Source organism: Coptis chinensis, chromosome 5, assembly GCF_015680905.1.
Source record: "Coptis chinensis isolate HL-2020 chromosome 5, ASM1568090v1, whole genome shotgun sequence".
Taxonomy (NCBI): Eukaryota; Viridiplantae; Streptophyta; class Magnoliopsida; order Ranunculales; family Ranunculaceae; genus Coptis; species Coptis chinensis.
This window is the reverse complement of record NC_141460.1, coordinates 55,110,971-55,183,059: the sequence shown is the minus strand read 5'-3', so window position 1 is coordinate 55,183,059 and position 72,089 is coordinate 55,110,971. Positions and strand designations below refer to the sequence as shown.

General features: G+C 37.1%; 3 protein-coding genes across 11 annotated transcripts; all 3 read right to left on the bottom strand.

The window, feature by feature from the left end:
- Positions 1–35,259: 35,259 nt before the first annotated feature.
- On the bottom strand, positions 35,260–35,973 carry LOC147498011 (protein FAR1-RELATED SEQUENCE 5-like). The gene has a single exon (XM_086563100.1). The coding sequence runs from the start codon at positions 35,971–35,973 to the stop codon at positions 35,260–35,262; it is 714 nt and encodes a 237-aa protein (XP_086419226.1).
- A 16,380-nt stretch (positions 35,974–52,353) lies between these two features.
- LOC147498010 (uncharacterized) lies at positions 52,354–58,480 on the bottom strand. 9 transcript variants are annotated; one of them, XR_015195350.1, is made up of 8 exons: positions 58,220–58,464; positions 56,785–56,876; positions 56,637–56,691; positions 56,516–56,554; positions 54,025–54,089; positions 53,903–53,947; positions 52,843–52,933; positions 52,409–52,634 (listed from the first exon to the last, which is right to left on the bottom strand). XR_015195350.1 is itself a non-coding variant. In XM_086560209.1 (5 exons), exons 1-4 carry the CDS (start codon positions 54,418–54,420, stop codon positions 52,850–52,852), a joined length of 348 nt encoding a protein of 115 aa, XP_086416335.1. In that variant the 5' UTR covers positions 54,421–54,565; the 3' UTR covers positions 52,354–52,634. The 9 variants fall into 9 exon arrangements, 5 of the variants coding, with proteins under 5 accessions (XP_086416335.1, XP_086416334.1, XP_086416336.1 ...); XM_086560209.1 differs by lacking the exons at positions 56,516–56,554; positions 56,637–56,691; positions 56,785–56,876; positions 58,220–58,464 and adding an exon at positions 54,267–54,565 and having other exon boundaries at positions 52,354–52,634; positions 52,850–52,933; XM_086560208.1 differs by lacking the exons at positions 56,516–56,554; positions 56,637–56,691; positions 56,785–56,876; positions 58,220–58,464 and adding an exon at positions 54,267–54,565.
- Positions 58,481–58,813: 333 nt separating this feature from the next.
- On the bottom strand, positions 58,814–71,692 carry LOC147498009 (succinate dehydrogenase subunit 7B, mitochondrial-like). The gene is made up of 4 exons (XM_086560206.1): positions 71,388–71,692; positions 71,220–71,282; positions 59,397–59,499; positions 58,814–59,192 (listed from the first exon to the last, which is right to left on the bottom strand). The coding sequence occupies exons 1-4, from the start codon at positions 71,445–71,447 to the stop codon at positions 59,107–59,109; spliced, it is 312 nt and encodes a 103-aa protein (XP_086416332.1). The 5' UTR covers positions 71,448–71,692; the 3' UTR covers positions 58,814–59,106.
- Between the last annotated feature and the right edge of the window lie 397 nt (positions 71,693–72,089).

Below are 72,089 nucleotides of genomic sequence, written 5' to 3'. Positions count from 1 at the left end.
ATCGAGAGTAGAGAAACTTTGATAAACATCACGTGTAAAGTCTAGTTTTAGTTTTACTTGCGTTTGAGTCTCGTATTTATTCGTAGGTAAAACTATCGTTTTCCCATTTATCAGGTAATAATTTTATTTAATATTTACTATTATATTTCAAATAAATATAAATTATATATCATGATATATCAAAAAATATCCATAATATCTACGATATTTATCGATATTTTAGATATATCCACGGTATTTGCATATGAGACAATGTCAAATATCCCCAAAGAGAAAGATATATCGACGATACATATCCATAAATCAGGGATCGATATTTTGCCATATCCTGATATTTTGTACTATGGTTTCACCTGCAAATATCGTGGATATAGCCAAAATATCGACAAATATCATGGATATTGTGGATATTTCTTGATATATCATGATATATAATTTATATTTATTTGAAATATAATGATAAATATTCCTCATAAATATTAACCTCAAATATTAAATACAATTGTTAACTACACAAAATATCGCAAAATATCGCATATATTGTAAATATCGTCGATATTTACAGTTGAACTAGCATTCTGGCACGCTCGATGAGCATGAAACCTATTCTGACTCGCACGATGCCCCTGCTGTTTTTCACACTTATTTTATGCTACCTATCCGAAACTGAAATCAATCTGGTTAATAAAAAAACGCTTAATTCTAAAATTGAAATTTGAATCGATCATTAAAAATTTAAATTTCCGACCCGATTTGTTGTTCTAGATGTAAGGAGGTCCCACTAATCATAGTTAGCAATTTGGCAAATTATTCACGAATTATTCGTTTAATTCAGAAAATGTTTAAAAATGTTGTATTTATCAATCATACGGAATAATTCGTTAATTCGGCAAGAAATCATTAATTTGCAAATTATTCGTATTTTCACTATAAGTTTAGTATGTTATCAAATTTTATCATATTTTTTTTTATTTTTAGCTTTGTATTATACTCGAATTACTTACGAACCCGAACTTTTGTTGTTTCCGTGTTTTTTTAATCCGAATTGAAAAAACGAATTCTTATCAAAGCTCGAATTTTATTCGAATATTTTTCGTATCGAATTTTTGTTGTATTACGAATTGCTAACTATGCCACTAACCCACTAATTTAGACTAAATATATTAAATTTGTCGGGTTAAAAAAACTAAAAAAATAGTAATAAATAATTTTTGAAAATTTGTCTGGAATTTCTGATAAAATCGTTGAAATTTCGAGTGAAATTGTCAAAATTTCGAATGGCATGGGTTGTAATAATAGTATTTGGCGAGGGCAAAATTGGAAAAACGAAAAAAAAAACGATGTATGAAAAAAAAACACTGTAGGTGGGGGCGCATTCTTTAAAGGAGAGAGATATATCATGTAGCATATTGATATATGCTTGTTACTACTACTTAGAGTTTTGAACTCTCTAAATTGATGTAAAAGCACTCAAGGTTCCTTACTCACGATCTTCGTTTCATAGAGTTTGAATAAAGATTCGAACTAACCTAAAGTTTAGAACAACTACAAATTGGATGTTACAATTAAGGGAACTAAGGAGTAAGGTTATAATATTTAAGCTAGGATTTCCTTCCTACACAAACATTAAGAAAGACATTAAAGTTGAAAACATGCACTTAATACCAAAATAGAGATTTGAAAGAAAAGGTGGAGAGTTAATCCTCCTCATGTGAACTATCATTAGTTGTTGATTTGAAAAAGGTTATTTGATCCTTCCTAGACTCATAGACAAGCCCCTAATGGAATAAAAGATTTGATCCCTAGCATGTATGGCTCACTTAAGAGTTCACACATGCTAGCAAGTGGAACTAAACAATGACTTATCTCTAAGCTCATTGTTTTGATTCCTAACTAGACACTACACCAACTATCATTTTGGGATAGGGTGTAGAGCTAGTTGTTCTTCCTAACAACCTATCAAACCAACAAAAATTGATTTACCCTCACATGAGTTGGATTAACTCCCCAAAGGGGAAGTTAGCTCATGATCCTTGGGACAAGGATTTATAAACTAAAAAAACACAAAAAAAAAAAGAGAGAGAGAGAGAGAGAGAGAGAGAGAGAGAGAGAGAGAAGAAGAAGCTAAACAATCAAACTCACTTCTATTTAATTTTCTAGAAGAAACAAGTGTTCCTCCATTAAAACTATTACAAGCTTTCTAATAAAAGCTAAAAAACTAACTTAACATTTCTTTCACTAAGGAACTAAAATAATGTCATGTGAGGAAAATAAGTCAAGGGAGTAAATGGAGTGTCCCCCACCCTTGTCTAATTTCTTCTCCATTTGAGAGAAATCTCATTTCCTCCCACATGAATTATCAAACCACATTAATGAATTTTTATCCACCACATTAAAACAAAGTGACACCTTGCCTTTTTTTTCACTATTAACACCTAATCTAATTTATTACATGCAAGGTGTCAACTTTGCACCAATAATTTGTTATCTTTGTCTTGACATGCTCCATGATTGATGACTCATCTAATCTTGTGGCCCCGCATAGTGGGTCCATGTGCAGTCCAGTGGCGGTCCGGTATTTTGGGCAGTGTTATAATTTCCCTCCTATGCGTAGAGTTCATCGCCCTAATTGTCTGAGCATCTCTTGTGTCGCGTTCGGAGTCCTAGTTCGAGAGGTAGGAGCTTTGGAAGTTTGATGCTTCTGTATGGATTTGGGAGAATTCGTACATACGCCGTTCCTCGTGCTTTATTTCAGGTTTAACCAATATTTCCATGTTTACTGCAAATACCGCAAAAAGTATGAAAACATATTTATTTCATGATTATTAAACACATAATTAACCAAATTTATATGTCTCAATGGGGTTTCATAATACACTTTTGGGTGCTTATCACATTACCCCCAAACAAAGACTTTGCTTGTCCTCAAGCAAAGAAGAGACACTAAAATAGATAAGTGGCCAAAAAATGTAGTCCTAAACTAATTCTCGCTTTACAGAGCGGTTGCATTGACCATATGCAACAAGGCCTTAAACCACTAGGAATTCCCTAGTGGACGAAGTTATAGCCTCGTGAGAGTTTTCCAAAAGATACTCACAAACTTCATTTATACTACAACGACTCAAATGATGTAAACTTCGTTTCCTAAATTAATCTCGATATCCATACATCTCCTTAGCGGGAACGAGGATTGATTTCTTTGAAACTCAAGTTAATATGTATTCAATAATTAAAACATCTACATATGATTATTCATGCAAAGTGAACTTTTCATTGAAATATACTAGCGTGGTTGTTTTCGATCCTTTGGAGAGCGCACCTAAATGGGTTCTCACAGTATGTGTCGTAAAACACAATTTCACTCAAAATTTTACCACTCAGGTTTTGTTAACTCCCAGTGCGGTGGGCACACGTTTCCTTACATCTCAATGACAAATGAGGAGCCGATGTCGATCAATCACGCCTACTACTTATTATCACACCACCCTACTCCTAATTGAGCTAGAGGTCTTTATTAGGTATTGTGGGGCTTAGGTGATAGTGTACAAGAAAATGGAAATGGATAATCAAAATTCTACGAGTATGAGAGAATAGGTTCTTCATATATTTACACTAGAGAAATCCTTGTTTCCTTTCCTTCTTCTAACTGAGTTTTTCCAACCTTGTTCTTAAGCCTCTGGATACTAAGGATTTATATATATATATATATATATATATATATATATATATATATATATATATATATATATATATATATATATATATATGGCTTAAGAACATGATTCTATTTTCCTTTCCTGAAGCAAGTAACTGACTTTTATTTGGGACAAGTCTTTCTCTTTATTCTTTCCACATTTCATCCTATTTCTCATACTCATCACTTAGGTAGGTTCTTTTATTTGGTTTAATAAATGGGTAAGGAATTTTTGGTGAAAGTGAAAGGTTTGATGAACGGTTCAATTGGAGTGACTAGCGGTAAAATTTGTAACGGTAAGAATTTTTAGCTATGTCGATCCAAAGAAGGCCTAAATTCTCAGGGTTTGGTGGTGATCAAGTAAGTAGATGCGTAATTTCCTCTAATCGAAAAAACTACTCCTCGTGGTCATCACACACAAATCACTCATATCAAGGCTTTTGGTTAGATTCTCACAGATTTATAGTTTAAGTAACTAACCGTTGGTTCCGAAACTTACCGCTATGTACAATCAATGATACTCGAGATACATGAATATTCATGAAAAGATGTATAAACTATTGCATACCTATTATCTAAAGTTTCTTAAAACAAATCCTAATTCGGATACTAATGTGAGATTTCTAGACAATTTTCATCATTGAAAAGGAAACAAGACTTTGTCACTAAGTACAATTATTAATATGAAAATAAAACTATATATAGGCTACAAGATGCCTAATTTTTGCTACTGTTTAAAGCACCCCCAAAACGTAATGATGCTTAGTCCTCGAAGGATCAATAATTAAAGAGAGAAAGTACCGAGAACCGTGAGCAAAATTAGGGCTAGATTGCCGGAATAGAGGTTGGAGATCATAATATATTATTCGAAAAGAACAAGTAAATGTTCAATAGCACACTAAACATAGCACACGATACATAGCACCTAAATAATGAACCATAGCATACTTAAACATGAAAAACAATAGCACACCAAAACAGAAGGTTTAGCTAGATATATGTACAATGGCAAACTCAAGTTTACCATCCAAAGACGGAAGGTCGGGCCCTCTTTAAGGAAATGCATTTCCTTAGCATCGCCAATAGATAATAGTCCGCCAAATTTCTGCCCATTCTTTGTCTCCGGATTCCCTCAAATTGGTCTTCATCTTTTCGCCCTTTGGGTAACATCGAACATGCTTCAGGTATCGAGCGGGACGCTTCCATTGACGAAACCTCAATGAGCAAATGATTCTGTTTGTTGGGCACATGGAATCTACCTTGACCCATCATGAAAAGTGGCTGCAAACCGTGGGAAATGTGTCTTCATGATCCGCAAGCGGTGGTCGGTAAAGTATATAATCGATCCCGAAAAGTCACGAGCTCGCTTTTAGCCGAGATAACACAACCTAAAATGTTAAATAATGCATGACCCCGAAGCTAGTGCAATAATACAACGCAGAGCGACCTCATTGGCGAGAAAAATGCCAATCTCCCATAATGTTTAGGAGTACAAATAACATTGCAGTCCCCATGTTCATGGTCATGCTTGCTAATGGAATGGTGATGTTTGCGCCATGGCACATGGCCATCTCCTTCGCTTGATCTCAAGACCATCACCATAAGAGTCGCTAAACGCTTTGCCACCGAAAGGAACGGTAAGAATTATGATAGATGTACCGCCAAGATGCAGCGGGTTCGTGGTATGGAAGGTCCAAAGATAGGGCAAGTTGTTATTTAGAAAAGATATGAGGTGTGTCACCAACTCGGATTGTGAACCCGTCTAAGTAAAAACCATGCGCATGGTTGAATGCTGGTGTGTCATCCATATTAGCATAAAAGTATGCAGCCAAACTCGGAGAATAAGTTTGGTCAGGTTGAAGAATTAGGGAAGACCACCCAATGCTTGTGATGTAATCATGGAAGAGATGGCCATAGGCATTGGAATCCATCATAGACTGAAAGGATTGCTCAGGAATGAGTTTGGGAGGTACCATGGATGATGAAGATGTAATGTTTGATGAAGATGTCATGGTGGATGAAGTAAAGAAATGGGTAACGATACAGCAAACCGATGGAAAAATGAGTATGTAAGAAAATAGACCCTCCTCAGAAAGCACATGTTAAAATTATATTAGTCACAATGGAAATGATGACAATCCTATTAAGCATTGCATACAAAAGAAGACAAAAAGATAAGACAAAATACATAGTAAGACGGAAAAACGTAATAACATAGATGATTATATACTTATTGACTTAGTAATATCATGGATTCTTATATTGCTCTTGGAGATACATATTTTCCACCAAACTGTTTTAGGTCTTCTATTTGTTGGTCGAAATGCATCCGAATGTCCCCTTGGGCGCGAGAGTAGTACAGTTTTGATTTTCCATTAGAGAGAGCGTGATTTTGCAAGAATTGAGAATGATTTTCCAAGATCTCCTCCCCGCTCAACATCATCGCTGTTTGACGATCTTGGAAATCCTAAAGAGTTGTGATGATGATATTCGACGAAACGTGTAGTTCCCTCAAACCCCGATGAAGAAGTTTAATGCCTTCCATGGGATTAATAATATTCAAAGATGGCATTTTCATCAAATAAATGGTCGAATTTGAGCTTGGGGTGTTCTCGCTCATCTATCGAGTATCGGGTCCAAAACCAACGGAGTAGTCTGTTTGAAGTACCTTTATATATGCTCTTTGAAGGGGTGTCTCGAGAAATTATTGATAACCCCAACGCATCATAATCTGCGTAACCAAAGTGGGTAGAGCTGGCGACCTTCTTGTTTTCTTGGTGATTACGCCTCCGAGGTGTTGGATCGACAAAAGTCATCTCTTTGAGTTTGCAAAATCCAAAGTAGGTGAAGTTGAGGCTTTGTGACTTCAGATTGGTGTGATGTACCTACCACATTATGTCCCAACCCCGAGTGGAGCACAACACGCTTGATTCTGTTTCAAAGAGTGTTGAAGAACCATGTGATGTGTATTTTCGGCGACGCCGCCATGAGATACGGTAGCTCATGATAAAAGTTTTTGCGAATCGAATGATGACTCTTGAACAAGGGACTCCGGGTTTTATTGGGATTTGAAGTATGTCGAAGATCATTTCCTTATTCAATTCCAATCGTTGTCCATAGGCATTAAAGTAGAATTTTCCATCTTCATATCCGCTAAATTGGTAGAACATCAAAACCAATTCTCGGAATAACTAGCTGCTGAATGATATAGAAGAGGCCCATCCGCGACGATGATTTCGGTGTCAAAATAAGGAGAAAACCGGCCTTCTTCGAAAGTTTTTAGGTAGTCTTTCTCTGCCGTTATTTTTCTTGGTTAAGCCATTACTGAGGGAAGGATAGTGAAAATTGTATGAATAAGAATAACTTAAAAAGAAGAGATTTATAGGCAATCTATGAAGCTATGCCAATCTAGAGTCCAAGTGTATTTAATGACCCATGTGATTATGAACAGCATCATAGGGGATCCACAGTAAGTCTTTGTCATGTCAGATATCCAAATACAATTAATGAGATGGTTTAATGTTTAGAAAATACGGAGGAAAGTTTCACAGGGTAGCTAAACTTACATGTAATTTCAGAAATGATGATCATAACTCAGTAATAGAATATGGATAGAATAATCGAGCTGCATGTGTGACAAGTGTTATGTGTACCTTGTAAGGCGCGATATTCTCTCCGAACACTATGTATATCCATTAATTATTTTGGTGAGTTTTGGATGGCCTTTCTTTGTTATGGTTTGTTTATTTATTTACTTATTATTATTATTATTATTATTTTATTATTATTATTATTATTATTATTATTATTATATATATATATATATATATATATATATATATATATATATATATATATATATATATATATTTAGAGGGAAAAGACAACTAATATACACAAATATTTAATAATGAACTTCTCTATTTAATAATGTAACCATGCATAAATGTGTGAGAATTATTTAACACACCATACAAATAAAATCAAAATGAAAAAAAAAAAAAAAAAAAAAAAAAAAAAAAAAAAAACAAAAAAAAAAAACGTTACATAGATCTAGATGTTCTGGATCATGTTGTGCATGAGTGACAAGAGAATAATGATAAACACTGTTATCACAATTAATGTGATAGCCCATTCGCGTTGCTCCTTTTCCCATCGCTCTATTTTATTCATTATGTTCAAGAAATTGAAAATTTGTGAAGAAGAATGTGTGAAGAGTGAGAGAAGGGAATGAGTGAAAGTGGAAAGGAGAGTTGTATTTATAACTTGATTTCTGACCGTTTGGATCAGTCCGTTGGGTTCTGACCATTGGGCTTTGAGAGTAGGCCCAATGAATCAAGGAGCAAACTCATATTTTTGAAAGTACTATATTCGCATAACATAAATAATTTCTCATTCAAACCGTCTGGAGATACAAAATTATGAGAAATCAACCGATATATAATAATTTAGCACTAAAAAATAAAAATGCAATGCATAATGGAAATAAATGACAGTCATTTCTAAACCAAAGGAAATAAACAATATCATCGAATCCTCCTCCGGTTAGCAAAAGATGAACCCGGTTTTCTACGCCTTCGCCACGCGGCGAACTTCAAAATTTGGTGACCGGTCCGAATGTGGCCTATAGACTGTAGCAACTGATCTTGGAATTGCTGCTGATTTGCCATCATCATTCTCTGGAATTGGCCTTGGCGATTTCTCATTTCTTGCTGGAAGTCATTCTGGGAAGTAATCATCTCTTCCTGGCGAAGAAACATCCTCACAAGATACTAGAATTCATGTTCCTCAAGGCATCCATAGGAGTATTGATTCGGCGCATGGTATCTTCATTAAAACAGTCTGGTGGTGAAGGAGGAGGAGGAGGTACGTTATCATGCTCAATGTCATCTCTAGCTACTGGGTCCCAATGGTCTAAAACACAAGTCTCAAAAATTCCAAAATTCTCGAAAGACCTTGTTTCAATGAAAGGAGTAGCAGACTGGAACCCTAAGTTAAGCATAAGCTGAGTAACAAGTACAGCAAGAGGAGCTGACCGCTTGACGCTGTCGTAAGAATATGGCCCAGGAAATGGACCATACAGAAAGTGTGCTTCCTCTCCTGTAGGATCCACAGCAGGTGCAAGAAAGTCTTGTTCACGTCAGACGTCTTTGAAGTTCCAATGACGTTGTGCGCCAGCCATTGAGTGACGGCTAATTGGTTACGTCTGAGCGAATGCTGGTACACGCAGTCGAGCCGTTGTTGTACTCCCCTCGAGAAGCATGTCAAACATCAAATCCCTCGTGGTCGGATACTCCGACAATAATGGGTCGGGCTATCGAGTTAATTGAATCTGCGGTATTCGAAATCAACTCCAAATAAGAGTTCACGCTCCAACCCATCCGCCGTAATCCAAAATTCGCCACCCCGAAACCTCCATTGTTGTAAAATTTCAACACCAATTCTTCGAATATTGAGCTGGAATTGATGCAATAGATATTCCCACTCTCTACTAGCAATTTCCTCATCAAAAATGGGTGAAACATCCCGAATTGTAGAGATTTGTGAAATTTCTCTCAACTGTGATTCTCCTTCAGATCGCCATAGCGCTGTTGTAGATTAACTTTTGATGGTGCAAATAGCAAGAGAAGGTGGAGGAGGTGGTGCTGGAGGAAGGGGGTTGAGGTTGGTGGAGTTTGGCGTCTTGTGGTCGAATTCATCGGTGGTAGGCCGCTGAAAGTGATTTGTGGGGGGACCAAGATCCGATTTTTGTGGAAGAAGAAATGAGGGGGGTGGACGCGTGGGCTTTGTACCCGGATTATTGATTTTTGGGTCGGGTCAAAATTTTGGCCCAAGTACAAATGAATTACAGAAATTCCCCTTATGTCCCGAAATGTTCTGAAATTTCAAACGTGGAAATTTGATTCGTTTCAACTCCAATTTGAACGGATGAGATATGAAAACGATCAGCATTAAAAATGCCATCCACTAGAATATGAAAAAAATCACATTCAAACATTTTTTTTTTTTAACAATCTTTGGTTTTTATTTATTTACACTTTTATATACAAATGTACAAGTCGAGAAGAACGGTCAACAACACCGAAATCCAAATAAAACAACACATCATAACAAAATTAACTCGTGGCAACTTTCATGTCGGCTCTGGGCGAACCCAATCCAGCCAGACTGTGGCTTAACCTTTATGTTTGGGGGCCTAGGGTTCAGGACGGTATCATCCCTGACCAATGTGCAATGGTCTAATAATAATATTACCCTTAGTACATATGGTATAGCCTCAAACCGCCCAAAAAATCCACATAGAAAACTCGATCGGGTTGGCCTCGGTGGAATCCATTGCCCGCATTTAACTAGGAAATGTCCGATGGTGCATATCACGACTCTCTTTGGGCACCATGCTGGGTGCTAATAAAAAAAACGAGTATATACATGTTGAGTCTTTTAACGTCAGATCCTCAAGACGATTGTGAGTCTTTTAACGTCAGATCCTCAAGATGAATCCCAACCTGTGGGAGCAACGGGATGACGACGAAGTTTATCCTATTGAGCTGGTGTCAGACAATAATATACCTTATACCGGCTCATCTCGGATAAAAGATCAAGACCTGGACAAAAGGAGTTTGACAGTTCATACACCACCCCATCCTTTTCGCCATTAAACTTTTCGAGCAAAAAAACTACTACGACCATTACCAATTCGAGATGGGTGAGATTTGGACCAAATGATGAGTTGGAGTTCATGCGAGGAAGAGAATAGAAAAGGGATGAGAAAGAAGGAGTTGAAATTTTTGGTACCCATTGTTTTCCTGGAGGCACGTTTGCTCGATTATCAGAAGACATTTATACTCAGTTCTGAAATAGAGTTTTTGTGGACTAAGGTTCCGGCGCTTGCAACCACACAATCTAGGGATTTTTAGAAAAGAAAATAGAAGAGGGCCCGGCTACCCTAATGGCATACTTTTCCTGTTTAAATACATGGAACGAAGTACACCAGTGAATCTATTAGTCTGTGTAGACTGGATCATTTAGAAGAGCCTCTTCGACATCTGGAGAGCGCAACTCATGATAATGTTTAAGGCGCTGGCCATTTACTTGAAATTCGATACCATCATTTACGTTTTTCACAAAGATAGCCCCATAAGGGGTGACAGCAGAGACAGTGAAAGGACCAGACCATCGAGTTTTTAATTTTCCTGGAAAAATGTGTAATCTTGAGTTGTACATCAAAACTTTTTGACCGACTTTGAACTCTTTTCGCAATATGTGCTTGTCATGCACTCTTTTCATGTTGGCTTTATAGGATTTCGAGAGATCATAGGCATCACCGAATTTCCTCAAGCTCATTTAACTGTAATTTTCTCTTTTCGCCTGCCACGTTAGTGTTATAATTGAGGCTTTTGATGGCCCATAGAGCATGGTGCTCAAGTTCAACCGACAGATGACAAGGTTTTCCAAAAACGAGGCAATACGGAGACATCCCTATAGGTGTCTTAAAAGCTGTTCTGTATGCCCACAAGGCATCAGATAATCGTAGAGACCAGTCTTTCCTAGATGGATTGACGCTTTTTCCAAAATGGATTTTATTTCTCGATTAGAGACTTCTACTTGACCACTGGTTTGAGGATGATATGGAGTAGCCACTTTGTGCGTGACTCCATATTTCTTTACTAATGATTCAAAAAATTTATTGCAGAAATGTTTTCCCCGCCACGAATTATAGCTTTTGGAACACCAAATCGAGAAAATATTTTCTTTTACAAACAAAACGACCGTTTTATGATCGTTAGCACGACATGCCAATGCCTCAATCCATTTTGACACATAGTCAACTGCTACAAGTATGTATAGGAAGCCATGAGAATTTGGAAATGGACCCATGAAGTCGATGCCCCATACATCAAAGATTTCCACAATTAGAATGGGATTTAAGGGCATCATATTGCGTTGAGTAATGCGACCTAACTGGCGGCAGCGATTGCATGCTTTGCAATGCTCATGTGCATCTCTAAACAAGAGGTTGGCCAATAAAACCACATTGTAGAACCTTGGCCGCAGTTTTCTTACCACTAAAATGACCACCACAAGATTGTTCATGGCGTAGGATAACACATCGTTGTGTTCCCACCGAATGCAACGGCGGATTAGTTGGTCCGAACAATACTTGAAGAGGTAGGGATCATCCCGAAATAGAATTTCACAAAGGATAAAAACTTTTCCGGTCATTACGAGACCAAGATAAAGGAACTTCCTCGGTAACTAAGTAATTTACTATGTCTGCGTACCAAGGGGACGAAAAAATAAAGGACAAGTGTTCATCTGGAAAGGAATCACAGATAGGTTCAGTATCAGTATCAACATCACTAACAAGTCTTGACAAATGGTCTGCAACCACATTTTCGCTACCTTTTTTATCTCTAATTTCGAGAGTAAACTCTTGCAAAAGGAGAATCCATCGGATCAACCTTTGTTTTGCATCTTTTTTCGCTAATAGATAACGAAGTGCCGCATGATCAATGTATACAATAGTTGGAGAACCCACTAGGTAAGGACGAAACTTATCTACCGCATATACAATGGCGAGAAACTCTTTCTCAGTGGTGGTATAGTTACGTTAAGCTTCATTAAGGGTTTTACTCGCATAGTAAATGACAACCGGCTTATCTTCTCGGCGTTGCCCTAGTACAGTACCCAATAGCATAGTCGCCACACACACATTAATTCAAAAGGTTTAGACCAATCGGGTTGAATTATGGGAGCGGTAGTTAATGCGGTTTTAATACCTCAAAGGCTTGTTTGCAACCGAAACCGAAATCAAAAGCGGCATCTTTAAGCAGAGATTGGTTAAAGGTCTAGCAACCTTTGAGAAATCTTGAATAAATCTCTTATAGAAACCTCGTGTCCTAAGAATCGCCGAATGTCTCGAACTATTTTTGGTATAGGAAGTGAAGCAATTTTTTTCTATCTTAGCTTTGTCGACTTTGATTCCGCCCCTTTGAAACGATATGTCCTAAAACTATTCCTTTAGTAACCATGAAATGGCATTTTTCCCAATTAAGAACAAGGTTTTTCTCTTCACAATGTGTAAAGACCTTTTCAAGATTTGATAGACAGCTATCGAAAAGAATCTCCATAAATTAAGAAGTCGCCCATGAATACTTCCATAAACCGCTCAACCATATCACAATCCGAAATATGAAGCATGCAAATGAAAAAGTACCAGTGCATTGCAAAGGCCAAAAGGCATTCGCCTATATGCAAATGTACCAAATGGACAGTGAACGTTGTCTTTTCTTGATCGGGGTCGATGACTATCTGAAAATAACCTGAATAACCATCAAGAAAGCAAGTAATAGGCATGACCGGCTAAACGCTCGAAAGCATCCGATCGATGAATGGAAGTGGAAAGTGATCCTTACGAGTGACGGCATTAAGTTTGCGATAGTCAATGCATATTCGCCATTTTATCGGGATCGAAATGAAATGCATTCATCTTTATCATTTCGCACAACTGTAATGCCAGACTTCTTTGGAACAACGTGTACAGGACTCACCCAAACACTATCAGAGATAGGGTAAATAATACCCGCATCTAGTAATTTTAACACTTCCTCCCTGACCACATCTTTCATGGTAGGGTTTAGGCGACGCGTGGTTCACGCCAAGTCTTAGCATTTTCTTCTAGGTGTATTGCGATGGGTGCACACATTAGGTTCAATGCCTTTAATGTCATCGAGGGACCATCCAATAGCGAACGATGTTGTTGAATGACATTAATTAAACGAGCTTCCCGATCGGCCAGTTAATTGTGAAGAAATAATAACTGGGTGACGACCATCGAAAGATCAAGTCAGACGTATTTTAATTCCGAAGGAAGTGGTTTTAATTCAGGGGTGGGCGGAGTGGGTATTAAAGATTCTTGAGGAAGGTCATCATCCATGTAGTAAACAGATTGATGATCATCCAAGTTACTTGACATCACTGTTGTAGGGTCAAATAATGGTACTGACTCTAATAACTCATTTACTTCTTGTGTGTAATCATCGTCCTCAAATTCAGATTCGCTAAAGGAAAGAAATTGGTACACTTCATCTTCAGGAAAAGAGTTTGTGAAATACTCTTGCGGAATGCTGTCAATCCTGTTGACCTCACCATCAATGTCAGGCTCTGGAAGTTGTTTCATCAACTTGAACACATTCACCTCGACCGAAAGATTTCCGAAGGACATGGTCATGGAACCATCTCGACAGTTAATAAGAGCATTAGCAGTGGCGAGGAACGGACGTCCTAAGATGATCGGAATGGAATCACATGCAACTTCTGTATCCAAAATAACAAAGTCTACAGGATAGAAGAAATCTTGGACTTTTACAAGGACATTTTCCACAATTCCTTTTGGATACTTTATGGAACGATCGGCTAACTATAGAGTCATGGTGGTAGGTTTGAGCTCATGAAGACCTAGTTGTTTAAATAAATAATATGGAAGTAAGTTCACACTAGCTCCTAGGTCTAGTAGTGCAAGAGTCGCGTGTATTTGTCACCTAAGGTGCATGGAACCGCTTGGTCTACCGGGGGTCCTTGTATTTTACTATACCATTGTGTTCGGTGATGGAGGAAACCGCTCAAATGAAGAACGCTTGTTGAGGAACATTAGTTCTCCTTTTTGTGGTGCACATATCTTTCAGAAATTTTGCATGTTTTGGTAATAATTTTAAGGCATCGAAAAAGGTAAGTTGATTGTTAAATTTTGAAAAGTCTCTCGATTTCAGCAAAATTCTCATCGGTTTATTCTTTGCCAAAGCGTCGCGAGGAAATGGTGCCTTAGGGCTGAATTTGGCAAAAGGGTCTACTTGCTTGTTTCCTACATTCGGAGGTGTTGACTCTGTTGAATCTGGGGAATCTTCCGTAGGTTCATTATTAGAAATAGATTCCTTGGAACCCTTTTTTTCTTTTGGTTGATCATCCGCATAATGATCCGATTGTCTACGCTTTTTCCAGATCGTAGAGTAGTGATTGCATGCACCTCACCTTGGTTGGGGTGCTTGTACCGAGGGCATTGGTCGGCCTTCAAAGGTCGGTTTGCTTTGGTTTAGGGTTTGAACCGCTTATGCAGAAACACGCCTTCTTCGACTTTTCTTGCGCCAATTGTTGAAGTGATTGTTGGATAGACGCGTTAAAATTTGAGACAAGTTAGTTCATGTAAGCCAAGAAAGTCTCATTTGTCCTATCCGTAATGGTTGGCGCAGCCGCAGCAATGTAGTAGTTCTCGATTATTGCTTAGAAGTTGTTGATTATAGTTGGGATCTGGATTAGCTGGAACAAGGCTGCGGTTGGTTTGATAATTAGCATTGGAATTATTTGGAAATTGACCTTGTTGGTATTGTTGATTATTTCCTTGGCGGTATGGAATAAAATTGTTAGTAGGGCGAACAGGTGGATTAGCGAAACCTGGAGGAGCTCCCATTTGTTGGTTATTTTGGCGCCAAGCGAAATTCGGATGTTGTCTCCACGATTCATTGGGAATGTTGAATGCACATGCCTCCTCCGATTGTTGAGTAGGGGAAGCATATAACAAGGGACAATATGCATCAGGATGGTCAGGACTAAGACAAAGGACACAAGGGGCGCGTCAACGCTCATGACCGGTTTTGGTAGTTGATCGCTTACTTGAACCGCAAAGGGCATCTACTTTTTAGTTAGGGATTCTATCAAATTTTTTATTTCGATCGGGTTTTACCTCAAAAATAGATGTGGCCTTTGCAACATTGTCCTTTGATGACCTAGACGACTTCGATGTTACCCCAAAGTGTACCCTTTTTTAAACTTGTTTTTCAAGAAAAGTATAAGCTTCAAGAGCTCCTTTGTCCATGAAGCAACCGCCGCTCATTATATCAAGAGTTTCTTTTTGATGATCGAAAAGACCATTAAAGAATGAAACGAACAAGGACGCCTTTTCCAAATTGGTGATGAGGACATTCTAACGTAAGATCGAGAAAAAGCGACTCCATGCTTCTGTAAAGGATTCATGAGGATTTTGACGAAAGAATTGAATTTTCTGAAGTATTTCAGTTGTTTTTTTCTGAGTGTGAAACTGAAGCATGAAAGCCTGAACTAGTTTATTCCATGTGTGGGATTGTGATTGTTGTCTTGCTAGCAGATTGACGCTTTTTCCGCTAAAGTGAATGGAAACAGTCGAAGCAAGAGTTGTTCCTTAGAGACTGCTGGATGATGAAATGTTATTGCCACTTGTTGAAGCCTACGAAGATGATTGCGGTTTTTTCGTGCTCCAAACCATGATATATTGGTAACAAACTAAAAACGCGTTTGGTGGGATACTGAAATCACCGACAATGTCCTCAAGTTTGATGCGGGGAAGAAGGTCCTTCCCCATAATGCAAGATAGAAGTCCGAGAGGGGCTTCTCTGCAGTGGAGGATCGTCGGCCATAATGACGAAGTTGATGGCGGCGAAGGATTGTGATGAAGGTAATTAGCGTAAGAAGAACAATTTTTAGGTGAGAACTTACGCAATTGCTTATCGTATTTTTTTCGACGATAGGTATGTTCAATTTCTTTAGTGGAACCAGACCTTAATCTCATGCAAGCAGAAGGAATTTAGTAGGACTCAAATTTTATTATTATCTTAAGCATTATAGTTTAACAACATATGCCTAAGCTGCTGTTAACGTAGCAGTGAAGCTAGGAATACGTGTGCATAAACCAACAGCCAGGTCACAAGAGAGATATGAGGGAGGCTTTCCGTGCAAGCACGGTTCTAATTAAGTAACCTCAATCTTTCAAGTTTCCTAGACACCATTGGAATATGATTTAGATTTATGGAATTAAAATTTATGCAAAGGTGGTATTAATTTTAATTTAATTTAATTTAATTTTTTTTTTTTTTTTTTTTAAGATTTATGCAAGGGTTAAAATACAAACATGCAAATACGATCTACTCATACAATACTAAGTGCAGTAGCATGTGAAGATACTCTACTCATACGTATAGCTATACGAATAGGCAAGCTTGTGTCATCGATAAATATTTCCATACGTACGGGCAAATATACATCAGTAATACGTATATGTACGCTAATTTGTAAATCGATATTACATAAACGTATATCAACAGTAACAGGCGAATTTGAATCACTCATATGTATCTAAATACATTAGCATACGAATACATTATACATACGCAGAATAGACGACAAAACTAAACATGCAAAGTATTATACCTAAACTAAAATACGACTCTTGTATTGCATAATAAATCGATTTCGACAATACTCATTGAGATTGCGAATGTCCTATAGAGAGCAGCTTTACCCCGTAGGGTTTAGAAACAACTTACCCAACTCAGATTTTAACTCTCGTTGGAATGTTCTCCTCTTTGTTGACAAAATCGACTTATTAGACAATACCGTGTACGTATACGTAGAGAAATATCAAACATGTAACAAGAAACATTTATACATAGAAAGACATATACCCATGCAAAACAGTACCATTAATATGTAAATATACATTAATATGCAGATCATGTCCAAGTAATCGTATATAAATATTTACCGGTATACGAACTTGATTTATACATAATTCAAGGCTAAAACTTAAATAATAATCTATAAATATTTCCTAATACTATATACATGGCATACATGGAGAAAAACATAATAAAAAAAAAATTACAATAATACTGAAAATTGAAACACAGAGAGCTTCCGTTTTCTTTCACCCTTGAACTCAAACAAACGTTTCAATTAGCCAACGCGATTAATCCCAAAGGATTATCAAATTTTTCAGTCTGAGGGCGGATATTTAGGCCTGGAAATGGATAAAGGTAGATCAGGAGATGCTGGTGGTTGAACAGGAGCAACAACTGAAGAAATTCACCCGCGGACGCGGGTCCCACTTCGCCACGCTGACTCCACTCCACACAAGCCGCGTCCAAAGAATTCGAATACTTTCAAATTTTCTCAGAAGTCTTATAATCGCCTGTATTTATCTTTCCCAGTCCTAACTTTTGGTACCTGAAAGTGGAACGAATTTTTTTTTAGATTACAGGTCTATCGCGAGGCAAAAATGCGAAAAAACAACAAAAAAAACGTAAACGAACGAAAAGGAAAGGAAGGAAGAGAATGGGGTTCCCCCTTGATGCAACTTTCGATCTTTAGCACAAGTTCTATGGCTTTAGAACAGTAGCGGCGCCATTTGATATATGCTTGTTACTACTACTTAGAGTTTTGAACTCTCTAAATTGATGCAAAAGCACTCAAGGTTCCTTACTCACGATCTTCGTTTCATAGAGTTTGAATAAGGATTCAACTAACCTAAAGTTTAGAACAACTACAAATTGGATGTTACAATTAAGGGAACTAAGGAGTAAGGTTATAATATTTAAGCTAGGATTTCCTTCCTACACAAACATTAAGAAAGATATTAAAGTTGAAAACATGCACTTAATACCAAAATAGAGATTTGAAAGAAAGGTGGAGAGTTAATCCTCCTCATGTGAACTATCATTAGTTGTTGATTTGAAAAAGGTTATTTGATCCTTCCTAGACTCATAGACAAGCCCCTAATGGAATAAAAGATTTGATCCCTAGCATGTATGGCTCACTTAAGAGCTCACACATGCTAGCAAGTGGAACTAAACAATGACTTATCTCTAAGCTCATTGTTTTGATTCCTAACTAGACACTACACCAACTATCATTTTGGGATAGGGTGTAGAGCTAGTTGTTCTTCCTAACAACCTATCAAACCAACAAAAATTGATTTACCATCACATGAGTTGGATTAACTCCCCAAAGGGGAAGTTAGCTCATGATCCTTGGGACAAGGATTTATAAACTAAAAAAACACAAAAGAAAGAGAGAGAGAGAGAGAGAGAGAGAGAGAGAGAAGAAAAAGAAGAAGAAGCTAAACAATCAAACTCACTTCTATTTAATTTTCTAGAAGAAACAAGTGTTCCTCCATTAAAACTATTACAAGCTTTCTAATAAAAACTAAAAAACTAACTTAACATTTCTTTCACTAAGGAACTAAAATAATGCCATGTGAGGAAAATAAGTCAAGGGAGTAAATGGAGTGTCCCCCACCCTTGTCTAATTTCTTCTCCATTTGAGAGAAATCTCATTTCCTCCCACGTGAATTAACAAACCACATTAATGAATTTTTATCCACCACATTAAAACAAAGTGACACCTTGCCTTTTTTTTCACTATTAACACCTAATCTAATTTATTACATGCAAGGTGCCAACTTTGCACCAATAATTTGTTATCTTTGTCTTGACGTGCTCCATGATTGATGACTCATCCAATCTTGTGGCCCCGCATAGTGGGTCCATGTGCAGTCCAGTGGTGGTCCGGTATTTTGGGCAGTGTTACAATTTCCCGCCTATGCGTAGAGTTCATCGCCCTGATTGTCTGAGCATCTCTCGTGTCGCATTCGGAATCCTGATTCGAGAGGTAGGAGCTTTGGAAGTTTGATGCTTCTGTGTAGATTTGGGAGAATTCGTATATACGCCGTTCCTCGTGCTTTATTTCAGGTTTAACCAATATTTCCATGTTTACTGCAAATACCTGCAAAAGTATGAAAACATATTTATTTCATGATTATTAAACACATAATTAACCAAATTTATATGTCTCAATGGGGTTTCATAATACATTTTTGGGTGCTTATCCCATATCGTGATATTTATATAATATGTATCATTTTCTGATATCTCAATATATATCGTGATATATCGCAATTGTTTGTATTATGGACTATAGTATGTCACAAAAAATGGCATACCTGAACAATATTGTAATAGGGTATGCCTTTCGTACCATTTCTCCTGATCTTTTTGGATGAGTATAGAAGTGGATAGAAATGAGGACCCAAACAATGTCGATAGGTAGGTGACATCATCATGGTTCAATTCTTGAGTTTTACACTTTTAGCCACTTAGTACGTCAATATAAGAGGGTCAAATTAATCATGGCTAAAGCTAGTTAGCTAGGTAGGGTGCGCTGGCTCTATTGCCCAAAACCAAGGGTTAGAGACTGAGCAAGAGTGCCACATGTAAGAAGTTGGTGGATTGAGTCAAGTCAGTGAACAATATGTGCGTACCTGCAAGTCTACAACCAGATTTTCATGGCTTTCTCATGTTTTCTGAAACTTAATGTAACATAACCCATAGTCAAAGTCAATTCCAATCAAACTAATACCTACTGAACTAGTGAACCACACAATAATAAGTTGATCTGATTTACCAACATTACAAGCCAAATCCTGGGCAGTTTAAGCGCCTATTAATCGGCGCATAAGCGCTATGTGCCTCTCGACCGATCTGATCAAGAAAAAATTTAGAGGTCGGCGGGGTGCCATAAAACGAGCGATTTCTTCTGCTTAATCGGCGATTAATCGGAAAATCGGTATAAAAAAGCGTCGATTAATAGGTTTATAGGTTTTTTTTATTTTATTTTTTTTTTTTTTAAAAAATTAAGCCCACAAAAAACCCCAAAAAAGAAAAGCCCACGAATCTATATATTGAAAACGTTTCACTTCACTGAGGAAATAATCAAAACCGTAAAAAGTGAAAAACCACCAAAGAAAACTCTTAGGCCAGCTAGCACGTACTCCACCACTCAGGCTTGTAGTTTTTTTACTTTATTTTGTTTTAGGTTGTTATATCACTTATATGTGATATGTATTATAGGTTAACTAAGGCGATTAATTCCGATTAATCGCTATAAGCTTTTGGAGCGACTTGCTCCCAATTAGTGCTTAAACTGCACAGTGAAGCCATAAACATTTTCGACATTTAGTGAAATTACATCAATTCCGACATTTCGAATTCAAATAACATATTTCGTGAAATTCCATTGTTGATGTCCTTGTGGAAAATACACATATTTTATACCAACCTCTATTTTATAAATGCACGATTAAGTAATTTAAAACCCGACATTGGGTCTTAAAACATGGCAACCTTTAAAACCTTAAAACATTAATAAATTTAAGTGACAAGTTGTAATTTGTATAACGCCGCCTAAATATTATGGACATAAATCACTGAATTGAAAAGAAAATAAAATATCCGAATAATAAGTTCATTGAGTCACAATTCAATTACTTACAAGGATGCCAAAGTGTGATCACGGGTTAAAGGAGCAAACCTAACCATTCTTATGACGAAGGCTGCATGGGTTTCTTATTGTTGGTCTAATTATATGGAGCCTAATATGGGTATTTCATATTCTATAATACTTTCTCAATTTGAATCACTTTTAAGAGGCACTTTTAATCATTGGAGATTTTTCCCGAATTCTAATAAGGCACCTCAATATCAGCAAAAAATAAGAGGACAAATAAAATAATAATAATAATGGATAAAATAAACAATAATTAACAGTAAAAACAAATAAAATAAAATAAAATTCGTAATTAACACCAATAATTAATAAGAAGAGGGCCAAATAATTAACACCAATCTATCTAACAAAACGGAATGGTGTGGGGCCCGAATTTCGGGCCCTATCCGGCTGCTACAAATCTTCCTCACCAAAATATGACATGGCGATTCCAAGTGATTTAGGGGTTTGTACAATTTTCTTAAACCAAATCAGTATCCATGTGATCTATCTAAAAATCACTCAAAAGTCAACAATTGCGGCTGGGCTTATAAACACTGGGCTAGCCTATAAACTGTTGGACCTCCAAATTTAACATGGTATTGTATATAAGGCTGGCCCAATTGATGATATTGGGTTTATGGATAATGACAAATTGGACTATTAGAGGAGATAGCGCCGAAGGCGCGTCAAGTTCATGCTAGATAGTGTCGAAGGCGCATCGAGTTCATCAGTGCCGTACAGCACGGGCATACCCTAGTAATAAACAAAAGATAAAAATAAGAAGAAGACCAAATAAGAAATAAATTTGTTTAGTACTAATTCGTAATTAACACCAATAATTAATACTTTAATTCATAATAACACCGTAGTAATTGAGTCATAGTAATAGTAATTAACAACTATGCAATGGTTATCGAGGCCTACATCATGATCCTCATCAAAGCCTACTTCACAGCCTTCACTAACCCAATTAGTTAATATGCTACACCTGTTTCCACACAATTTTAGTGGCACCTTGCTCATAAAAGCACCAGGTGGGAATATCTCCCTCTATCTATTATTCTGATCGGCTGTATTTGAGATCAAACAACACAAACCCTATTTTGTAAGTAACTCTCGTTACCATTCTATCAAAACCCCACACCCATCAACTTTCTTCTTCGCGCCCTTGCCACTAACAATTAATGCACATCGTATCAGCCGCATACTTTAGTCTCTGTTCTGCCCTGTTTTGTAAATGATTACTCTCACAACAGACTTGGGGACTCAAAACAAACAAGGCCGATATCAACAATATGTTACTATCTGCTCTTATTTTGATCGTATCAATGGCTCCCCATAACCACTTTTCTCCAGCACTCTCATCTATTTCTCAAAATTACCACTCTCAAGCTCTCTTTACAAACTAAGAGAAACAAGGGCTGGTTTTTAAGAGAGAAACTCTAACATTTTCAAGGTCTTCATAGTTCCGAAGCAAACATGGTTCTTCTAAGGAAAAGTAAGGAGACTAAACTTGTGCTGACTAAACTTGGTTTGGCTTTCAAATTTTCAATTGCCAACACTAAGTGAAAATGATTAGTATTGTAAGGACCATAATGTTAATGTGAATCAACGCCCCCTAAACTTAGTGCTCACTTTACATGGTTTGTCTTCTTGGTTCTTCAGATCTATGAATATAGCATATGTTACAGCATACTACTATAAGAAAAGGAAAAAATCTGCCCGAGTTACATATTCTTAACTAGGTTCAGATATGCATATGCCATATTTTGTTGCATATAAGGAATCCGAGGACCTCAAATGACATACTTGTTACTTAGTTCAAATTAAATCACTAACAGTTGCATAGTCTGGGCATTTTCTTTGATTATTGGCATGTTGTCCACATATTTTAAATTAAATTGTGAAAGATTGGTTCTTAGACAAATGAAACATGTTTTCAAACTAGAAGACTTTTTGGTGTGTTTGTGTTTAGCTTGCTTCTTTGATACTTGTGTTGAGCACATATGTTTTGATATTCATATATTATGATCAAATATCTCTTACCTTGGTAGTTGTTTTATATGGACTTGTTTTCTATTATAGGTGCACAACACCACCGACCACCCAAAGTACCTAGCAACAACTATAATATTTATGAACGAGTCAATTTGGTGCAATCAGAGTTGGAGATTCTTAGCTAGATGTGAAAGATCTAAAAAGGGCTTTCGAATCGGCGCTAGGAGAACTCAAGGACAGTGTTACAACACTTCGTAGCCTATTTTATGAATGGAAGGAACCCATACTGAAAGATATACATGCAGGCATTGAGATAATTTATGCGGAGAGCTACGAACGAGATGTCTTTAAGACACCTCCCCTTGTGAGAAGATACAATATGTTCCCTTCACCGGACACTCCTTTTGCAAAGAGGAGGATAATAACAGAGGTAATTGTGTGAATTTGCTACTGTTTCTCTACTTAGATCAACTTTCATATTCATGACTTTTGAACGATTTTATAGTCTGATCTATTGATGGTTTGTTGGTTGGGATGTTCACAGAGTGTCAAATTGAAATGTATACCACATAATGTGTCATATTCAAAACTGATTTCAAAGTACTGAACACACCTCAATATGTCACATAGAGTATCATATTTAAAAATATACCACATAAAGTGGGATGTGCAAAACTGATTTCATAGTAGTGAACACACCTCAATATGTAATATAGATTGTCATATTAAAAATTAGACCACATATAGTGTCCTATTCAGAACTGATTTCACAGTCGTGAACACAACTCAATATGCCACATAGAGTATCATATTTCCAATTAGAGCACGTAAAGTGTCATATTCATAACTGCTTTCATATTTATGAACATACCTCAATATGTCACATAGAGTATCATATTTCCAATTAGAGCACGTAAAGTGTCATATTCATAATTGTTTTCATATTTATAAACACACCTCAATATGTCACATAGTAATTTATTCGCTTTCTAGATTGAATCGGACAACAAGGTTGAAGATTATCCATTTAAAGATGTGAAGGCAAACTGGGTACAACCTCACGTACTGCTAACAGTGGAGGAAGCAACTGTATTCCGCTCAATATACTCACTTTGTGGAAAAGTAGGGTAAATGGTGTTGGCTTATGTACATGGTTAATTTTAGTAGAACTTCATCCAACCCATACTGAATTCCTTTTCTTTGGTGTAGGGACTTCATCATGGACTTCAACAGATGGTCAGAGAACAGATCCACATTTAAGTGTTTACTTGGGAATGGTAGAGTGTCTAGCTTTGTATGTTACGATCGCATTTTGTTGTGATGTTTTTAAATTAGAAACTACTAATGCTTTTGGAATTACAAAATAATTTAATTACCTTGCTACTTGTTATATTTGGTGTAGTTGGTCTTTGCTTGGTGTGCGTACCTGAACACGGAGCAAAACAGCAAGCCTATGAACAACAATAGGCGCTATTACTACCCTTACCTAATGGGTGCGAGTAAAGTATGAAGTGCAAATGGTTTTGTTCTATAATAAAAGGCTAACATGATGATGTACCTTTTGAGTACCCAATGTTGTTTTTTGTAGGTTAAAACCAAAAATGAGATGCAGCTAACTTCCACGGCTCGTGCATCTCACTTGGACAATGATATTAGCGAATATCGAAGGGTAAGATGATTCTACTATGACTCATGGTTTGATAAGGCAGCTCCCAACTTTGGTAGAAAGTTCCACCTTGAACTACTTTTGATTATGGTTGTGTAGTGGTTTGTGCCAGTCGTCGATAGTAATCACTGGTGGCTATATGTCTTTGATCCTAGTGCTCGCAAAGTTGTGATATTAGACTCTTTTGTGGGTAGCGCATCCTACATTTGTGGAGGGACAGATTCGATGAAGTATATGGTTTGTTTTGTAACTTAAAGTATTTTTGTGATCATTTGAGAATATCTCACAGTCCACACTTCATGTTTTCAAACTATAACTGACTTTTATGTTTTCTTAGGTTACCAAAATGCACTACACTTTGTCTCTAATTGGAGATTTCCATGCCAAAAATTGTGGTGTGAAAGACTGGGTTACTAAGAAATGCAAAGATGTGCCACAATAATACAATGAGTATATATCTTATCTTATGGCCCTAATTAATTTCTAGTTTCAAATTTGAGTTTAGTGCAATCTTTGAAAGTATAGTGACTACGTATCTTTATATGTATAACTTCGACTGTGGGGTGTTCATGATGAAATTCATGGAGCTTTGGGACGGGAAAAAGTTGGTACATTGGTTTGATCAGGTAACAATTTGACACAATCTAGTATGTTTCTCAATATGTCCAATTAATTATCTATAGTTTGGTAACCTTAAATCTTCATTTTGACTAATGATATCTATCACTTTTCGGTATAAAGATACGAAATCTTTATTTCGTTCAGAGTAGACTCAAGTCCTTACTCACGTCTTCTTGCGTTTAGTTGAGTAGGGATTCGAACCAACCTAAATTCTAGGACCACTTACATCTTTCTTATACTCTAAGTAAGGAAACTAGTGAGTAAGATTTTTTTGGATTACTAGCTAAGTTTTGTTTTGTTATTTAAATCCTAACGGACGCTTAAACATGCGAAATACAACAAATGACGATAAAAATCTAAGATTTTCCTAAGATATTCAAAGAGAAAGAAAATGTGGAAGATCATTCCACTCATGCGAGGTCTTATAAACTTCTGGGTTAGATAGACTTACCCCATTTGTAAGATCCAACGGTCAGATTTCTTCATCTAAAAAAAAATCATCTTGTAGCCGTTGGATCTTGCAATTGGGGGGGTATCACTAATATTTTTGAAAATGGGGGGATAACACTAATTGCAACTATTAATGGGGGGCAAGTCTAACTAACCCTAAACTTCTCTTAAAGTCATATTACTACCTTCTCTAAGCTGTTTAAGGTTCATTATCAAAACCAAACCGGCTTAATCGTCGATCCCTAGTGAAATGGACTCATCTCTAAATCCATTAATTTCCCTAGCATAAGAAGTTGAATTGGTTTCATCTCTGAAATCCCATCTCAATTCTTGGACTCATACAACATAATCATGTTAACTATGAAAATAAGAGATTAGAGATAACTCGCGCACGCGGCTAGCCCAGGCATAAAAGGGAGGCGCACGCGAGTCCTTCTAAATTTCAATGTCTCAAGTTTGGCCAAACACTACCATTTTGGGGTAGTGTGCTATATGTACCCTTAAGTCCAGGTAGTGAATCTTGTTTCTAAGAAATTTTAACGAATCCTCTCATGAGCTTCATTAATCCTCCACCTTGGAGGATTTCAGCTCATGGTCCTTGGATTGATTTCAAGTTACAAGATAGAAAGTAACAAGATATATAAAGAAAGAAAAGAATGTAAAACAAACTGATTACCTAAGTAAAAAATAAATAAATTTTATTAGAAACTAGAAAGTGTTTCCACCATTAACAATGTTTCAAGCTTTTTCTAAAAAAAACTAAAAACTCCCCTCCAAAAGATAAAGACTTGGAATTTAAATGTAACAAGAGTCAAGGCAATCAATGTAGTGCATCCCCCCTTGTTTTGTTTTCTTCTCCATTTGAGAGAAATCTCATTTCCTCCCATGTGAAACACCAAACCACATTTACTTCCTTCTTACCCATACAATCCACAACAAAATGACACCTATCTTTTTTCCACTATTAACACCTAATCTCATCTAACTTTATTAACTACATGCAAGGTGTCACTTTTGCACCAATTATTTGCACCTTTGTCTTGACTTGTATGATGACTCATCAAATCTTGTGGGCCCACATAGTTGGTCCACGTGCAGTCCAGTGGCGGTCAAGTCTTTTGGAAATTTCACAACTTTCCGCCTATGTGTAGAGTTCATCGCACTGATCGTCTGAGCAGCTCACTTGTCGCATTCGGAGTCCTGGTTCAAGAGGTAAGAGCTTCGAAAGTTTGATGCTTCTGTGCGGATTTGTTGGTCTTCAGATGGGCTTAATTGGAAAGCTTATGTACACTCCCTATTCCGTGTTTAAATGCTGGCTTTATCATTATTTGTACATTAGTTGCTCCAACCTGCAAAAACACGAAAATGCGATTATTTCATGATTATTAAACATAAAATTAACCAAAATATTATGTCTCTATAGGGTTTATAGTACAGTTTTGGGTGCTTATCAACTAACCACGTGGATTTGTATATAAACTTGCAGGAGGATATGCCTTATTTGCAACAACACATTGCTGTCTCAATGGTAATGTCGAAACTAAACAAACTGCGCCCATAAATGATATGGAGAACATATGCTTTGAGAAGTTTGCACGTCTTTTTTGTTGCCTCAATAGTTTGGAGACGTTGAAACTCAAAGACCTAAGCTTTTTGTCAATCTTGTAATTAGCCTCAACACAACATCTCTATTGTAGTGTTGTTCTATTTGGCATTGCCTCAACCAAATTGACGTTGGAGCTCGAAGACCTTCACTTTTTGTGAATCTTGTAATTAGCCTTAACACAACATTTATATCATAGTGTTGTTATTTTGGAAACTTATTGTGAGATAAGTAATGTAAGTTGACTTGTGGTGGTCTGTTTTGTTTATAATGGGATACAATGCTATTATTTCTCTACTTATATTAACTTTCATATTCATGACTTGTGAACAATTTTATAGTCTGATCTATTCATGGTTTGTTGGTTGGGATGTTCACAGACTGTCAAATTGACAATTATACCACATAAAGGCTCATATGCAGAACTGATTTCATAGTACTGAACAAGCCTTAATATGTCACATAGAGTATCATATTGAAAATTATACTACATAAAATATCATATTCATAACTGATTTCATAGTACTGAACACGCCTGAATATGTCACATAGAGTATCATATTTAAAATTATATCACAATAAGTATCATATTCAGAACTGATTTCATAGTACTTAACACGCATGCATATGTCACATAGAGTATCATATTAAAAATTATACCATATAAAGTGTCATATTCATAACTGATTTTCCACGCCTGAATATGTTACATAGAGTATCATATTGAAAATTATATCACAATAAGTGTGATATTCATAACTGATTGCATAGTACTTAACACACCTCAATATGTCACATAGAGTATCATATTGAAAATTATATCACAATAAGTATGATATTAATAACTGATTTCATAGTACTGAACACGCCTGAATATGTCACATAGAGTATCATATTCAAAATTATACCACATAAAGTATCATATTCAGAACTGATTTCATAGTTCTGAACACGCCTGAATATGTCACATAGAGTATCATATTCAAAATTATATCACAATAAGTGTGATATTCAGAACTGATTTTATAGTAGTAAACACACCTCAATATGTCACATAAAGTGTCATATTGAAAAGTAAAGCACATAAAAGGTGATATTATTAGAACTGCTTTCAACCATCATATCATCATTCTAAAAATAAAATGAAGTCAGTTTAATAGAATATACACCATTTAAAAAGGAAAAGGAAACAAGCCAAGTTTTTGGTTTCATAAAACAGCTCATAAGCTAATACAATTAGTCCATTCTTCAAACAAGTAGCTCATGCAAATACAATTACGATACTTAGCTAACATAACTAAAACAAAAACAACTCGAGCCCTAAATCTAACGAAATTCGGATACTTCATTCCAACGTCATCACAGTCAAATCCATAGCATCCACAATCAAATATATAGCATCCACAGTCAAATCCATAGCATCCTCAGTTGTAAGCCCCCAGTTAATCTCATCAACATTTGTTTGCTTTTCGGGGGTGTTGCTTCTATTATGCTTTCCAGCAGTATGGTTCATCGGTTAGTAATTTGTACACTAACTCCCCCCTGAAATCAGTCGTCGCGTTTTGGTGTAATTTTGGGAAGTGATCAATGGAACGTGCCTTCCACTCCATGAATTTGCACACAAATAGTCCGCAGTCCACCCTAAAGCTCAAACAAAAGAAGTATTAAATCTCACATCACATTTCCAGTGTTAGACTAACTTTATCACAAAAGAACTAGGCTAGAAGTACTTACGAATATGGTCGTTGTTGAGGGCACTTTCCAATTTCCAACAACGTAGCCTTTAAAAGGGGTTTCTTGTTATTCTTCTGCGCAATGTGTTCATTTAAAATTGTATAGACACGTTCCATCTGTGTTGCCATTTCAAATTGATAGAAGATATTACAAATATCATCAGTCAGAAATACTCTAACAAAACCTACAACTTAAAATCAACAACAAAACAGTTCCACATGCAAGTGCACAAACTCAAGTTTAGTAACTCACTACTTTCGTTGCATTCCTGTAGGGAACAGATGTGAGGGGATATCTTGTGTTCATTGAATCAAAGTGTGTACATACGTTATCCATCATGTTATAATGTAGGAGCGTCCAATGGTATCCCCCATTTTCTTTGACTGTTTTTCCACTATTTATAGGAAAGAATAGATTCTTAACATTTTCGTGAAGTTGATGTAGTGGATCAATCAAAAAAACCTTCTCAAGGTGTTTGTCAAAAAAATATTTATAATAACCTAATAAGAATACCAATAAGAATATGTAATGAATATACCAATACCAATAGTATGCAACACTGTGTATTATATAACCCTAGGTTTCGAACATACGCAAGTCATAGTGTCAAAGTAATGGCTAAGTGCTCTGTTCTGAGGCTTACGACCAGGATAAATTTTCTTCTCTATCTCTCGAGGATACCAATTTAATACCTGCATAGTGCATCCCAGAAGTAAGTCAATTTTCATCGATGATATATGAGAAGTTGAGAACGAAATGTGTGTTTGGCTTACTTGGCCATTAACAAATCTATCAAGCATCAATTCTTCCAACTGCTTACCGTGTACTTGAATTGTGTCTCCATCCCAAGCAATGGTGCTGCAATGAAACACATACAATACGTACACCAGTTAATACAATAACATATACATCTCGGTGATGGCCTATTCAATTGTCATTGCAAATACATACGACTATGCATTCTTTACAGTCAAATGAACAGTAGGCATCATAAAAGGTTTTCAGATAGACTTAGATTTTACATACTTTACATGTGAAAACTTGAAAAACCTCCCAACCACTAGCTGCTTTCGAGAATTAAGACACTGAAACGTTGTTGAAGATTCTACTAAAAGTAGCTTTTCACCAAGATTTGTTATAGGCAGACAGTCGTCAACACATATTACCGTAATCAGTTCCTGTTTTCCCTTTTTGTCATTCTTCTTCTTCACTTTTTGTGTAGGCATTCTTGTCCTTTTCTTTTGATTTACAACCATTGATCGCAACTCCGGTTGTAGCTCGTCTTGGTTGGCTTCATTTGTTAGCATCACATCCATTGGAACAGACGGTGTCAATGGCAATGCTTGGATATCATTATCTCTAAAAGGTGACATCTCCTTTTCAGCCTTAACCCCAGACTCCTTCTTGGACTTCTCTTTAGCATCCTCTTCTCTTTCTTTTAATTTGCCCTTCAAGGTTTCATTCTCTACCTGCAGGCTTTGATTTTCTTCTTCCAACTTAATACACCTTCCCTTTAAGTCCTCTTCTATTGGAATAGGATCACTTGTCAACGTAACAAGCTCCACTTCCTTAAATTTGATTTCGGCGGTCACTTGAAAACACCGATAATAACTTCACATAATAAGAATGCAATGTAAAGTGTTCATTTGACATTGAAAATAGGGGATTTGTCTGGACAAAAATTACATTGGAAAAAACTATTGTCGAATGCATTTGACATGTGTCATAATCAGTGTCAAGTTCATTTGAAATGGGAAAGAAGCTGAACTTCACAAGTGATAAAAATCAAATCAATATGAAATGAACTTGACATTGCAAAGTTCGTTCCTGATGAAAAACTACTTCCATAATTGGAATGAAATTCTGACGACATCGAAATTTCGAAGAAGACTGATAGGGGGAAGGGAAATGACTTCAAATTCTAATACATTCGCTCACCTTGTCCACCCTCAAATTTGACTAGGCCTGGGTACAAAGCATTTTGCTGAGTGTTACAATATCCCATCTTGTGAATGAAGGTAAATAATCAGTAGGTCTATTTATCATTGCATCAACCAAATTGACGTGATCACATAACCAGTACTGATATCAAGAGCCACAAAAAAAAAGTTAGTAAACATGTAAAAAATGAAATTAATAATAAAATGACAAAAAAAAAACAAGGCTAAACTAGAGTGAATTCAGATTGTAAGTTACCAAAAGAAGAACTGCGCAAGATTTTACTTTTGTAGGCTCACGGTAGTACATCTTCATTCGGCACATAAGGTTTTGATGTATCACTTTTGGCCAGGATACTTCATTCATTATTTTTACACTCTCTAAGTACTTCAAAAACCACCACTGTGTTCTTGATGGTGTTGGAAAGATAAGAGTGGTGATAATGTATAATGAAATAAGTTTGATGAAGTCCTCTTCATCGGACTTCATCCTGCTTGCCATTCCATGAATTCACCACTTTATAAATAGCATTTACAATCAATTCCTTGGACAAGTTCTTTTCTCTGCCAAAGTGACGAGTCACAAACCCCGTTTTACTCAACTCCTCTGCATCTACGTTTATAGTCACATGACTCCCATTCATTGGCATACCAAACACTCTAGAAACATCTTCAGCTATTAATTTGACAAACACCTCTCCTAACTTGAATGCTTCTTCCCTTTCATTGTAAGTTTTAATAATATCCACTATGATGCTTGTTTTTTTTTTTACCAACATTTGTTTTTCCAATAAATCATCAAAGAACACTCTAAAAATGTGACCAAATGGTGTTCTGCCCATTAGATCATTGAAATCAACACCAACTTTTGACTCACGGAGTTTATTGGCAAGATAAAAAATTGGTTACAAGCTTGAGCGAAAAGGATAAGATTTTGTTTCTTTCTTATCTTCATCCACTACCTTCTCTTCCTTCTTATTCTTGTTATCTTCATCCACTCTCTGAACTACCACTTCCTTCCCTTCCCTCTTCTTAGCTGCTAACTGTATTTCCTATAGATTATGCATGGAAATAAGTAATAGAATAGAATTTATTCAGATTCGATCATTTAATAGCATTACATTCCTCTAAATAATCCAACCTCAAAAAACTCAAATGCTTATGCTTAAAAATCCATAAATTAACAACAAGCTTAAAAATTGTCTTTGACCTTCTCTCCCGGGCATCACTTTTTGCTCTCCTTCCCCATTGACTCTAAATGCACATTTTCCTCGTTTTTTCTTTTCTTTGCTCTATCAACTGCTTTCATAGGTGTTGCTTTCGTCCTTGCTGGTTTTTTACTGTTGGTCATTTTCTTCTTCATCTTCTGTAGTGGATTTACAAGCTCTGTACTTTTAGGATGTTTGAAGTTTGGAGTTTGGAGTTTGGTTCTACCATTTAACTATTGTTAGAAGTTTGGAGTTTGCTATTTTTACTGTTGATAGAGAAGAAAGAAAGAGAAAAAAAACAAGGCTAAATGGGGTTTGACATTCGAATTGTGGGCTTTAGGCCCAAACTCTACTTTAACACACTGAGATATGCCACATAAAGTATCATACTGAGAACCGCTTTCATAATAGTTAACACTGAAATATGTCATATAGAGTATCATATTCCAAATTATACCACATAAAGTGTGATATGTAGACATTTTATCATTTCAAAAGAATCATGGACTGACAAGTTCCAACATTAGTGAACTTCTTCCTGAACTGCAAAATCACAATATCTATCTGATTCCTGAAGCCAAAAATAAATACCGTTGTAACAATTGCTCTAACTATTACAACAATCGCTAAATCTTCTGAGAAGCTTAGCAACAACTGCTTCTAACAACAAAAATACTCTACATTGTTCAATTGCACATCTCTTTCCCTTACATCAAATATTTGTCATGCGGAAAAACACTCGCCCATCCTCACTACAAAAATTCTCAACATTGAATTTTTCTGGAGTGTTGTACCCAATATCATAACCTGGAACATCACCACTAGGAGCATGCCCAATAACTTCACCATTAGGAACATCACCACCACAAAATCCTATAAGTTCAACAGAAAATCAAAATAAAAGAGTTGCGCAAACCATACAATCTAAGTTTACACTATAACGTCATCCCCATCTAAGTTAAACAAGTGTGAAACCAAAACATGTGTCGTACCTTGCTCACCATTGTGTTTATGTTGATGTGGACACCTAGACTTTGTGTGCTCCGTAGATTGGCAGTTGCTACACTTGTACCTTCGAGATCCTGGTGTTCCTTTATCCAATCTCTCTAAGGCCACGAAACAAACAACACTTACTTACTTATAATCCAAAGAAATAAAATGTCATGTGCTCCAAAAGGAAATTTCTAAAACTAAAAGTGAGATGTACATGCATGCATGTTATTATGTCTTCCCACACCTTGTAGTAACATATTTTGATGTAGGTAAAAGATAAACGAACACTCTTATCAATGCACGTTATCCACAAGTCTAACGGAAATCAATTTTATAACGTCAAACTTTCAACTTACACCCTGTATCTCTGTTCAACTCGTCATCTTCCTCACGTAGGTCGACAACTCGAGCAATGCGTTCAACATAGTTACGGTTAATACTTGGACTTGTAAAATAGTGAAACACAATGAAAATGTTGTCAAAATAAAGTAGAATCAACAGCTAATCAAAAGATACAATTAGAAATATAGACATTACAAAGTTGGGACCATACCAAAGAAAAAATCGCAAAGGTAAATAAAACTTACCTCCATCCTTCGGATGCAAGAGTGTGCATGTGGGTTTTGTGTAACCTGTCTCACCACAATGGCCACACTTATTCTTTTTCGTCTCATTGTGACCTTGTAATCTGCTAGGATTTTGCGGTCGGCCTATGGATTTTACATGTGGGGGATCATTAACCGATTGCCGATTTGTGGTTTTAGGCGGAGTAAAAGGCATCTCAAAAGGAACACGTGGGCTGCCTTCATAAGCTGGTGAAGTCTCATCGGTTATTAGATTTTCTGTTGGACTATTAGGCATCTCAAAAGGAGCATATCGACTGCTTTCAGAAGCAGATGGAGTTCGGTTCTTTCTAGAAAAAGAAGCTAAAAAAACTTTGAAAGCTTCAGTGCTTTCCGCTGTTTGGGAGGCCCACGAACATATCTGGCTACATTTGGTTATAAGATCACTGAAACGTATAATAGAGGCTGCTCGGTCAGAAAAGTTGGGATCTCCTAATGGAACAACCGATTTAGCATCTCGTGTCCATCTCCTTAAAAAGCAGCCCTGAGGTATCACACCAACGTCCTCATGTTTGTAAACTGAAATGATATGTCTACATGGAAATCCAGACGACTCAAATAGCCCACATGAACAGCTAGCATCCTGCAATACAACATTGTATCTCACAATCGACTTTTTTTGCCTATTCAAATGGTGACTCATGGTGTACACACGAATATTGTCACCCACATCTTTTTTACCGTTTGCATCACTTCGTCCTTTAATTGATTCTTAAAACAATCAATAGCAGCTCGCATATAGATAGATGCAGCCTAATTTGCATATTCGTTCAAGTGGGTATGAAGGACTGGTTTGGTTACTTTCGTCATCACCTCTTCCTCGTGCTCTCGGTGCTAGATATTTGCAACTATCACTTCCATTTTTCCAAACAGCTCAAACAACTGCATTCCAACTTTCACATGGAGTCGGATTACGAAGTTTATACTCTCGCAACGTTGGGTGCTTCTGCAACCGACAAAGAACTCACCATGAAGATATGCTTTTGCCCACATCTCTTTTTTCATGTATATCATGTTCACCCATTTGTTATTACTGACTTGGAATTTCTTCACGAGTGTTTCCCACCTTTCTTCGAACTCATTGGACGAGCACTTTATAAACATAATAGAGCAGAAATCTTTTGAAAATCTAAGGATGTGGATATTTTTTAGGCAATTTTTCATAATGTGCCAACAGCACAAGCGGTGTTTCGAATTTGGGAGAGTAGATCTCACAGCCTTGCGCATCGCCGGGTCACCATCAATGATCACTGACTTAAGGTGTTTTCCATACATCGCGCCAACTAAAGATTTCAATACCCACTCGTAAGAATCAACACACTCACTCGTCAACAATGCAAAACCAAACACTACTGTTTGTCGATGGTTGTTCACTCCAGCAAACACAACAATCGGCATCATGTACTGGTTGCTCTTGTATGTTAAATCAAACAACAATACATCTCCAAAGCAACTGTAGTCCGCACGTGAGGTATAATCTGCCCAAAATAGTCTAACCAGCTGCCCACCCTTATTTAAGTTATAATTGTAATGAAATAAGGGATCTGCCTTCACCTTGATATCCATGAAAGCCAGCAGTGTGTTGGCATCACCATCAATACATCAATTTCTCCTATCAAGCCCCATATGACTATACAAGTCTTTCTTCAAAAAACCAACACTTGAGAAACCTCCAGCCCTATGTACAAAAACATCCATCACCTTGCATTTACGAATACCAACATTAACTAGGCTCATAGCAAATTGCAAATCTTCTTCACTTACATTTCTATGTGATCTTAAGAACATCGAGCTCGGATCTAGTACAAGTGGATGTGTGTGTTCCCCAATAAAATCCTTCACAACCCACAAATTTGATTCAAAATCATAACCAACTTCAAAGCAGGCTTTACATTTAAACCTAGTGATGGCCTTCGACTCTCTGGATTTGATGATGCATTTTCTGGGTGTCACACTGTTTACATTTCGTTCACCAGCAGCTGAGCATAGAAATCTCCGCTTAACACGAACACCATTTGTACGCATTCTATAAGTATCTTTACGAACACTACAACCGACTAACTTTGCATATTGATTGTAAATTGTGAAAGCCTCCTCAGTGGTCTTGAACTGCATAGAATAGAATGTTGCTTTGTCTTCTTTGAAAACTCTACTAGCCTCACACCCGTCACTGTCTCTATCACTGTTCTCATGAATTTCAACATTTTCACCCTCCCCCATAGATGTCACATCCACAAAATCACCATCCTTATACGTAAAACTATCAAAACATACATTTCGAAGCCAATCTTCTTCGTCATCAGAGAAGTGATTCATCATCGGATTGCTACATGAAACAAGTGCACTTTTAGTGTATATTCACTCGTTTTCTTACTCTACAAAGTAATCACAGTGGTAATAGTAAAAATAACACATAAATGCTTGAACAATAGAATGGTCAAAACCGAATAACTATGGTGCTCAAACCATATACCACTTTGGAAAATTTCAATGACAAGTTCATTTGATCCAATGTCAACTTCATTTGACATTAGAAACAATCAATGTTCTTATTCAATTAACATTCGAGAAAAGCTCAACATGATACATGATAATACTCTATAACGCAAGTTTTACCAATGAATAAAGCTCGCGAGAACTTTAAACGCTAGTAAAACTAATGTACAACTGTTTGTTATTAAGCTTTATCAAAGTTTCTACTCTCAATCCTATTGAGATATAGTGGAGTAGATGATTCGTTCCACTCCTAGTTCTTTAGCATGCGATGGGTTAGTGTCAACTAATCAGTCCAAAGTCTAATGAGAGATTTACGAGGGGAATTCTATACTACGAGGTGAATTCACTTAACAAGTTACGAAAAACGTAATGATAGAATGCTAAGGGTTTTAATCTAGACAAAGAAATAAAGGGAATTGAATCCACCTTAACTCGACTTAATCAACTAACAAAGACTCGTCGTGATCCAAATTGAATGCTTCGCATATCAAAATAGTAATTCTAATCCCTAATTATCCATGGCATCTCTACCAATCAATAACTAGCATGTGAGGTCGTCCACCCATTCTCATGGCGAATCAACGACCTCTAGAGTGGAATAACTATCACGACGATTTCTAAGTTTAACAAAGATCAAGCTTCATCAAGGCTTCTTCAACCCCTCTAATGGAGGTTTAGCCTTGATTCATACTACTATCATTTCCCATTGATTTAAAACTAGACATCATATAAAAATTCTATCTTTATGCAATTTATCTAAACAATAATTGAAATCTCATGTAATAACTAGGAAATGAATAACAAGTAATAAGGGAATTTAGATCTAAACAATTGTAAATGACAAAATCGAAATGAACAAGAATTTACTATTTTATTTATCTAATCAATGAAGAACAATGATCTTAAGATTTAATCTAAAACAAGGAATGAAATAAAACTAAACTTAATTAAAAACAATTAAAACTAGATCTAGAATTATCTATAGTTTAGGTCTAATTAGCTACCATTAACAAAGAGCTAAGCTTTTGTCTTTATATGCTTCAGATCCAAAAATCGTGCATGGGCTTGGAGCTATGTTTTGGGCCGGAAAATCGGGCCCAAAACCCAATTCTTTCAGTCCAAAAAAGGGCTCTTCAGCTGGATTTGGCTTCAATAGACTTTTCATCTATTTTTGCTCCTCTGATTGGGCCAAGTCTTAGACCATTGGAAATCTTTTTCCGAGCCGGTCATTTTGACATAAAGTAGGCCCAAATCCGAGGCCTGGGTCCAAAGATATGGTCTTCGGAAATTCTGCTGACTTGTCTGTTTCTGCCCGTGTTGACTTTTCAGCTTTTGACCGGGCTTTACAAAGGCTTTGTCTCCTTGAATCTTGGCCGTTATCACAGAACTTCTTAGCAACCAACCCTTGCTCCTTTATCTCGCCAAAGTGGCACATTTCTGCACATAATTGACTTTCTTGCACGAAATACATAAAACACGTAATCGGCATTAACTCTTATTTATTACTCGCATAATTGGTCTAAAAGTATGATTATTAAGGGGTTAAAACTACAGTTTTGGGCTCTTATCAATCCACCCCCAAAAAGCATTTTGCTTGTCCTCAAGCAAATATGAGAAATTAGAATAAGTGACCAAAAATGGAGTTCTAACTACTCTCGTTTCGCTGAGTGCGATTGCATTTACCATATGCAACAAGGCCTTAAACCACTAGGAATTCCCTAGTGGACGAGTTATAGCCTCATGAGAGTTTTCCAGTGAAGGTACTCACAAACTTCATCTATACTACAACGACTAAGAAATAAAACTATTGTTTCCTTATTCATGCTCTAAATTAACTATACATCTCACTAGCAATGAATATATAATAATCAAGTCGAAACCTAAGCTAATATATGCATAATAATCAATCATCTACAATAAACATATATACAATGAGTAATACTATGAAATGCAATAGCAGGTCCGTTTCTGAAAACTCGGAATAGCGTCCTTAAGTAGGTCTTACATAAACGTCAAGACAAAAACCACTCTGATTTTTCCGCTCAAGTTTCACTACTACAGTGCGCAGTAGGCACACTTTACCTTACAATCTCAATGACACACAAGGAAGTCAGAGTCGATCAAACACATCTACCACTTACTATCACACTAACCTATTCCTAATTGAGTTAGAGGTCTTTATTAGGTGTTGCGGGGATTAGGAGATGGTTTAAGAAGGAAGGAAATGGATAATCAAAAAGGACAAGTCTGAGATAATAGAGTCTTCATATTATGTAACTAGAGAAAATCTTGTTATTTACTTTTGCTTCTACACTTTGTTTCCATCCTTAGCCATATTTTTCTTTTTCTTTGGCTTTTGACTCCCTTTTATTCTATTTTTGGAGTTTTTATTTTATTTTTATTTTTATTTTTATTTTCTTTGGATTGAAACTTCTTTTCTTTCATTTTCTGAAGCAACTAACTAATTTTTGTTTACCAGGTTTTTCTTTTCTTCTTTCTTCACTCATTCTATTCTTAGACTTATTCTAAATTGGGTAGGTTGATGTTTTTTTTATTTATTTATTTTGTTTTGTTTTTGTAACAGGGTAAAGGATTGTGGTTTATGAAGGCTAAAGAAAGGCTCAGAGGGGCGACTAGCGGAAAATAATTTATAGGTTTGAATTTCTGGCTATATCGATCCAAAGAGGGCCTAAATTCTCGCTTAGGATATGGTTTAGTGATCAAGCAAGTGGACGTGTGATTTCTCTGTCCGGATTTTACTTCTCCCTTGTGTCATTTCTCAAATGTTTCACTCATATAAGGCTTTAGGCTATATTCTCACAGGATTTGTAGAATAAGTACTCTAGCCTAGGTTTCAGAAACTTACTGCTAACAATCATCGATGCTCATGTAATATATTTATTGATAGATGCAAAGATTATTACCTACATATTAACCTAAGTTTCTAAAAATTATTCTAATGTAAAAGGTACGTGAGACTTCTAGATTATTAAGAATATAGAGAAAGAAAACAATACCAATATTCCTAAGGGTATAGCATAACTTTTTATTTTTATTTTTGAATTTTTGAAATTTTAACTAGAAAACAAGTGTATATTATACATATCTATATCCTAACAGATGCCTTAATTACACGTGTTTCTATGCCCACCCGCAAACAAGAAATATGCTTTGTCCTCAAAGTATTTAAATAGATAGGGTAGGAAAAATACCATGGAAACGCGTGAAATTCTGGAACATCTGCAAAACAAGGTTAAAACATACTAATATATGAAATAAAACTAATGCAACTCTATAGGAGTTCCACCCATTATAGGGTTAACAAGATAAATTTGCTTGGGACATAAGCAGACACTAACTGAAATTAAAAACTTACGTCCTCTCCCGCTTACTCGTCATCCTCTTCTTTTTCAAAGGGGCGAGGTTCTTTCGCATCCTGCCATGCCATAACAACTTGCCACACCTTCCGTCGTGTATCATCAACCATTGCTAACCTCTCGAGTGTTACTTGGTCTGATGGGGTGTAAGGGGCAACCAAATGAGGTTGCACCTGCCATCCCGGCCAAGTCATGGCTCGGAGGGATTTGACCACGCGATTGGTGGGTCTCATGATTTCAACCTTTTTCTAATCCGTGAACTGGGTACAGAATTCCGGTAAGCAACCGCGCATAATGCGGCAAACCAAAACAGGCATAAGAAGAAAGTTATGCCTCGTGGTATGGGCTCTCTTTAGAGTAGCCACTAAAACTCGGGGAATGTCATATCGGCGACGTCCCTCAGCTAGAGCAAGGAAAACGTCACCAGCGGTACTATTGGCAGAAGTAAACTGCCGTTCCCCTAAAATATTCATCACAATGAATAACATGGTTGTGCCTACATTCAGCGATAGGCTACCCAGGGCTATGTTATATCGCTCTTGGTCCATGACACGAAATACCCCTCCCCCATAATACGCTTGGAAATATGCATATTCATAGAGGTATGAGTTATCAATCATATACCCCCACATGAACATAGGGTCAGGCAAGGGCAATCCCGAAACCAAAGCTACCAAATTCTTATTGAATTCCATAGTCGTGTCATTAATTGCAAGGGAAAATTTTTGTTCTCCTTCTTGGTTACAATAGAATGTAATATGAATATAGAAAAATTTCGTTAGCTAAGGTGAAAAGGAATCGTCATCACTCACCAAAAGATGCCGCCATCCTAACTACACGATCTACTCGCAAAACGACGCTCCATAGGTATCGGTTCCCATCAAATCTTCGAAAGACTGTTCAGGTATGACTATAGGAGATGTCATCTCAAAACTACTCTCTGGAACAGCTGCAACGATCCTGGAACAACTCACCCAAAAATCAGAAATTGTGCGTCTACGGAAATTAGGGCGCAGGTGCGCTCAGATAGGGCGCAGGTAGCGCTCCGAAGAATTGGACTTCCAAGCACTTGGGCGCGGTGGCTCTTTTAGGCAGCGCGCTGATGGTTTTCGATTTACAATACTCTAAAGCGCGAGAGCGCTTGTCCGAAGCGCAGTGCGCTCGACTAGAATTTCTGGCGTGCCAAAGCGCGCAAGTGGCGCTCCACAGGGGGGTAGGGGCACTCCGAGTTGCTAAACCGCGGAATGTGAGAAGAAAAAGAAAGAAAAACGTGGGAGTGAAGGGAGATGGTTGAATGTGGGAGATGTGAGTTTTGTGTGGAGAATGAATGAATTTTATATAGGCTTTGGGTTCCCAAACCGATTCGGCAAGTTGCCAAAAATTTTAAGGCAATTGCCAGAAACAACAAGTTTCCAAACCGAAAATGGAAACAACCCATATTCTTGATTCTATTATAAACGTAATATATCTTAGGTTGAATCTAGAATAGTAACTTCTAAATTCTCTTAAATTTCATGCTGTCATCACATATAATCATAGATATGCCGATATCGGCCAAATTGTCAACCCTCACTCCAAAACAATTTTACAAAAAATGAGCATATAACGAATTGTGTTAGGGTGAAATAATACCACCCCCAAACCATTCGGGAATGTGGGATTAATGATAAACATGCACAATTTGAACATAACCAAAATTATATTAAAAATTGTAATTCACACAACATAAAACAACCAAATTCTAATTTAATTACTGAACTAATATCCGACTAATAAAACCATAAAATAAATAAATACAAAATAACAACGAAACACAACATTCTTCGAAACACCTAGCCACGTGATGAAGCTGGACCCGGAGATGGAGATTGGTCCTGGAATGATGAATTGCCTGCGTCATCCGTTCTTCGGCAACGACGCTCATGCCTCTCAGACTCATCTGAAACAGAACCCTCCAAGGGTGGCATGCGTCGTAGCATCTCTATTCGAAACAAGCGCTGTGCTTCAATCTCAGCCCTAAGTACTGTATATTGGGTTTGGTGACGCTGGTGGATAGTCTCCATGTTAGACAAGATATCTTCCTGACCCCTTTCGAGCATCTCAACTTTCGTCTGAAGGTTCGTTTGTTTATTTCGAACTACAATCTGTCTATCTCGGATATCTTCACAAATACCATAAACGCAACGCAAGCCAGTTTGCAACACTTGCATGCGTTCTAAATTAGAACTACAGCTCTCCAATGCATCTTCATCCAAACATGTCATATCTTCCATTTCATCCTCCGACTCAACTACGTTTTCTTCAGACAACGGCCAAGTCTCTTGGATGCAATCCGTATAAATACTTGCATTAGAATGCAATTTGATCATAATAGGGGCAGATTTTACGACAGCTCTAAAAGACAACATGATCTTAGTGATCAATACTGGAAAGGGCGCAGTGCTCTGTCCCACTCCTCTAATCACATTTAAAATTAACTCGAGGATGCAAAAATTATACCTATTTGTTTGCAAAATCCAGAGAACGTGCAGACATTGCAGACCGATGTTGCTGACTTTTTCTTTCCCGAGGACGTTCCTACCAATCCACTGAGCTACAGTCAATTGGTTGGTTCTCAAACTTGACTGGCGGACGCAATGAGAACTCAGATTGTATTCACCCTCCACGACAGTATCTTTCATCAAAGCAGGAACTCCAGTATACTGCGATTCCTGAATGGTGGCTTCAAAGTGGCGTTCCGGCGTAATGCCTAACAGCTTAGCCAACAACTCTCGCGATACTTTCCTCCTTCTCCCCGGAACCCTAACAAAAATTCGATCCCCCTCCACCTCTCTCTTCATATAGAATTGTTCTACCAAATCATAGTGGTAAAAATCCTCTGTTGAGTACCACAGTCTATTCCAATTTCTCCTAATCATCTCCGCGTCGTAAAATGGCGCGAAGCGGTCGGCAGCAAACGCGTGTTCCGGCAAAATCCGACGTCTTAAAATAACCATGGGAAATATTGAAACAATCTACGGGTTTGTATAATGGAGTGTGGGGATGGAATTTAGACAACTTTACTAAAAAGAACCGATGGTGGTGGCGCGTCAGTGGCGCAACAGCTCCAAATTTTTAGATTTTTTGTGGTTTTTCGAGTTTTAAAATTGTTGGGGTTAGTGGTGGTAATGGTTTGGAGAAGATTTCAGATTGATTTAAATGCTTGGCGTGGGTGTAGTTAGGTTTTCTTTTTTTTTTTTTTTTTAGGTTGAAAACTTTGTTAATGGCGGTGGTGGAATTAGAAATCGCGATACAGTTTGTTTTGGGAAGGAAGGGGCGCGAGGGCGCGACGCGTGTCTTGAAGTTGAGGCCCAAGCCCAATTCGAATTCCGACAATTTCCGATTTTTCGCGTAACTTCAAAATAACATTGCCGCTTCGTTACCGGTCCGATTTTTGCGAATGAGCGATGGAAATGATCAGGAGAGGATTTCCAATCCAATGATCCATAAAACACTCAATTCCAACCGTGGGTGACATATAAGAAGGTGGGAAAATGCCTCGAAGTGCGTGTGTGATGTAAGTTATGCGAACGAAAGAAATCCTAATTTATAGATGGTGTCAACCCGAACGAACTACGATTAACCGGTGTGAGCAACATAAAAACGAAAGTTTGAGCAATCCAGATGGAAAGACCGACTGCCCACCCCCAAACAAAATTTTTTTTTTTAGACAGAATAGTTTTTAGAAAATTTGTTTTAAATGCGGGTCTTTTAAAGTCAGATTCCCGAGACTTGTTAGATTACTATGAATATTTTTTTATTATTTTTTTTTAACAAGAAAAACGAAAAACAATAAGTACATAATTCACACCATAGAGGAACATGACTCAAAAATCGAGAAAATATGCAAAAGTGGAAAACGTGAATTATGTTAAACGTGGACTTAGGATCCGATACTTACAGCCACACACTCCATAGAGAGGCCCGGTTACCTGAATGGTGCACTTACCACTATATGGAAGTGAAAGGAAGTACACCAAATGACAAAGGTCAGTCATCATAGACAGGGTCCTGTAAAAGGACTTCCTCTACATCAGGGGACAGAAGCTCGTGAAAATGTTTTAACCGTTGGCCATTTACTTGAAAGGTATTGTTGTCATTGGGATTTACCAAGGTGATTGCCCCGTAAGAGGTGACTTCAGTAACCAGAAAAGGACCAAACCAACGGGTTTTTAGTTTTCCTGGGAAAATATGTAGACGGGAGTTGTAAAGCAAGACCTTTTGACCGACCACAAACTCTTTGCGCAAGATTTGCTTATCATGAACATGTTTCATGTTAGCTTTATAATCCTTCGCGAGATCGTAAGAATCGCTACGGATTTCTTCAAGCTCATTCAATTGCAACTTGCGTTTGACACCCGCCTCATCAATATTAAAATTAAGGCTTTTTATAGCCCACAGAGCACGGTGCTCTATTTCAACGGGCAAATGACAAGGTTTCCCAAATACAAGTCTAAAGGGAGACATACCTATAGGAGTTTTGAAAGCAGTCTTATACGCCTATAAGGCATCCGATAGACGCTTCGACCAGTCTTTCCTATCAGGATTTACAGTTGTTTCTAAAATCTTTTTGATTTCCCTATTAGAAACTTCTACTTGTCCGCTAGTTTGTGGATGATAAGGAGTTGCTACTTTGTGTGTAACTCCATACTTTTTCGCTAGGGATGCAACAACTCTGTTGCAAAAATGTGTTCCACCATCACTAATGATGGTTTTAGGGATGCCAAAACGATAGAAAATATACTCCTTAGTAAAAAACACAACTGTCTTATGGTCATTGCTACGGCAAGCCATGGCCTCTATCCATTTAGACACGTAGTCCACGGCAACTAGAATATAAATGAAACCGTGGGAAACAGGAAAGGGACCCATGAAATCAATGCCCCATACATCAAAAACTTTTACCACCATGATTGGATTTAATGGCATCGTATTACGCTTCGTGATTCGCCCCAGTTGTTGGCAACGAATACACGTTTTGCAATGCACTTGGGCATCCTTAAAAAGGGTAGGCCAATAAAATCCACATTAAAGAACTTTAGCAGCTGTTTTCATACCACTAAAATGGCCACCACACTCTTTGTCATGGCAGAATGATAGAACCTCATTGTATTCCCATCGGGAATACAACGACGAAATAATCTGATCCGCAATACTTAAAAGGTAGGGTTCATCCCAATATTATAGCAATTAATTCGCCAAGAATTTCTTCGTTCATTTCTTGACCAATTATCGGGAATAATATCGAAGCTAAATAGTTCACAATGTCGAAGATACCATGGTGCAGAAAAAATAGCATCTGAGGTGCTCATCCGAAAAGCGTCGGTATGGACTCAGAATCACTATCCTTGTCATTTGTAAGTCTAGATAAGTGGTCGGCAAAAACGTTTTCAACCCCTCTTTTGTCCTTTATTTCTAATGTGAACTCTTGCAGGAGAAGAATCCATCGGATTAGTCTCTTCTTAGCATCCTTCTTTGCAAGAAGGTACCTAAGGGCTGCATGGTCCGTGTAAACGAAAGTTTTAGAACCAACCAAATAAGGTCGAAACTTATCTAGAGCATAAACGACAGCTAAGAATTCTTTTTCCGTAGTTGTATAATTCTTTTGAGCATCGTTTAAAGTTTTACTAGCATAATAAATAACAGTGAAATTATTATCTAGTTTCTGTCCCAAGATAGCACCAATAGCATAATCACTAGCATCACACATAAGTTCGAAAGGTTTAGACCAATCGGGAGGCTGTATAATGGGTGCAGAGGTTAATGCGGCTTTTAAAGTTTCAAAAGCCTGTTTGCAGTTATAGTTGAAATCAAAAATGGCATCTTTTAAAAGTAAATTAGTCAAAGGCCTAGCTATTTTTGAAAAATCTTTTATAAAACGCCTATAAAAACCTGCATGGCCTAGAAAGGCACTAATATCACGGACAGTCCGTGGTATAGGTAGTGTCGCTATCTTCTTTAGTTTGGCTTTATCTACTTCGATGCCATCACAAGATACAATGTGACCTAGGACTTTATAGGCATATGTTCCAAAGGGACATGTAAAGGTAGTCTTTTCTTGGTCATCAATATCAATAATAATCTGAAAATAGCCAGAGTAGCCATCCAGAAAACAATAAAAAGCATGACCAGCTAGACGTTCGAGCATCTGATCTATAAAAGGTAAAGGAAAGTAATCCTTTTGTGTCATAGCATTTAAACGTCTGTAATCAATACAGATTCTCCATTTCATAGGACCGTGTGTGAACACATAGTCACCCTTAGCGTTACGTACCATGGTAACCCCCGATTTCTTAGGAACTACATGAATGGGACTTACCCATTCGCTATCGGAGATTGGGTATATGATACCCGCATCGAGTAATCGTAAGACTTCTTCCCTGACCACCTCCTTCATGGCAGGGTTCAAGCGACGCTAAGGTTCGCGAGAAGTCTTCGCGTTATCCTCCAAATGGATACGATGAGTGCAAACATTAGGGTCAATTCCCTTAATGTCGGCTAGAGACCAGCCAATCGCAGAACGATGTTCCCTAATTACCCTAATCAATCATGCCTCTTCATCCGTAGATAGTAGAGAAGATATAATTACCGGATGACTACCATCCGGATCAAGTTAAATATACTTCAACTCCGAAGGAAGAGGTTTAAGTACCGGGGTGGGAGGAATGTCGATAAAGGCTGCTAGAGGGTCCTCATCTTGAGTAGTGAAGACTTGTTTAGGTAGCAGGTCTTTAAACTTAGTAGATGGAGCAATATAAGGATCCAAGGTAGGTGTAGACTCAAAGAGGGTATTGACTTCCTCTACATAGGAATTATCTTGAAAATCTGAACTTCCGAAAGAAAGGAATTTATGCATTTTGTTTTTCAGAAACGTGTAATTAAAATAATCTTGAGCTAAGCTCTCGATCATACTAATCTCTCCATCGATAGTTGTATCTGGTAACTGTGGCGTCATTTTAAAAAAATTTACCTCAATAGAAAGATGTCCAAAAGACATGGATATCGAACCTTCGCGGCAGTTTATAAGCGCGTTGGCAGTTGCCAAGAAAGGACGCCCTAAAATGATCGGGACACAATCGTTAGCGACTTCTGTATCGAGGATAACAAAATCAACAGGATAATAGAAATCCTGAACCTTAACAAGCACGTTCTCCACAACACCTTTAGGATACTTGATAGACAGATCCGCTAACTGCAACGTCATTTTAGTAGGTTGCATCTCCTCTAGACCTATTTGTTTGTATAGATAATACGGGAGTAAATTAACACTCGCCCCCAGGTCTAATAGCGCGGTCGTCGTGTGGGAATCTCCTAAGGTGCATTGTACAGTAAGACGACCAGGGTCCTTGTATTTAACAATTCCATTATGCTCAGATAAAGTTGGAAACTGTTCAATTAAAAAGGCGTCTTTTGGTATATTGGTCTTACGCCTAGTAGTTCACAACTCCTTAAGAAACCTAGCGTGGTGAGGTAACTTTTTAATTGCTTCGAGAAAAGGTAGGTTTATCGTCAGATTTTTGAAAACATCCCTAATCTCATCGAAGTTTGTATCCTTGTTTAACATAGCTAATCTCTGAGGAAATGGTGGTTTCTCTCTATATTTAGCGTATGGATCAACTGGATATCTAACCTTGGCTTTCTGTTTCTTAGGTTGTGGTTTAACTGGTACCTCTACAAGGGTAAACTCTTCAGTTTCTATTTCGGTATCTAGATCAATATCCGTTGTAGGGACTACTGGTGGGGTAACTATAGGCATAGTTACTTTGTTATCAACCACTTTACCAGAACGGAGAGTGGTGATGGCATTTAGCTCACCTACATTTTCATTTTCCATACTAGTATTACCATTTATCTCACAGGCTGTGTTTGTTGTTTTAGGATTAGGTATCGCTTGACCTGGAAACACACCTTTGGGTTGGGCTTTATCTTGGGCCCTCTGTTGTATGCCTTGATTAATGGATTGTAAAATCTGTTGGTTAGATTGAGTCATGGATTGGAAAAGCTGTTGGGTAACCTGTATGAAGGCGTCGATACGATCCGGTTGTGGAGGTGTAGTGGTCACTGGTGGTGTGACAGGAACTATCTCACGTTGATTATTAACAGGTGGGTTGCGATAGTTCTGATTAATCGGAACAATACCTCTATTAGCAGTATAATTATTATAGTTACCCTGACCTTGTCCTTGTCCTTGCCTAGGTGGAGCTTGATTGTAATTGTTTGCTGGCCTAACATTTTGATTAGTGTACCCTGGAGGTGTAACTTGTTGATTGTTTCTCCAACTGAAATTGGGATTTTGTCTCCATGGGGCGTTAGGAATAGGATAGCTATTAATAGAGCAAACATTATCCTGCTTACGGTGGTTGTTGTTCATATCTTGAGAGGACAATAGAGTCGGGTGCTTTCGAGAGTCAAACATAAATTACATGGATTAGAATTTACATTCATGATGGGGATAGGCTTTTGTTGTACAGAAATAGCCTCTACCTTTTTAGTGAGAGATTCGATTAGAGTTTTAAGCTCGGGGATCGTGTTTCATCTCAAACATACCAGCTTTAATCGTGGAAGATTTAACTAGCGGAGCGGGGGATATCATCACTACCCCCCACCCCCCAGTTGTTGTTACGCTTAGTTTGGTCTTCTAAAAATTTATAAGCCTCCGAGGCTCCTTTACTTAGGAAACTACCCTCATTCATTATGTCTAGGACTTCTTTATGGTGATGTAGAAGTTATTTGAAAAAGGCACGAACTAACGTGTCTTTCGCAAGATTGTGGTGTGGACACTCAATAAGCAGATCGGTGAAATGATTCCAAGCCTGAGAAAATTATTCATGAGGATTCTATCGAAAGAAATGAATCTTGGAAAGCATTTCATCTGTGTTCAGGGGTGGGTAAAAATGTTCCATAAATAGTTGAACAAATTTAGCCCACGAGTATACAGAATTAGGCGTTTGGGAAGTTAACCAAGACGCTGCCTTATCGGCTAAAGTGAAGGGAAATACCCTTAGTTTAATTTGTTCAGCACCCACCGTAGGATGGTGGAATGTTATAAGGACTTGTTCAATCCTACGCATGTGCTGATATGGTTTTTCATGGGGCAAACCATGAAAAACGGGTAACAAATTAAATATATTTGGGGGGATGCGGAAATCCCCCACTGGGTCTGCTAGAACGATGCAAGATTTAGGGCTATCGCTCAAAGCTTTGTAAAAGTCAGAGAGAGGAGTCTCTCTTTCTTCAGCCATTATGTCAGGTAGAGTATGTGGTATACTAGCTAGAGGTGTAGTGATTGGTATACTAGATAGACGTGTTTGTTAACGTTGACGGTTAATTACGTTCGATGTTTTTCTTCGACCAGACCTTAATCTCATGCAAAGCTAAGTCTAAACACAACAACACTCCAAGCAATCTTGATATATTAGTATAAACCTCTAACTGGAGATCGAGGTGTGGAAGAAAAGAGTACCGAATGCCTCCTTGCTTCGCTTTACTAATACGTCTTGTTTACGCGTGCTTTCGGTGTGTATAACAAGTTAGAACACTGAAAACTTGAAGAAATGGAAAGTTTGAAACAAACCCGAGGGAAATCGGGCAATTTCGAGAGGGCTTGGTGCGCCGGGACAAACTTCGGAGTTCCGGCCTTTGGTAGCGGTGGCTTTCGTTTTGGCCAGGTGGCGCGTTTTGGCGCAGCCGTGCGCCGGGACTTGTCAGATGTCCAGTGTTTAGAGCGCAGGTGGCACTCTGTTTGGGCGCAGGTGCGCTCAGGACTTGTCAGATGTCCAGTGTTTTGAGTGCAGGTGGCGCTCTGTTTGGGCGCAGGTGTGCTCCGTGTATTTTCGTGAGGAAAATTTAAGTGCTGAAACGGATAACCACAGTATGAATCAAATAAGGGTGGGTGGGTTTAATGGGACTTAGAAAAGACTAATTATACTACGAAACAATGCTAAAAGGGAACTAAAATGGCAGCGGCGCCATTTGATAATGCTCTAAAATGCTAGTTTTACCAATGAATAAAGCTCGTGACAACTCTAAACGCTAGTAAAACTAATGTACAACTGTTTGTTATTAAGCTTTATCAAAGTTTCTACTCTCAATCCTATTGAGATATAGTGGAGTAGATGATTCGTTCCACTCCTAGTTCTTTAGCATGCGATGGGTTCGTGTCAACTAATCAGTCCAAAGTCTAATGAGAGATTTACGAGGGGAATTCTATATTACGAGGGGAATTCTATATTACGAGGTGAATTCACTTAACAAGTTACGAATAACGTAATGATAGAATGCTAAGGGTTTGAATCTAGACAAAGAATTAAGGGGAATTGAATCCACTTTAACTCGACTTAATCAACTAACAAAGACTCGTCGTGATCCAAATTGAATGCTTCGCATATCAAAATAGTAATTCTAATCCTTAATTATCCATGGAATCTCTACCAATCAATAACTAGCATGTGAGGTCGTCCACCCATTCTCATGGCGAATCAACGACCTCTAGAGTGGAATAACTATCACGATGATTTCTAAGTTTAACAAAGATCAAGCTTCATCAAGGCTTCTTCAACCCCTCTAATGGAGGTTTAGCCTTGATTCATACTACTATCATTTCCCATTGATTTAAAACTAGACATCATATAAAAATTCTATCTTTATGCAATTTATCTAAACAATAATTGAAATCTCAGGTAATAACTAGGAAATGAATAACAAGTAATAAGGGAATTTAGATTTAAACAATTGTAAATGACAAAATCGAAATGAACAAGAATCTACTATTTTATTTATCTAATCAATGAAGAACAATGATTTTAAGGTTTAATCTAAAACAAGGAATGAAATGAAACTAAACTTAATTAAAAACAATTAAAACTAGATCTAAAATTATCTATAGTTTAGGTCTAATTAGCTACCATTAACAAAGAGCTAAGCTTTTGTTTTTATATGCTTCAGATCCAAAAATCGTGCATGAGCTTGGAGCCATGTTTTGGGCCGGAAAATCGGGCCCAAAACCCAATTCTTTCAGTCTAAAAAAGGGCTCTTCAGCTGGATTTGGCTTCAATAGACTTTTCGTCCACTTTTGCTTCTCTGATTGGGCTAAGGCTTGGACCATTGGAAAGATCATTCCGAGCCAGTCGTTTTGACATAAGGTAGGCCCAAATCCGAGGCCTGAGTCCAAAAATATGGTCTTCGGAAATTCTGCTGACTTGTGTACTGTTTATGCCCGTGTTGACTTTTCAGCTTTTGACCGGGCTTTACAAAGGCTTTGTCTCCTTAAATCTTGGTCGTTATCACAGAACTTCTTAGCAACCAACCCTTGCTCCTTTATCTCGCCAAAGTGGCACATTTCTGCACATAATTGACTTTACTGCCTGAAATACATAAAAACACGTAATCAGCATTAACTCTTATTTATTACTCGCATAATTGGTCTAAAAGTATGATTATTAAGGGGTTAAAACTACAGTTTTAGGCTCTTATCAATACACCTTTCTAATTGTAATAATAATACTACGCATCACTTTTTAAATAAACAAAAGAGAAAATGTGTGTGATTTACGGTTCCCTAAACACTTTGCATTCAAATTGCCCAAATCACACACCATTCAATTGTGAAATTTTACCTAGACATGAAAAAGAGAAGGAGCCAAAAGAGAAATCAACTAACCTCATACTTATAATTGTTGAAGATCAAAGTACACTACGAGAAATGGAGGCAAGATTTCTCCAGTTGAACGGATTTTAGTGAGAGGAAAAGTTTAGTTCGCGCCATATGGAGGTTAGACAGAGAGAAGATGTGTTGTTACTTTCTTACCCTTAACTATTCCTTTTGCTTGTAGCATAGTCCTATTAAACTACTAGATGTAGCATACGCCTATTAAATGACTAGATGTAGCATAATCCTATTAAAGTGCTACATATAGCATACTCAAATTAAAGTACTAGATGTAGCATACTCCTATTAAACTACTATATGTAGCATATAATTAAGTATCCAACAACAAATGACCTTGTAGTCTACTTGCCATTACGTCACTAAACTAGTTCTTAGACCACTAGATATATCATACCCGACCTCATATCATACCATTTTTATTTTTATTTTTATAAGTGAATTTTATTGAAATATGATCATCTGGAGACAGTACAAAGGAAGTGAGAGAGAGCCACCTAGAACAACACATCGTTACAAACAGCAATGCACCCTCAGTAATGGGCAGAAACTAATTAGTCACCAGTAATAAGAAGTTCCCAGTGGATAACCAAGTCCCTAAACCTATAATCCTTCCTCTCTGTTATGCTGTTAAGGTTTTTCGTTTTATTGTTGTTAGGGGTTTTTTTTGTAAAGGGATAAGGAAAGCTTCTTCGTTGTTGGTTCCATTATTATTGTATTACTAATGATGGTTTTTTTAGGAGGCTTTTAGGATGGAGAAACTTCTGAAATATTTCGAATTTCCACCGACATTACGCAATGGAAAGTTATTCATATTTGTTTCTGAGGGAATAATAACATGATCAATGATAACTCCTCCGGCTTCAATAAATGCATTGGAATCTTACACTAGACGTAAAGAGGAACCGATCGAATTCAATGTTTAAAAACTGTTAGAAGGTTTGTTTGTCCCCTTGTTTGTGTGCTTTGTTTTTCTAGGCTCCCCTTGTTTCTATTTCTAGGTATTTTAATCTTTTTGGTTTTTTCTTGTTTTAGCTTTCTCATTGCATTACACTGACGAAGGTGAACAAATCCAAAAACCACAATTTAAGTAATACAAACTAGAGGACTAAAAATGAGTCATTGAAAGCAGGTCACTTATTTCAAGCATGATGAAGTATAGATGGACCATATGAGTCATTGAAAGCAAATCACTTATTTCTAGCAAGATGAAGTACAGATGGAGTACATAGGTAATCTAAGGTAAAGGTTAACAATGTGAAATGACAGCAACAAATCTACGAAAGAGCTTCCTCTTCTAGCCATTTGAGTTATCGATTCCAATACGACAAATACAAAACGGCAAGTATCACATTTAAAGTAGCTCCACCGCCTGCACTCTCAAATTCTAGGGTGTGTACCTGTTTTTACAACAAAAAAAATCATGTTAGTCTCAAACTTCAGAAACATGATGTATAAGAAATCGGATATAAATGAGTTCATAAGTAAAATTTCCACAACCTTAACTCAAGGCATAAGCATAAACAAAACATTAATCTAATTCTATTTGGTGTCATTCTAAATGAACATGCAACATAAGCAATAAAGGTAAGCAATAAACAGGTTCACCAAGTACTTAAAGCCTCATGAGGAGATCTGAAATATGTTTCATCTCAAACCGGCATGCAGAGCTCTTGGATGAAATTGCTAGTTGCTTCTGCTGAACATAAAAGAAAGGACAGAGTAAACTAAACTAATATGAAGAGAGAATTCATGGTCCAAAGAAGCAAGAACAAGATATGTTAACACAACTGTAGATCTTAAGAAAACATTTTAAACCCCCCCCCCCCCCCAACAAGGTAGTGGCCATCAATTTCTAAGCAAACCCAAGAACCATGCATTTGTCTTTCGCAAAAATAAAACCTATTTAAGACTTTCCAACCACTTAATTAAGAACCCAATTAAGCTTGTCTTTCAACAAATACATAGGTGGACTGCTTGCAATTTCAAGAACAATACAACACATATTATGTCATTACAACGCATCACTTGAAAGAGCACTTCTTCAGATCTGAAAATACTTTTGTTTTCGCCCTATAAAGATGACAAAAAGTAGCAAGCATACATTGATTTTCTACAAGAACTTCTCATACCAGAAAACTAAAACCGAAAAAAAATAGCTTCAATTTCAAATTTGATTCACTCAATTCTTAACATGAAACCTTGGTGATGTACTGATGTCCCATCTAATGCCAAAATTCCGAGAGGAAGACAGACCAAACTTGTAAATATGATTCACTACAAATACAAATACTACCTATTATCTAAAAAAGATGGCACAAATATTCAGAGGGTTGGAATTTGGAAGATCAACTCTTAATTGGTGTGCAAAGAACAAACCAAATATCAGTAATGCAATTATTCTCCAGTAATGCACACATCACTATGCCATAAATAATTATGCAGAAGAAGAAATAAAATATGTATCTATGCCATCAACAATGAATTGAACTATGTGTTTGAACTCCTTAGAGCAATCATAAAGGCGCGGGCACCGTCTTATAGTTAAGAAAAACTATGTTGAAACCTTCAAAGTTTTAAAGTAGAACAGAGACTGATGAAGCTTTATTTGCATGTTAAAGTGAGTATCCCATTACTATATAGTAAAATTGAAACTGCAATGTCTCACCTTATCAATTATCTTCTCTATCTCTCGAGGATACAAATTAAATACCTGCATAGTGCATCCCAAAAGTAAGTTAATTTTCATCGATGATATATGAGAAAACATTGTGTGCGTGCATAGCTTACCTGGCCATTAACAAATCTGTTAAGCATCAATTTTTCCAGCTGTTTACCGTGTACTTGAATTGTGTCTCCATCCCAAGCAACCGTGTTGCAATGAAACACATACATTACGTACACCAGTTAATACAATAACATATACATCTCGGTGATGGAGAATTCAATTGTCATTGTAAATACATACGACTTCACGATTCTTCTGATCAAATGAACAATAGGCATCATAAAAGGTTTTCATATTGACTTACATTTTACATACTTTACATGTGCAGACTTGAAAAACCTCCCAACCACTAGCTGCTTTCGAGAATCAAGATATTGAAACATTGCTGAAGATTCTACTGAAAGTAGCTTTTCACCAAGCTTTGCTGTAGTCGGACAGTCGTCAAGACATATTACCATAACCACTTTCTATTTTCCCTCTCTCTCATTCTTCTTGTTCACTTTTTGTGTAGGCCGACTTTCTCGTCCTTTTCCCACATTATTTTTGTCACACTTAACCTTTGTGTATGTGATGTAGTACTATGACTTTGTTTATCCATGTCTATGGAACAACTCTTAACCTAAAATATAAGGAAATATTTGAGAAGTTGGACATGATAGAGTTAGCTACCCCAGGAGGCTGTCAAGTTATAATGATCTATCCTCTCAAATTGAAAGTTTTTTTCAATTTGAGAAGATAGATCATTATAACTTGACAGCCACCGGGATAGCCAACTCTATCATAACCTTCTTTTCTTATATGAGGTTCCTATATTTCCATACCTATTAGGCCGTGCTTTGAATGTGAATTTAAATAATAGGGAAATGGCATAGTAAAACCCTCATACCTTTAGGTTAATTGTTCAGTAATAGAAAAGTTAGAGATAAAAATTGTCATAGTATTTACATCACATAAACGAGTAGAGGTTAATGACACACCACTAGCAGTACCCAAATCCCCTATGTCATAGGCTCCATCTAGTAGATGATGATTACCGTAACCACTTTCTGTTTTCCCTTTCTCTCATTCTTTTTGTTCACTTTTTGTGTAGGCCGGCTTTCTCATCCTTTTCCCACATTATTTTTGTCACACTTAACCTTTGTATATGTGATGTAGTACTATGACATTGTTTATTCATGTCTATAGAACAACTCTTAACCTAAAATACAAGGAAATATTTGAGAAGTTGGACATGATAGAGTTAGCTACCCCAGGAGGATGTCCAGTTGTAATAATTTCCTCTCAAATTGAAAGTTTTTTTCAATTTGATAAGACATCATTATAACCTGACTACCACCGGGATAGCCAACTCTATCATAACCTTCTTTCTTATATGAGGTTCCTATATTTCGATACCTATTAGGTTGTGCTTTGAATGTGAATTCAAATAATAGGGAAATGGCATAGTGAAACCCTTATACCTTTAGGTTAATTGTTCAGTAATAGAAAAGTTAGAGATAAAAATTGTCATAGCATTACATCATATAAACAAGTAGAGGTTAATGACACACCACTAGCAGTACCCAAATACCCCATGTCATAGGCTCCATCCAGTAGATGATGATGGTGAGTGTTTGTTGGAAACTTTGAATCAAGTGATAGTAAAAGTTGGACACATGCCCGCACCAATCAAAATTACCATTATTTTCCCTCATTATCAATATAAACAAGGAAAACCAATAAATGAGTATTCTCGAGTATTTCACTTAAGTGTCATATACACGAGTATTCCACATAAATTGTCATACACTGGACTATATACTATATAAGATGTCATATGCATGATTACTTCACAATTTTAACATACTAATATACTACTCAATGTGTTTTATTCACAACTTCTTATAACTTATTAATGTTATCCTACTTTAAATGTCATAATCTAGAGTAGTTCATTTTGTGTATACTAACACAGTGCAATATGCAACATGAAGTGTCTTTATCTGGGGCTAGTTCTCATATAGTTAACATATTGAACATATTTGAATATGTAAGCCTGGAAAAGGATAACATCAGCCCAAAATTTTCACCAAGTGGCCCAATTTAAAGTAATGCATTATAAGACAAAAAGAAAAATGTGTTAGGTTTTACATTGGATTGAACTAAGGATGTATGCTGATACTAATTTTTGTATAGTGACATAAACCACCTCAAGTCTCACAATCAATCTCATAGTCGGTACTAACAAGACATTTGTAAAATTTAGCTCCAATGGCAACAAAGAAAGGATAATAAAAACTAGAGAAGATACAAACAGTGTCCCCATACCATGTATGAGGCATCAATGAATGGATCATTGACAGCTACAACATCGATATCATCTCTGCTTGTTGCAATCCATAAGACCAACCTTCCAATCCGGCCAAAACCTCCACGATAGTAATTTTCAGATAGACTGGAAGACCAGATGCATTCTATGCTCTAAAACTAAACTGCGACATTGCTAGTCTAGATGGAACCTAAAAGATGCAAATAAGCTAATAATAAACAAGTTTTCAAGAAAAAAAAACTCACCGTTGATCCCAATCTTTGTCTTCCCACGGCTCCATGACTCTATACATGAGCAAAAATGACACCAAATAAGACAACTTTACATAATTAAAAACTAATCACCCTAAAAGTCCTATAATACAACCTCTGTGGCTGTGGCTATGGCTTTGATAGGCTGAATACTTCTTCCACTACATTTCCTATACAGTTCAGACAGAGAATCATGAGATTTACTGTGAAATTAAAGCAAAATTCACTACAATGTCATAGAAACCAGTGTTTGATGACTCAACTGTAAGGATAATGAGTCAACTTGAACTGAGTTATCGAAAACGCTTATCTGGACCTTAGCTGACTTCAGACTATGATTGCCACTGAATGATTACTGAGAACGACAAAAAGTAACATAAATCATTGTAAATTCAAATAAAACAACAAACAAGCAACAATAAAAAAATAAAATAAAATAAAAAAAATAAAAAGAAAAAGAAAAAAAAACTTATTCCTCCTTTGAAACCATTTAATTCAAACATGCCCATATGATAGGGGCTACACAGTTTTTGCTAGTGTAAAAAAAAATTGCCGGGGCATATGAGCATAAAAAAGCCTGTGAACTTTGTACTTGCTTATGCTCTAAATAGTATACTTGCACTCTAAATAGTATACTGTCATAGAGCTATAGGCTAGTTAATCTTTCTTTTTGTTTGCCCATATTTGATTATTTAATTACTAGTAGGATCTCCCTCTCAACTCTCAAGACATCTATATAATGAGAACAAAACATAATATATAGGCTCTGAAGCCCAAAGGTGCAACGTATTGTCCAAAGTCTAAAAGCACACACGGTGGACTGGGAAAACTCAATGAGTGGCTAAATGACATGTAAGTGCAGAAAATGAAAATAAATTTGGTCGGGACAAGTGAGATTTGATATTGGTAATGATATGTGAAATAACTAGAGTATCCAAGATATTGTCAGAAAAAAAAAAATGTATATGCAGTCTCTGAACTTTCTACTTGTTGATACTCTAATTAGTATATTGTCATAGGGCTATAGACCAGCTAGCTAATCTCTCTCTTTTTTCCCAATATTTGATTCCTTAATTAATAACTAGTAGGACCTCCCTCTCAACTCTCATGGCATTTGTAATAATAAGAACAAAACAGAATTTTTGTGCTTTAAAGCCCAATGAGGCAACACATTGTCCAAATTCTAAAAGCACAAACAATTGAGGTTGCAGTCAAGTGCTCATGCAGTGATTAAATTAAAATGCTCAAGTATTGCCACTGAATGATTGCTGAGAAAGACAAAAAGTAACAAAAATCACTGTAAATTCAAAAAAAAAACTTATTCCTCTCTTTGAGACCATTTAATTCAAACATGCCCATATGATATTCCTTCTCTTAATGTAAAACTCACAAACATTGTAATGGCACTATCACACTATGAATCAATAAAAATTGGGGATGCAACTTAAGCAGTTTCGACAAACAACACCAGCAACAAGAAAGGTGATAGTATCGAAACTTCATTTATATCTCTACTCATAACACAAAATACTACCTTTAACCAAATAACCAATACTCATGTCCAAGCTCAAAAAAGTCAATCATTCATTAACAAATTATTTCCACAGTTCAGCTCATCAAATCATACCAAAACAAGCAAGTAATCATGACTACATATATAGAAAAATGAAATAATATTAATATTTAAAGATATATCACCTTGGGAGGTTCAATAAAAGGAGGTGATACTACTACAGTTGATCTACTCATAGTAGAGAAAACCATGTCTTTTTCTTCTTCTCTCAAATCTACTACGAGTGAGCAAAAAAAGACTGAAACAAGAAAGCAGGCAGAGGAAAAAATTGTTTTTGTTCGGCCTTGTCTTTTCCAACTTTTTGGTTTCGGACATTAAAACACAACTTTTTTTTGTTTAGAGAAGAGAGAGCATTTATGTTTTTACCCTCACTGTTCCTGTTCCTCAAAACTTAAATACCTGGTCACAAATTTTAAAATGTGTGGTTCACAGCCCTACGCACAGATGCACCCTGCACACCCTAGCTTTTCGGATAAGAAAGTAAATGGAATGTAAATCCTACAGTGATGTTACTTCCGAGTCCTACAGCAGTTTCAGTACTTGTTTGCTCGTTGGTGATACAGGTAGGACCGTTGTACATTGACATTTTCATTTGTTACTCTTTTTCAACTAAACATGGATAAGAAAGTAAATGGAATGTAAATCCTACAAGGAAAGTTAAACAGGTATAATGGAACACAATAACGAAATTTGAGTTCAACATGGACGAGACAAACATAGTGCGTTGGTAACTTGTTATGTCCTCCAAATCAAGAAGCAGAATGAAACAGCTTTACAACGAAGCAATTTAAGTTTACAGCGATATGATAATTGTGCACATAATAGCAACACCATTTTTCTTACTTATTTGGCAAGTAGTTTGAACTTTGAAACAAAATCACAACGAAATACTGCTCCAGTGATGCCCCTTCCATCATTTTAATGCCTCTCAAGTAACACTTTCAAGCATATGAAGCTGAAGGACAATCCACTTCAAAGACTAACCTATTAAGTTCTTACGGTTATACACCCTTTAATAAACCTCCTCACTTGTAGCCTGTACCTGTTTTCGAGCTTCTTCTCGCATTACCGACTTGACATAAATCTGGTAGCAACAACCTGAAAGTTATATGGCCACTTCTTAGAAATCGAGGCAATTCAATAAGATGACCCTCGAGATTTTATTATATGAAATGCACAGAAGATCGTCACACTTGAGTCAAACAATTATATAAACAACAATTTTCCAAATAAGTACTTTCAAACAAATTTTGCACAATAACTTAGTTACTCATTCAAATGTATAAGACATCACTAGCATACCAGCAGCAACAACAATTGCGAGAATATCTCCCATTCTCTTGAGTCCACGTACATTCCTTTTCTGTGACTTGAATCTCTTTATTATGGGGTCTTCTAACAAGAGCTGTAAGGTAAATAAGTTGCAATTAGTTTAGCTTTGAATAATACATGAACCGCTACCAGTAAGAAATGTATGCATAAGGAAATTTGTAATACAGACGTATCCAAGAAAGAGCAAATAAAACAAAGGAAAACGGAGACAAGGGTCTACATTCACAAATACTTTTTACAAAAATCCATCATGTCTGAATGACTTAGCAAGGTAATGACATATTCAACTATTTTAAAAGTTCCAGTATCAGTGAGGCCCATTTGTTTCAGCTGTTTCTCATTTTCTTTTCTTTTATTATGTTTATGTTACAAGTGTCCTGTCAGATTTGCTACCAAATAATTCCCTATGCTATAAAAATGCTATGATTTCTAAACACTGATAAGTCACACAATTAGATCTGCCCTAGCCAGTGCTCTCCAGCAGCATTTCTCTCCGACAAACAAATCCCTGAGTCTTATTGTTATCAACTTTTGGTTGCAACTTGGTGGACCAATATGCCATACCTAAGCACTTATTTAAGAAGGCTGTTCTCAGGAAATTTGCCAACTCAAGATAGACTTATTAAAGGAAAATGCTTCGCGGTCCATCTTGTTCCCTGTGTAACGACTCAAGGGAGAGCTCTGAACATTTATTCCTCTATTGCCCTTAAAGTAAGAAACTGTGGAGAAGTATAACACAACAAGTAGATATGTTACTTCATGCTCCCTATGCAAATACCCAGTGGCTGAAACTAATAAAGATGTGTAGCGGAAAAGCTGATATATGTAGGGCTTTCTCATGGCAGCACTTAGTTCCATAAGGAGGGAAAGGAACTATAGACGATTAAGAAACTCTTCACAACCATGGCAGAATGGGGAAACACAAAATAATGTTAGTTTATGTTAGTGTTAATGGGAAACGCAAAATAATGTTTGTTTATATTCGAAGTTAGGATGGGAAACACAAAATAATGTTTGTTTATGTTAGTGTTAATATTGCCTAGTAATTGGCGGATGTAGTATTTCTCAAGTATCTAAAGCCTGAATCGCTCAATAGAGTAATGACTTTTACTTTAAACAAGATTTTTTATATGAAACTCGACAGTGTCATTGACATGGTAAAGCCTTATAGCCTCAACAGCTACTATGTTTGTTACATTAACTGTGTTCATATGACATGATGCATTTTATTTGATATATTTCTTTTAGAAAGAATCTATTAATCTTTTTTTTTTAAATTATTGAGGCTTACGTAGACCTCGAGGCTTCAAGGCGTTTTGCAAAATATCGTAGGGGAGGGGGAGAGATCTTTCCACTACAGTCCCACCCCGTTCCAAGCCTCCAGGCTCCAACCATGGAGCAAGCCCTAGCCTATCTACATGATTCCCACACACCACTCCACAGCTCTGGGCTTTGTATACAAACTTCATCAACTACAAGACAATCAAAATCAACAGCAGTTACGAAGAGAAGGCCAAATACCTCTAGGCTCTAGCCCATAAGAGAAGAGAAAATAGGAAACCACCATTATAACCATGAGGTCTGTAATCTTGTATTTGTATACCATTGCCTAGGGGGAACCAAGATCACTGTCTTAACTGATCCGGGATTTGAGAGTACTGGGTGAGATTCGTAAAGGGTAATGATTTTTGCTGGTGGGGTGTTCCAAAGGCATCTTTTTGCTGCTCAAAACCTTCTACAAGCATTTTGAGGAGGTGGAAAAAGTTAGGAGCAACCCCTTTCAATGCAAGCATTTTGAGAATTGGTGTGGGAAAGTACGTCCATTTTCTTATTTAAATTCAAAGACAACCAGAATTACTACGGAAAATCAAACATACAAAGATGTGAACAAAAATTTTACAAATTAATTGAAAATGTGGAAACAGCAAACTACGCGTGAAGTTACATAAAGAGATGTGTGCTAATAACAATAAAGAGAGATGTGAATCGTCACACCCCATTATTCTGGAATTCTACGTCCACCACCACAGGAGATTTATGTCCCTTCTCACATAGCCAAGGTTTAAAAAAACCCGTCAAGGCTTAAGCCCTCTTGGCGCGTCTCAAGCCTTTTAAGGGGTTTTGCGCCTTGAGGCTTAAGCCTTACGAAATTATGCATGTATACTATGAGGCTACAGCCTCAACGGTGTGAGGCGTGCACTTTGAGGCTCAGCCTCACTGGAAGTCGGGTTTTACCCCAGTGTAACCATTTTTATTCTTAGTTGTCCATTTTTTTCCCACTGTTTTGACAACTTAACCCCTAATAAGTTCTTTAAAGACTAAAGTGTTCCTATTAGCTTATGTATTGAGCATCCAAACACCTTATTCTACTAGAAATCATCAACACCTTATTTTATCTAAAATTTCCCGAATCGAATCATAATTTGAACTAAACTTTTAAATGAAAAAACCAATATAGTAGACTGAATCATTTCTCAAATAAAATTCATTAGGTGTAGTGAATAGAGCCTCTCCCATGCAATGGTTGTTGTATCTCGACACATACTATTCCACACACACACAAAGAAAAAAGTAATATGCATCCACTTAAACTTGACAAGGAGTTTTCATAACTATATTTCCGCTTCCTTTTTATTTCCCTATGGTATCTATCTAATAAGATAGGGTTTTTTTCCCCACTAAAAGACAAAATAACAGACAAAGGACGGCTCAGATCTGTTTGAGCAAGATCAAACGGCTGTTCTTCATCCTCGCTTTTCTTCTCGAGTCTTTGTCTCCAATATCGAGTCTCTCTCCAAAGAAGCTCGATCCCGATCTTCTCGAGTCTTTCTCTCGAGTCTCTCTCCGAAGAAGCTCGAGCCTGATCTACTCTCTCTGATAGAAGGTCGTCTTTCTATCAGTCACCAGTCACCAGTCACCAGTCACTATTCCTAAGGAATTCCCGATCTGCCTCCATGTCCGGTGAGTCATACATGTGTTATCCCAAAAGTTTCCTAAACTAATAATAGTTTGTGTAATCTCATGTTTTTTTTTCGTGAACTTTCTTATAATAATTAGTTGTTTAGCTTACTTTCTTATATGCACTCATTTAGTTCTTTTGATTTTTGTTGTAAGTTTACTGTTGAACGCGGGAATTGTAAGTTTACTGTTGGATTTGAAGTTTAGCAAATAGTAGACAAAATCAGTTTATCATTGTAAACATTGTTTGACAAAGTAAACATTGTGTTATCATTGTAAACATTGTGTTATCATGTACGCAAACAGTGTAAACATTGTGTTATCAGTTTATAAATATGTTTTTCTATTAACTTGAAAGTAGTCTAGCCTATAGTATACCACAGAAAATTTAAAGCTATGTTCAGTGTATAATTTTTCCTTTTTTAGTTAAGGTTTGTGCGGAAGTTAGGTTGGTTTACGAAGGGAGAAACGCCATGCTAGGATTGTGAAGAGAGGGTTTGCAGTAGATTTGTTTGGGCGGAATTCTCTAATTTATATGTATTCTTCGATTAGGAGAATTTGGGATGCGAGAAAGGTTTTTGATGAGAGGTGTGAGTTGGATTTGGTGTCGTGGAATTTGATATATGATTGCTGGGTATGTGAAGAATGGGAAAGTTGGTATTGCAATGGAGTGTTTTGATGTGATGCCTGAAAGAGATATTTAAAGCTGGAGGGTTTGCAGTAGATTTGTTAGGGCAGAATTCTCTAATTTATACGTATGCTTTGATTAGGAGAATTTGGGATGGGAGGAAGGTTTTTAATGAGAGGTGTGAGTTGGATTTAGTGTCATGGAATTTGATATATGATTGCTGGGTATGTGAAGAATGGGGAAGTTGGTATTGCAATGGAATGTTTTGATGTGATGCCTGAAAGAGATATTTAGAGCTGGAATTCGATGATTGCGTGGTATCTTGGAGTCGGCGATATGGAGGCTGCTCGAGAGCTTTTTGAGGGGATGGTGGTTAGAGATGTTGTCAATGTGTTGATACTTTGTGTTTACCTATCGTTCATTATGCGTCAATGTGTTGATATTATGCTAGGTTACATGGACACGCCATATTTTGAAAAAAATCTATGTCAGATACGTATCCACGTGTCCATGTCCGTATCCGTGTCGGACACACACGGACACATATTGTATTTAATTTACCTTGAATTTCTGATTTACCATCTAATTTAATAAATTTATAATTATTAAAAAATTAATTAATTATTCCTATCCGTGTCCCCGTGTCGATCTTCAACTCCTCCCCGTATCCGACACCCCGTATTCGTGTTGGACACCGACACGCGTGCCCGTGTCAATGTAACCTAGATATTATGTGCATGTTGTACTACGATACTGTTTTGTGTTTTGCTTTGGACTGTTTTATATTGGTGCTGCTTTCGTTAGAATTTATCAAACCTGAATAGATTTGGCAAACTGTTTTACTTCATGTTATTAGTCAACACCATTTTTTTAGGCAGTATTTGAATTTTATTTTTAAAACATATATTGGTGTGGTTTTGTTGACAATCACTCATCTGATGAAATTAAAATCCCATTTTTCGTTCAGGAGGATATTCATGAGCTTCTCGAGTTTCACAGAAGTTGGTTAGAGCTCCCATAAACCAATATTCCAGGTATAATATTTCACCAGCTTTTGTTCTTAGAACTCCCCTTATTAAACCATCATTTCAATTATGATATCATTTAACTTTATACATAATTTCCTTCCTAGGCAATCATAGTGAAAGAGCGAATTCAGGCTGTGAAAGAGCAAATTGCAACAGTATGAAATGCTATTATGTGATTTTACTTTGTGCCATAACCACTTTTAAATATTACTTGAACATAGTCCCGAGTAACGAAATTGTTTTTTTTTTTTACATAGATTTACACACCCACACATTTATATATTTGTCCAGTTACATATCCATCATTATATTGATTATTTGTTATTTATGAGTACAACTATATCAAGATATTAACGGGCGTATCTTAGGTCGCGACTTCATTACCACAAACTGAAGAAATGAAAGAGAGGGGAAAGGAGTCGTTAATTCACACAGTCAATTCCATAGCACATCTTATTACGCCTCCCAATCCGATATATGTGCCTCCCCATCGAAGATATGCTACGCCCCCGAATCTGGTATATGTGCCTCCTAATCGAAGATCTACTCCTTCTCCATCTGATGTGCTTCTTAATCGAAGATCTACTCCTTCATCTGTTGTGCCTCATAATCGAAGATCTACTCTTTCTCCATCTGTTGTGCCTCCTAATCGAAGATCTAATGCAGCTCCTAATAGGCAATCTGTTGTGCCTCCTAATCGAAAATTTACTGCAGCTCCCAATAGGCTATCATTGTGCCTCTAATCGAAGATCCACCTGCAGCTCCCACTAGGCTATCTGTTGTGCCTCCTAATCGAAGTTCTATCGGTTCCCAATATGTTATCGGTTGTGCCTCCCGGTCAAAGATCTAATGCACCTCCTAATCGGAGATCGTTGCCTGGCGTCTTCAAGAGAAAGAAATGCAAGTGCCTCTAGATCACAATCAAATGACTATAGCACAACAAAATCGGAGACAGAGAGAAAAAGATGTTATGTCTGATTACATAGCAGATTCCTTTAAGAATACGAGGTCAACGTACGAAATTGGGTCCTCTTCATCAATGTATGATATCTCTCACAAAGAAAACCAGCCTCCAGTCACAAAAGATGTAACAATTCAAAGTTGTGAGGATAACACTATGTAAGTCAAGTGCTTAAATTCTCACTCTTATGTTAGGTTTCAACATACCGTAAACCGTGATATATCATAGGTCTATTTTTGCAATGATCATGATATGACTGGATTTGACGAAAGTGAAGAAGAAATTCTTAAACCTCATAGAGGCCATGCGCTTCCAGTTCCAAATCATCGTCACTTTCTGGGAAAGATGGATGTTCTTTGTCCATTTTGTTCGGCCCTTCATTGGAAAGATGAACATTTATCGAAATCAAGGCGCAACCGACCTTTATTTGGAACTTGTTGTTTACAAGGAAAAGTTAAGCAACCATTTCTATCTCTACTGCCTCCAGCACTTAAATCTTTATTCGAATGATCTAATAAACGTGCAAGATTATTCCGTGAGCAAATTCGGCAATACAACGTGTGTAATGCCTTTACCAGTCTTGGTTGCAAATTTAACGATCGTGTGTTACATAGACGTGGTCCTACCTCATTCACTGTTCATGGGGAGTTGCAGCACCTAAGTTTTCACAACTTTATATTTATGATCCCCTAGTTGCTTTGGATCACCGCCACAATCGCAACCCGAATTTGTCAAGGGAAGTGTTGAAAACTGTACAAGAAACTCTTCTTCAGACCACCCAAGTTTTGTGATATCTATAAGCAAGCATTTGAGGTTTTAACTGAAAATACTTCTGATAATAACAATGTTCTGGTCCATCTACACTATGATCCGTGTTCGGATAGACGAAGGTACAATCTTCCGACAACTGATGAGATTGCAGTGATATTGTCTGGAGATGGGAGTAAGGTTGATGCCATGCATGATATTGTACTTCGCTTGAGAGGAGGGCATAAGTTGGAACGGATAAGCGAATGTCATCCCGCTTATTTGCCTTTGCATTCTATTCTTCTGTTTCCTTATGGGGATTTGGGTTGGTCACCTGATTTGAAGTTATGGGACGTCAATAGAAATGCTCCACGCAATGCAAGACTCACCCAATTATTGTATTACGCCTACCGTTTGTTTGAACGACCCACAGAGTACTCATCCATCTTGCTGGGGTGTAAATTGTTGCATGAATTTTTGGTTGATGCTTGGGCGGCATATGAACCGAACCGGCTGCGATATATTTACTAAATTAAGACACCATCCGTTCGGATGATGTGTACAAGTGCTTGACGGATGTTGCAGACTTGGGGTTTAAAGTCCCGATCAAATTGGCCAACGATTCATTTTGCCTTCCTCGATGTTGGAAGTCCAAGGCACATGTCTGAGATTTTTAGGATTCAATGGCTATCACCCGACACTATAAGCACCCGGATATTTTTTTACGGTGACCGCAAAACCCTAATTGGCGGGGAAATTAAAAATCGCAAAAGAACACCAAACTTCGACTTCGGTCCGAAATAGTTGCGCGGGTATTCGAAATAAACGAAAAAGCAATTATGAAAGAAATCTTGAAGAATAATATCTTCGGTCAGTGGTTGATATGTTTATACCATTGAATTTCGGCCGGCGGTCTTCCACACATGTATTGCCTTTTATTTCTCGCGTGATGACAAGATCCAAACAAATGAAAGCAAGTGGATAAATTTGTATGTCTTTGAATTCCCGGACCGACACCCACCCTGCATTGTTTGAAACAATGAAGAAGTGCATGGTTCATGGCCCCTGTGGTGATCGAGATCCGAGTGCTTCATGTATGGAAAATAGTCGATGCACCAAAGGCTATCCAAAAGAGTTTGTGGAGGAAACAATTATGGATAAAAAAGGGTACTCCATTTACCGAAGGCGCGACACTGGTAAGAAATATTTTGTGAAGAGGAAGAATAAAATGGTTAAAGTTGATAATGGAGATGTTGTTCCTTATAATGCATATCTGTCTGAAATGTTTGACTGCCATATCAATATTGAAGTTTGTGCATCGTGTCAGGCTGTTAAATATATTAGCAAGTACATCTACAAAGGCTATGACAAAGCAACAATGGTGGCAGCAGAAACAAATGATGAGATTCAGCAATATATCGATGCAAGGTACATTGGACAAAAACGTAAGTCGCATGGCATCTATTTCGAATCCAATGCATAAAGAGTTTCCAAGTGTCCAACGATTGGCGCTTCATTTGGAAGGTATGCATAGGGTTGTTTTCAATAGCAAAGAGCCCATGGATGCAATTCTTGCCCGAGCCAGAGACCAAACTTCAACACTGACAATTTTCTTTAAGCGTTGTGCTGAAGATCCAGATGCACGAGCATATACCTATCAAGAATTTCCACGACACTATGTTTTCCACAAAGACTCTCAAGAGTGGACTCCTAGGACTCAGGGACCTTCCATTGGTAGGATGTATTTTGCAAGCCCTAATGCCGGGGAACGGTTTTATCTACGCTTGCTACTTACTGCTATAAAAGGACCTACCTCCTTTGCATATCTTTATAAAGTCGGTGATACCGTGTACAACACATACAAAGAAACATGTATTGCTCGTGGGCTGTTGGAAGCTGATGATGAGTGGATACAATGCCTAGAAGAGGCGGCGATAATGAAAACTGGATATCAACTGCGGAAGTTGTTTTGTGTAATTATTTTAGAGTATCATCCGTTACGACCAGATCTACTTTGGAGCAAATTTGCATCGAGTATATGTGATGATCTTGGATACTGGCTTCGAACAAAGCACGGCATCCCAAATCCAACTGATGATCAAATGTTGATTACGGCTTATATCTGGTGGAACAAATCCTTTTAGAATCTGGGAAGACATTGGAAAATTTCCCGCCCATGCCAAAACCAAAAGAGGGTTGGAGCAAAATTGTTGGCAATAGGCTCATTTGGGAGCAACGCCAACTTCAGCATGAAGGCATAGGAGAAGAGGGTGCAGTTAATGTGAGTCGCTTTAATGACGAACAACTTTATGCTTACAACTAATCACGTGGATCGATTCAAGATTTGGTGACAATGGCAAACTTTTCTTTTGAATGGAGCGGTATTGTGGGTACGGAAAACTTTTTATATAATACAATTACCGCAGCCCGCCGCAAAGATGGGTCTTATTGTCATCATGGTGGCATCGTCGGAAATTGCATCTTTGTTATTGTCTGGTGGATGCACTGCTCATTCTACATTTAAAATTTCAATTGATGTGATGGATACCACTTTTTGCAGCTTCACTAAACATTTCAACCTTGCTGACCTATTTAAATAAACAAAACTAATTGTTTGGGACGAGGTGCCCATGCAACATAGATACTGTGTTGAGGCTGTGGATAGAACAATTCAAGATATTTGCAGAAACAAGAAGATATTTGGTGGTATCCAAAGGTTCTAAAAACGCTTTTAGGCGGTGGAGAGGCTTTAGTGCTGGAAGCCTTCTGGGCAGTGCCTAGGACGGGCTAAAGCGCTTAAAGCGTTTTTTCCTAATATATATAGTAATATACACATATACTACAAGAAATAAAGAAAATCATTTACCATAATTCAAAAATAAACACAAACAAAAATACTTATTACAAAAATGTGTAATAGTTGAAGAATATTGACTTCATATAAAAAACATACTCTTTGTTACAAATGACATAATTTACATTAGACTTAAGTATTTTAAACTCATTTAAATCTTAAGCCTACACGGGCCTTTATTTTTCGACATTTAATCATTTAAAAAAAAAAAAAAAAAAAAAAAAACTTGACCGATCGCCTTAAAGGCCGCCTAGACCCGCCTAGCCCGCCTAATCGGTCCACCTAGACTTGCCTAGTCGGTTCACCGATTTTTTAAACGACTAGGGCCTAGGCGAGTCGGTTGGGCACCGCCTAGCGCCTAAAGACCGCCTAGGCGGCCACGTAGACCGATTTTTAGAACAGTGATGGTATCACTACAGTTCTTGGTGGCGATTTTCAACAAACACTACTTGTTATACTGTTAGGCCAGAGAGAGCAATTTGTTGGTGCATCACTACGGCGTTCTTTCCTTTGGAGTTATTTAGAAGTTTTGCACTTGGTACAGAACATGCGGCTTGAAATGGCGGAGTTCGAGAATGTCGAATTCGCCGATTTTTTGTTGGTGTGCTATTAATGTCTTCTAATTAGAATGTTTTTTCTCCATTAGTTTCATATATAAACGAACTATTTTGGAAACTAATGAATTCATTTTTTGCTTTGATTCATTTAGATTGGTTCGAATCCCAAAGAATGCGTACAATTGCCGAATGGAATACGCAAGTGTACCAATATCCAAGAACTCATCTTCTCTGTCTATCCCCAATTAGATATTATGGACACACTGTCTCCAAATTTCTTAACTGATCGTACTATTCTTGTTGCCCGTAATGATGATGTGAGTGCAATTAATAAGGTTGCACTGAATTTATTCCCTGGTGAAGCGCTCGAGTATTTGGCTACAGATAAAATCATTGAAGATGATATTGATAATCCAAGTGGGGCTCACTATCCCACCGAGTTTCTGAACTCCCTCGACCGCTTCTAGCTTACCACCTTTCAATCTCGAGTTAAAACCCGGATGCCCTATAATGTTGCTTTCGGGAACATAGCACCTAAAGATGGCTTTTGCAATGGGACACGACTTATGATGCTTCAAGCAGTAATGCGAAAGTAAGTCCTTCAAGCCAAAATTTTGACTGGAGAGAAAGAAAAATCCGTACTCATCCCAAGAATATCTCTGGCTCCTCCAAATTCGGAGTTGCCTTTCAAACTATCAAGGCGACAATTCCCTGTTCGACTAGCTTATGCCATGACAATTAATAAGTCGCAAGGCCAGTCAGTGAAATATGTTGGCATTGATTTGAGGACACCGGTTTTCAGTCATGGACAACTTTATGTAGCCATGTCCAGATGTACTTCTTCAAAAAGAATATATATTTTTCTTCCACCTAATGCAAGAAATTGTACCACAAATGTCGTATACCCAGAATTCTTCTCTAAGGACATCGATACCAATGAGAAAATGCGAGTAAGAAATTAAAGAATGCTACTTTTATTGGTTTAGAAATGAAAGAATATGTTGTATCCATGTACATGCTATATAAGTTTTTATGATAGTTTTTTTTTTATGATAGCGTGAATACTTAAAAGTAATAATAGAGATTATTTCATTTTGAGAACCATCTCTTTTGTAAACAATATGCTAAATGTATCAAGTCTAAAAAAATCATGTGTATGTGGTTTGCTTTGGTGTACTAAGTTAAATTGCCATAATTTTTCAGCGACATGATTGCAGTCATTGCTCCATGGCGCATTTATCCATATGGTAGCAGAATGGTGTGAACAGTATGTATAGAGGAGAGAATGAGAGAAATGAGGAACTCGATCCATTGGGCGTGGAGTATTTATTTTATTTTATTTTTCCCTTTCGTTACTAGAATTAGCCCCAACTGAAAAATTATGCAAAGTATTCTTTAATGTTTAATGAGTTGTCTTTTAGTTTTAGAAGTAATTTGTGTTATATATAAATATGAAGTTATATATTTTGGTTTGGTTGATCTATAAAAATTGTATCGTTTGATTTTCAAGTTATGACAGGATTTAAGTTTTTGAAATGTTGAAAATACAGAAAAGACTCTGCTGGATTTTTTTATTTTAAAAAATAAAAATAAAAATGATGATGCTCTTAATTGAAGACTCTCTCCTCTTATTTTCCTCATTCTCATTCTGATATGTGTTGAATTAATAAATGTGTAAGGGTATGTGTAATGAGTTGGTTTGTGAGAAATGAAATACATAGAATTGCAATTATTAAGCTCACTTGAGTATGAGTAGTATGAAATGATTATGAAGTATAAAATTGTTGGAAATGGTTATATCATCGATCCAATGCTACCATAGAGATGGTCTCTTGGAGTGTTGTTCAAAAGCAATGTGTCTAGAGTGTCGGGCATTCACTAATAATCAAATAGGCCACACCCAGTCTACAACCTTTATCTACCTACATGAAGAGGATGTTAATGCGTAAACTACTTTACTTATGTGGCATTCAGGGATTGGGTAAAAGTGTCATTCGATGCAGTTAATAACAATTAACAAACGCAATTGGAAAATGCAGAAATTTCAATACTATACTGACAGCTTTCTCGCGAGTTCCTGGTTCGATGTGATATCCACGTGTCGATTGAAACAATGCTACATTCTGCCATCAACATTAACAATAACAACAACAAGATCATCAAGTATTATTATAAACAAAAAAAAAACATACCAAATTTGAGTTGTTGTTAGAAAACAAGTAATAAACCTGAGAGCGAGATTTATAAGAGTGAGAAATGAAGCTGGTCTTGCTCACCAAAAACGCCATTTTCTTTTTTTTTTAAACGAAAATTTTATATGCTGGGTTCTGTTTGCTGTTGATGTTGAGTTGGGCCGGGTGGACCGGGTCAAGGCCCACTAACAAATGTAGATGCTCATCTAGTTGGGGTAATAGTCGTTAACCTTTTTGTGGAAAAGAGGCTGTCGTACCTTTTTGTCAAGGATGCTGTCCAGAAACAATGGAAGTTGACAGGCGATTTTACTATGATGGCAGATAAAAATCTTTTCTACTTTAAATTTGTCAATGATGAGGATAAACAGCGTGTTATAGACCATGGACCCCTGTTCCTTGCGGGTAGAATATTTGTTGTGAGACCATGGACTCCATCAATTGACAAATACAGAAATGGGATCAAAGCTCGTCCCATTTGGATTCGAGTGGATCTCCCAAAACATCTGTGGACAAAAAATGGTATAGATTTCATATCTAGCATCATTGGAGAGCCCATCTGCATGGATGATGCTACAGCAAGAAGAACCCGAATATCATATGCAAGAATCTGCGTAGTTGTCGACATGGGTTCCTGACTTATTCCTGTCAAGATTGATGAGGGGGATATAGTAGACAAAGAAGTGAATGCACAGAATCCAGTCATACAACCACAGATGGCTAGAACACAGGTTCAGAACA

Excerpts from the sequence above, each read along its gene's own strand:
- LOC147498011 (XM_086563100.1), bottom strand. The coding sequence starts at position 35,973 with ATGAATCACTTCTCTGATGACGAAGAAGATTGGCTTCGAAATGTATGT.
- LOC147498010 (XM_086560207.1), bottom strand. The coding sequence starts at position 54,420 with ATGGTAATATGTCTTGACGACTGTCCGACTACAGCAAAGCTTGGTGAA. Across the intron at positions 53,948-54,024 it reads ACAGATTTGTTAATGGCCAG|GTATTTAATTTGTATCCTCG; the intron begins GTAAGCTATGCA and ends TGCACTATGCAG. Across the intron at positions 52,635-53,902 it reads TAGAGAAGATAATTGATAAG|GTACACACCCTAGAATTTGA; the intron begins GTGAGACATTGC and ends TTGTAAAAACAG.
- LOC147498009 (XM_086560206.1), bottom strand. The coding sequence starts at position 71,447 with ATGGCGTTTTTGGTGAGCAAGACCAGCTTCATTTCTCACTCTTATAAA. Across the intron at positions 71,283-71,387 it reads CTTATAAATCTCGCTCTCAG|AATGTAGCATTGTTTCAATC; the intron begins GTTTATTACTTG and ends TGTTGATGGCAG. Across the intron at positions 59,500-71,219 it reads CAGGAACTCGCGAGAAAGCT|CTCTTGTTAGAAGACCCCAT; the intron begins GTCAGTATAGTA and ends TTTACCTTACAG.